Source organism: Vitis vinifera, chromosome 12, assembly GCF_030704535.1.
Source record: "Vitis vinifera cultivar Pinot Noir 40024 chromosome 12, ASM3070453v1".
NCBI classification, from domain to species: Eukaryota; Viridiplantae; Streptophyta; class Magnoliopsida; order Vitales; family Vitaceae; genus Vitis; species Vitis vinifera.
The window spans coordinates 14,445,552-14,506,499 of NC_081816.1; the positions used below are offsets into that span (position 1 = coordinate 14,445,552).

At 32.6% G+C, this 60,948-nt stretch overlaps 1 protein-coding gene, 2 long non-coding RNA genes and 2 pseudogenes across 3 annotated transcripts; 2 read left to right on the top strand and 3 right to left on the bottom strand.

Annotated features, from left to right (window-relative positions):
- Positions 1-5,593: 5,593 nt before the first annotated feature.
- LOC109123479 (aspartic proteinase oryzasin-1-like) lies at positions 5,594-6,664 on the bottom strand (annotated as a pseudogene).
- A 6,304-nt stretch (positions 6,665-12,968) lies between these two features.
- On the top strand, positions 12,969-17,565 carry LOC100243224 (beta-xylosidase/alpha-L-arabinofuranosidase 2-like; annotated as a pseudogene).
- An 8,526-nt stretch (positions 17,566-26,091) lies between these two features.
- Positions 26,092-27,958, bottom strand: LOC132254777 (uncharacterized). Its single transcript, XR_009467149.1, has 3 exons — positions 27,923-27,958; positions 26,911-26,998; positions 26,092-26,773 (listed from the first exon to the last, which is right to left on the bottom strand). It is a non-coding gene; the product is annotated as an uncharacterized LOC132254777 (long non-coding RNA).
- A 239-nt stretch (positions 27,959-28,197) lies between these two features.
- On the bottom strand, positions 28,198-43,885 carry LOC104880949 (uncharacterized). The gene is made up of 3 exons (XR_009467161.1): positions 43,631-43,885; positions 37,072-37,120; positions 28,198-28,646 (listed from the first exon to the last, which is right to left on the bottom strand). It is a non-coding gene; the product is annotated as an uncharacterized LOC104880949 (long non-coding RNA).
- Positions 43,886-54,864: 10,979 nt separating this feature from the next.
- LOC132254726 (uncharacterized) lies at positions 54,865-60,394 on the top strand. Its single transcript, XM_059740933.1, has 4 exons — positions 54,865-55,903; positions 56,039-56,143; positions 59,833-60,011; positions 60,146-60,394. Exons 1-4 carry the CDS (start codon positions 54,865-54,867, stop codon positions 60,392-60,394), a joined length of 1,572 nt encoding a protein of 523 aa, XP_059596916.1.
- Positions 60,395-60,948: the final 554 nt, after the last annotated feature.

Consider the following 60,948-nt stretch of genomic DNA (forward strand, 5'->3'; position numbering starts at 1 on the left):
CATTAGTGATTTGACCGTTCTCCATGACTTGATTTGAGTGTTAGTGCTCATTCATTTTCCTTCGATTTATTTGTTTTTCTCATGGTATTTCATTCACCTTGCCTACATTGTTCTTTGTTCATATTGATTTACATTCCGTGTTTGATATTTTCCACACATCACTCTTGTACATCCCATCATCAGTTCGATATTATTCATTTCTTCTCTTTCATCATTGATATATTCATCTTGGATTCTTTCTTCATCACCAATAAATTCATATTGGACGTCCTCAGATCCATGGTTTATGAGGCTCTCTGTACATGTTGCATTTTATACACGAGAGTATGGGGTTTTATCATTGGGTATTTGAGCCTTATTTCCTTTCATTTCTTTCACCCTATTACCTTAGCCTACGTTACGTCCCGAGTCTTAAGACCAGCCTGAGGCCATGACATCACACATTGTATTTGATAGCTCTTATGTGGGCGATACTCGAGATTGGTTCGAGAGCATTCTAATTGTGATGGACCAGGAGTTGTGGTATGACTCTACATTGGGACATAGCCACCTTAAAGAGTTTTTATTGGGTATGCAGCCATTCTGATTGATACATCGCATTGGGGTGCACCCTTCTTGATCGAGGGTTGATTTTTTTAGATGACCATCATGCTGAGGCATACTCTTCTCAGTCGATGATGGATTTTTGAGTTATGTCATCCATCGGTGGAGATCAGATGTCTTTTTCACATTGGAGTACGAGATATGACTAGGTGATTTCTTTGATGTGATTATAGGAGCATAACCTTCCCATCATTGTTGACAGATTTTTGAGATGATTGGATCAGGACACACACACTTGTGAGAGCATGTAGCAGAGTTTAGTCATTTCAAAGATTGCCTTATACTGTGGCATAACCCTTTCATTGGCAATTGATCTTGGAGATACTAGCTTACATTTGGGCATGATCATGTCAGAGCGTATTTTTGTTGAGGCATACCACTTTATTTGATCTTATTCAAATACTCTCTTCACGTTACCACGATGACTTTGAGGAGCGAAGATTCATTTTGATTTAGAGATGCTTACACTGGGACATAGCCCACTCATTGATGATAGATTTTGTGAGATGACAGTTTATGCTAGACACATACTTTCCAGAGATTATCTTGTACTGAGGGTTTACCCATTTTGAGAGGATGCATTCATATTGGGGCATAGCCACCTTGATGATTTTGACATTGAGGCTTCACCTCCTGTTTATGATTGTTGCTTTTGATGGATCATAGAGTTATTGACACCATGGGTTCAATCTTCTCAACATACTTGGTCCGACTTGGATACCCACTTTCCTTTGTTACACACCCATACATCCTACATTTGACACCATTATACCTGGATTCATCTTATCAGAGCCTTACATCTTTTGAGCCTACATATTTTATCATCTTACATGACCTTATCCCCTTCTCTTGATTAGATGAGGATACAGACTAGTCTTGAGCTTTTTGGTTAAGTTTTCACATGCCTTTGGACATTAGGTTCAACATCTTCCATGATGTTAGGACCTATTAGATTGTTGATATATTTGTGAGGATGTTTTCATGTTGATAGTTGACATGTCATGTCTTGACTTGCTTACATTTTAGACTTGGTCAACTTTTGTTTGGTCCCTTGTTTTAGTTTTGCTTTGTCAGCATAGTTTCGGTGATACTTGGTCTTGTTTAAGCATTTGTTCATTGAGGCTATGTATGTGCTTTTCATTGCATCATCATCGAGCATATCTTAGAGTGTTTTGTATGGTGACATTCTATGTCTTATGTTGGTTACTATCTTACACTGGGGCATTCCATCATCCTTGAGTTCCTCAGATGTTTTGCAGATTTTTCTCACTACTCGATCTATTTCTTGATCTTTGCGAGTCGTCATACTGGGACATACCCCCTTTAGCACTCTTCTATTGGGGCATACCCCTCTTTTTGGGTTTACCATATCTCGTGATGATTTCATGGTCGTTCGACCCATTTGTTGATACTTCCGAGTCTTTTACTAGGGCATACCCCATTTTCCTTGAGTTCACTATCCCAGTCACTTCTTTAGGGTTCTCTTGGGCGTTTCTGATTGTAGACCACATTCCTTGTTTCTTGTTTTTTGCTTTAGGTGTTTTTCGTTTGCATATCGCATACTTCTTCCTCTTCCGTCAGTTTGTTTAGGGCATTCCCCTACTATCAGTTTGTTTAGGGCATCCCCATACCATCAGTTTGTTTAGGGCATCCCCCTTATTTCAGTTTTCACCACCATAGATCAGACATCTATGGGCATTTAAGTTTCACCACCATAGATTTTCATCTATGGGCTTTGATCAGTTATCACCACCATAGATCAGACATCTATGGGCATTTCGATTATTTCACCACCATAGATTTTCATCTATGGGCGTTTCAGTTATCACCACCATAGATCAGACATCTACGGGCTTTGTTTCAGTTATCACCACCATAGATCAGAAATCTATGGGCATTTCAGTTATCACCACCATAGATCAGACATCTATGGGCATTTTGGTTATTTCACCACCATAGATTTTCATCTATGGGCGTTTCAGTTATCACCACCATAGATCAGACATCTATGGGCTTTGTTTCAGTTATCACCACCATAAATCGGACATCTATGGACATTTCAGTTATCACCACCATAGATCAGACATCTATGGGCATTTCAGATTCACCACCATGGATTTTCATCCTTGGGCCTTTGAGATTATCACCACCATAGATTTTCATCTATGGGCCTTGATCAGTTTTCACCACCATAGATTTTCATCTATGAGCCTTGTTCAGTTTTCACCACTATAGATCAGACATCTATGGGCATTTCAGATTCACCACCATAGATTTTCATCTATGGGCCTCGATCAATTTTCACCACCATAAATCAGACATCTATGGGCATTTTAGATTCACCACCATAGATTTTCATATATGAGCCTTGATCAATTTTCACCACCATAGATCAGACATCTATGGGCATTTCAGTTATCTCACCATCATAGATTTTCATCCATGAGCATTTTTTTCAGTTATCTGACCACCATAGATCAGACATCTACGGGCATTTCAGATTCACTACCATAGATTTTCATCTATGGACCTTGTTCACTTTTCACCACTATAGATCAGACATCTATGGGCATTTCAAATTCACCACCATAGATTTTTATCTGTGGGCCTTTGAGAGTTTCACCACCATAGATTGACATCTATGGGCATTTCAGTTGTATCACCACAGTAGGACTTCACCTATGGGCCTTCTAGTTTAGCATTTAGAGTTAGCTTTTTGGTTTGTCTTCTAGAGCCATTCTTTTCTTAGTTTAGCGTTTAGAGTCAATCTTGTCATTCAGAGCCATAGTTCTTGATATTAGTGATCACTAGCATTACATGCTTTCTTTTCACAGTTTCACATTTCATCTTACTTCTCTTTTTGGCATATGTGTTTCTCACTTCATTGTGATATTCTAGAGTTTCTTCTCATCTTTTGTGTAGGATATAGCTGTATGAGCTCATAGAATGTGTCTTAATTGTATTTTTAGATGCTCTATGTCTTGTGTCGTCGTATGGTACACATATGGTTCTTCCTTTTGTACTCATTCCTATGCTCTTTGGTGGTTCGACTGCTACTCAACTTTGATGTCGATTTTTGAGTCACTTTGAAGACTTTCCAGGGGTAGTCTGGATCCATAGCGTAGCTCTAGAGACACTCTGAGAGCTACCATTCTCTTAGGATTTTAGAGCTCTTTTTGTTCATTTGTTGGTTTGAGCAAGTCTGTGTTCTACATGTGTGCCTTTGAGGGTCTTTCCTTTTCTTCAGTAGAGTTCACTTCATTTCACTTATTTTTCAAACTTTCTTTTCACTCTAGTGTTCATATTCCTTGCACTCATGAACTCTACTGAAAACATTTTAAAAGTCAAGGAATATGTGAAAATTGCTTGCCTGAAAGAAAATGGCAGCATATTTTATTGAAAAATGGGATTTTTGATGAACCTAAACACTCTAAGAATGAAAAATTAAAGAGTCGAATTATTTAAAAAACTAGAATTTGGAAAATTATTTGCAAAATGGGGTTTGGGAAATTATTTTTAAAATCAAAGATGAAGAAATGAAAGAAAGAAGACACGTGGCCCAAATGTGGCCATGCAGAGATGCATAAGTGGGAAAGATGGTGAGAGATAACCATGCAGGGGTGAAGCCCAAAGTGCAACTGCATCTGCTCAGTCATTAGGTCATCTTCATCTAAATCATGTAAACCTTTTGCATGGGCCAACCATCTGAGTGCTTCACCACCAACTAATTGGAACAATCCTTGAGTACCTCTCAAACATTTCTCCATAAACTCCAATGAAACAGGCTTCATCAATTGAGCTGCAGTTGTCATGATCTCGCTCCCAGTAACAGTACTTCCCGTAAATGCAATCTTGTTAACATGGAGACGGGATGCCAATGGATGTTCTAGAATGAAAGGCAAATTCGGTTTTCTTTTGCAGATCAGCAAGTGGAACTGCCCTAAGTATTTTGGCACTTGGACCTGCTATATCTGGCTTCAATACTGCTGGACTGGGGAAACTTGGCTCTCGAGATGAGAAGTCGGCCATATTAGTTGGCACAGGTTTCCCAACACATGTTTTAGAAAGGGCTCAACCTTACATGGGGATGCCTGGTCGAACTAATGTAGTAGTGTATCTGGCTTCCAATTTCGTAGCTTACTTTAATACATGGGAAGTTGCTAATGCATGATGCCTGGGTATTTCCAGAATTCTCAACAATAATCACCCCTAGGCCACGAGCTTCTCTCACAAAAGATGCAACAAATGTTGTCTCAGATGTACTTGAAGTGAAGCAAAGTGCCACCTTTCCAGCCATTGAAGTGTCATTCAATGATATAGATAGACAATTGCTAACACTTTCAACATATGGGTCATCTAGGTACGCTAAGCTGGCCAAGCCAGTATGGTTTCCAATTGACATTGCTTGACTCATGATCGTGCGATTGTTGCCTAGTATGATGGGTATAGGGAAGGACCGGTCAATGTTGCCAGCTACTACAATTAATATCCACGGTGTTGTATTCTCTACTGTTTGAGTACTTGAGTCTCCATTTCTTCTTCCTTCACTCTGCCTCCCACTTGTCAATAAAACCCACATACTAAAGCTAGAAAAAAAACTTTAGATTGAAACATATAAATCACTTTTTCAGCCTCACAGGCACTGTTTAGTTGAAATGGAGTAGTAAACACCTCCATACGCTGAATTACTTCGGATCCTAACTTTCCCAATCACCTTTGGTCCATGGATTTCACCAAATTTCGGCCTTCAAAAGCATACTCTCGAACTGTAGATGAGTGGAGATGACTCTGAGACAAATGAATAAGGTTGATATGAAATCAACCGTTAATGGTGGATATGGTGCGTATGAGGATGTGGGGAAATGAGGGTGGCCATGCACAAGGGAATTCGTTTGTATGGGAAGGGGAAGGAAGTGAGCCAAGAGCGAGGTGGGTGGTGTGGTGAAGGAGGTGATGAGTTGTACGTGTGAATGCGTTGTGGTGATTAGGTTTAATGGATATGAAGGATGGGAACCTGTGGGTATGAAAGATGTAGGTTGTAGTGGTGGGATGAATGGTGGAAAGTAATGAGAGAAATGGGTTTAGAGGGTATGAAAGATAAGGAAGTGGTGCGCATGAATGGTGATGGGCATTGTGGGTATGAAGCGTAGTAGGTTTTGCAAAGGTTTGGTGGGGCCATGCATGGCCATGCAAAAGTGGAAAAGTAACCAAGATCATGCAACCGCTTCAATCCATAACTAGCATCATCTAATTTCTCCTCATCCACAACACTCTTAATGCCCATGTCAACACCACGAGTCTCATCAAAGGTGCACAACCCAATTTGCAAGCAAATCTTCTGTGGTGATGCCTCTGATAGCAGTAAATCCATAATTGTTTACCTATACTGTGCAACTACGGCCTTACATTCTTGGCTAACAACTTCGGTGGCTCAAATGGCATGATTTTATCATAACGACAACAGCTGTTGGGCCTGCCAACAAAGAAGTTCCAGAATCTGCTATTGCTGCACAACCTCCGGCACAATACCCAGTTGTTTCACCATGTCGCACCACACTAAGAGAACATTACCAATTGAAATCTCTTGAAATCCAAGTCCTAATATACCATCAAACTTAGCCACCCAAAATATGACACTGGGCTCTCTAGTTGCCTCAATAAATTCCTGATTCTTCACAATAAGAACACCAACTTTCACATTGTCTTGACTAAAGAAACCTGAGATAGCTCCGGTACCATAATGGATATCAGTAGATTTTCCATTCTTCCTGTAGGTATTTGATTAGCATGACTTGTACTTTAAATTGAAATAGCAAGGAAACGAGAAATAGCACTTAGATGATGGAACCCATAGGTTTGAGCCACTAGTGTCAAGTATTACGGTGAACGTTTGAGGGGAGGGGGGTACCAATACCAATTTCACCAGAGTATTGAGCATCCATGTAGCTTTCAATCCCACAATATCTGTATCCTGAGAGTCCCCAAGATTACCACGGCGAAGACACTTCCTAATAGAAGCTTTCAATGACTCCCCTTACTTGGACTCGAGCCGTGCAGCAATTTTTCATACCCACAGATTGAGAATACATCCTCTGCAGTTCCTTGCTCCCTTAGGCAAAGATGAGAAAACAGATGCACACCATGGACAAGTACCAAAAATAGGGAAAGACAGCAAAATAGAGCACAAAGGGTAGAAAAAAATGAACCCTTACAAACTACGTCTCATGTTTCAATCAACGAGCTTAGATGTAGAAAGTAGGCAAAAATGGATTTCGAATGGGTTTCAAAGAGAAATCAAGACATGATTGCCAATATATCATATAAAATCTCCAAAACATAGCCCAAAAATTAGGTTAGAGATCAAGCATAAAGTGAGTATAAGCAAACTCAAATTCCATAAAAATATGCAAAAGACTTAAATGCTCACACTCAGGCATCAAAATGAAATCTCATTATATACAGAAAACATGATAAAAATGGTATAAGAATGAAGCAAACGATAGCTTGTAGACATCATACCTGTGTTATTCCCCTTTCAAGCTCATTTTCTTCTCATCTTCAAAAGAAAACACCCCTCTCACAACCTGCTCACCCTCCTTCCTTGCTTCTGGTTTCTTCTTTTTTTAAGCTATCTCCCTCCGCTCAATCTCACTATTCAACTCATTTTTCTTCCCCTGTTTCAGTTCTCTCCAAGAGGACCTCTCATTTCTGTATCTTTTTCGTCCTCTGAAATTTTCTTTTCTTTCCTCTCTATACTCACCCCCCTCCCCCTCCTCCTCCTTACAACTCTATCTCTTTCTCTGGTGATCTCCCTCAAGTTGTCTCGCTCCTCAAGCAACAGAACACACTCTCCTCTAACCTTCTCGAGAAAATCCCCAGCTAATTTTCTCCTTGTCCAAGCAGCAACCCAACACACTATCAAGCAACACCCCGCTCCTCCTATAACGACGTCCTACAGCTCTCAAATCTTCAAAACTGTTTTTGAATATTCTCCATTGCATGTGTCGTTCTCTCATTACACCTTCAGCCCACTAATGTGATTCCCTAATGGCCAATCCAAATGCAACACGTGGCCTTCAAAGATCGTAACACCCAGAAAAATAAACACCTGCAAGAATGACCTAAAATGGGGATCTACAATAGGTTTTACAAACTGGAAGATTTTCTTATATCAAAAAGTCTAGACTTGACCAGTCTTTGGATCCTATTTAGATTAATATAACCTAGGTCTAGATACCAAATGTTTAATTAGTATTAGGTTTAATCCTAAGATTTGACTTTTCTCATTACTTGGTAAAGTGATAATGGAATACATATAAAAGATAAAGACATTACCTTCCACTAACCTGCACAACTATCCTTGCAATTGAAGTTAAGCTAAGTATAATCTCATCATTTAACATTCTCATTTGTTGAATACCTTGTAAGGACTTACAAACAGTAGGCTTAGAATCTATTCACTATAAATGTTGAAATCCACCACTAAATATTCAACAACGACAAAATGATGTATACTTTTCTTTTTCCTTAGATGAATGGGGCATTCTTTTTCTAGTGTCCTAAAAGGTCACAAAAGAATTAGCTAACCTTGAGCTTGCTTTCTAATTCCTTCTCTTGAACTTTCCTTATTTAGTGTTATTGTTATTCTTCTTAGTAAAAGATCTTGAAACAACTTTGACTCCCATATGAACACCTCTATGTTCTTTGAGAATCCCCTTAACCATCCTGAATGAAATTGGCAAGGTCTAAGATCATATGAACTTTGGTGTTCACAATAGTCCTAAGGGTAGCTTGTCTAAGTTGACATATCTTCATCACCAAATAACCTTAGTAAACTAGAAAGGAAATATCAAAATCCTTGGTAATAGGCATGCGTTGCTATTGCAACACATTATCCAAAGATCCAAGTATTAGACACTTGGTCTTTTGATTTGTCTAATACCACCTTGATATTTTACTCTTTCCTTATGCTAGGTTGGTTCGTAAGGAATAGCTAGTTGTACCTAAACTAGCTTCTATGCAATTAATTACTATATCTAGAATAAAATTAAGTTCAAATGATTAGTTGGGCTAGGTCCAAGTGAGAAAAAGAGTGATAATAAATAACCGACATGATATCTGTAAAAATAAAAAAATAAATAAAACCATTCATATGAGATAGTTAAGCATTCAAGGCAACTGATAATTAATTTAGAAAAAATGTAGTACTTTTAAACTACATATCCTTTTGAAAAGTATCCTAGTATCATAAGAATCAAGCCTATAGTGGGCAGGTCATGATCTTATTTCTAGTTAGAGACCCTCTTAGATTGATCTCACTACCTTAACCATGAAAGGTATCTAAAGGCAAGATCAACATAGACTATGCAAGTGGGACATAGATTATGCAAGTGGGATCACGATGGATGATTCAACCACTTCATATCCAATGATAAATATATAACCATCATCCTTGACCTATCAATGTCACCATGTAAGGAAGCCCGCCAGTGGAGTGGTTGCTCCTACTATAGACATGTTTAATCTCATCCTAATGGAGACTCCATATCCCTTGATTTCTAGGGCTCAACTCACCAAAGGGGTGATGATAAGCCCAAATCAAGATGAGCTTGACAATGGAGGCCATGGGCTTGGCTAAAGCCCTCTCCCACTTAATCTTTTAAGATAGATAAAAGCATTTTAAATCATTAGTAATTACTTTAATGAATAAATTATCTATTTTGAGAATTTAAAAAAAATATTTATTTCCAAATTGGAAAGCAAGTGTAATAGGAGAATGTCAATCATGAAAAATTTTAAATTTTCATGAGTGTTTTTCAAAATAAATTTTGATAAAATATCTACTCTCAAAATTTAAAAATCTATTTTCATAAAGTTATCATTCTATACACAATTCTAATTAATAAATATTTTATCTAAAAAATGTTTCAAAGAAATTTATTTCTATCAAATTACTAAGCCTTTTGGTAATTATCTTTTAATGATAAATTATCTCTAATAAAAATTTCTAAAATATTTATTTTTCAAATTAGAAACTCTAGTGTAAAAAGGAAATTACCAATTTATGAGATTTTGAAAATCTTGAGAGCACATTATCCAAGAAAGGAGCTTTAGCTTTTCATATTCAAAATTCCTCACAAATTTACTTTCCTTGTCCTTACACCTTTCCAATCTAAAAAGTATTCTCATGGAAACTTTAGAAAATTTATTTCATTAAATACTATCAAAATCACAACCTTTTTAGTAATTCCTTAATTGATAAAATATTCTCTATAAAAAACTTCAAAAAATGTTTATGTCCTTAAAAGTAATTAGACAATCCATTGTGGAAAGTATTTTCAAAATTTTTTATATCTCCGTTAAATTACTAACAGTTTCCAAAAATATTTTAGTAACCTTCCTTATCATAAACTCTCTATTATGACATTTTTCAAATCCATTATTTATCTTTTAAACTTGGACTCCTATGCTAAAAGAATTGCTCTCATATTCCTTATCCTTGAATTATCCATATCCAAATTGAATGGTCTCCTCCTTCTTTAAGGGGAAAAGCCTGGAGAACCACCTATCCATAATCAAGTAGATGGTTTCAAAAGGAATATTATTCTCATTAGCAACAACCAATTTAAATAATTAATCTTAGAAAAAAATTCTTATGAAAATTTACTAAGAAGACCAAAATACATTTTTTTTTATAGATTTAAACATTTATTTTGGTAAACTTTTTAATTATTAATTATCAATATTGAATTTCCAAAATTAACTTATTTTCTTTAAATCAAAATCTTATGCAAAATAGGGAAAATATTATTTTAAAAAGAATTAGATAAACAAGAGCTTTTTTAATTAAAAAAAAAAGATTTTATTCTTAGAGATTTCAAAGATTTGATAAGATTTTAAATAAAATTAAAATCTTTAAGAATGAATTTTAAAAAGGAAAGAAAGCACTTAATTCTTTTCCAACTTATCTTTTCTTAAAATAAAAATTTTTAACCATGCACCTTACAATTTAAATAGGTTTTCCAATTTTGAAAACTTCATGAAAATTAATGTAACTCAAAACAAGTCCTAATTGATTAATTAACCACATAGGGTCATCAAATTAATTAATTAGTCCAATCTAGATAATTTGATCATGTTGGAATCTTTGAACTAAGCAATGGAAGTAATATCAATTTTTTAAAAAAATTGATCTTTTAGCGTTTGATGTTCCCAAAACTTAAATTATAAGTGTTGAAGACAACTTTAAAGTTGTTGAAGGTCTCGTAAACCCAGAATCTTTTGCCCAATGACTCAACCTTCTTCTTAGTACACTTTCAGTGGGGGAGGAAAAGAGGGTGGAGGCTATGACTCTTTTTTCCCCTGTCATTCTAAATTAAACCTAGCTAGTATTAAAAAATGACCAAAATGACTGCTTATGTAAATCATTTTTCTTAACTTATATGTAAATGTGATTTTAATAAAAATCAAACTCATATTTTATAGACAAGTGGCTTTGTAACTAATTTTAATAAAATCTTTTTTTAAAATATTGTCTTCATATGATAAATAAAATGATAAATATTTTTAACAATAAACAAGTCATAAAAAGTTTTTTAAAATTCAAGACTTGTTTGGTAATGGTTTTAAAATCAAATTTTTTACATGTTTCAAAGCACGATGACTTGAAAAACAAGTGAAATTTATTCTCATAAAGACATTATTCCCGTGTTTCAATGATTCTCAAAATAACTAATAGTGAAAATGTCCAAAATTTGTTTTAAATAAATTTTCAAAAATTTGCTTGGGCAAAAAAATTGTTTAATATGTTTTTGATATTGGAAACCTTTATTTTTTATTTTTTTTATTTTTATTTTTTCTTTTATAAAAGATAGGAAACTAATTTGAATAGTAGTAACAAAACATCTCTAACCCTGTTTGGTAATTTTTTTTTTTTTTATAAAAAAAACAGTTATGAAAAATAGGTTTTGAGAACAATTTTTGAAAATTGTTTTATGATGTTTTATAGAACAAAAATCTATTTTAGAACCTGAAATATCTTTAACCTATTTTTAATATTTTTAAAAATATTTGTTATATCTAGTACTTTATTTTTAATCATTTTATATACTTGTATAATCATTTTTTTAAAATAATCCTAAAAAAATAAGTGAAAATATCAAAAAATAGTTTTTAGTTGTTGAAGGTATTTTCTTTCTTTTTCTTTTTTTTTTTCTTGTGAAAAACAAAAATATGTTCTAGAGAACAAAATTTTGTTTTCGAAAACAATTGCCAACCAGGACTACTCTCTCTCTCTCTCTCTTTTCTTTTTTTTTTTTTTGGGGGGGGGGGGGGGGGGGGGGGGGGGGGGGCTGGGTGGGTTTGCAAGGTAGACCATTTTATTGAAGTAAATTTTTAGCTAATTAAAATTTTGAAAATGTTAATATTATTCTTATTTTGACACAAAATTTTCAAAATACAGTTTTCAAACATAAAATTCTATTTATAGATGATGAGTTTTTTATTCAAAAACTTGATTTCGGATATGGGTTTTTTATCATATAAATTGCATATAAGCACATTTGCTTGCTTCCACAATTGGATTCAGTAATGGGGTGGATTTATATTTGCATTTTGGGGTTTTTCTTTTTGGTGGGGGACAAAGATTGTTGGTAAATTTATGAGGTTGAGAAAGGTATACTATAGATTCAGTTCTGTTTCCATCTTTAGAAAAAAAATGAGCCCTTGATGACATGAACAAGACAAGGAGGTCTAGTCTTGGATTCGATCCATGTCTTTGTACTATAGACATTACTACATCAAGTGGCTACCACATTTTGTGTTCTTTATTGATTGCTTTATAGTTAATGGGTTCTATTCGGATAAGCTTTTTTACATGATGATTCTTGGCTCGGCCAATTGGGAACTTTTTGGATTAGATTTTGACTGTCTTTGTTGTTTGAGGATTTCGATGATGCTTATGCTATTATTGTTGTCTTAAGGACTTGGATTGTGGTTTTGCTCTGTTCACCCTGTATCTTAAATTTGATTCACTAGTGTAACAGAGTATCAAATAAGAAAAAAATCTGAGGATTTTTCTCAAATTGATTGAAATAATTGTTTAATTGTAGTAGCTGAAGCCATAGTTATTGGGCTCGAAGTTATGTACTTCTGCCGTTTCCAGGCAATTTGCTACTCCAGAGATGTATATCATCTTTTAATGGTTGGTCACAGGAAGTAGGTGGAATTTTAAATTTACCTGAAAACTTCCACCTGCAACAGGACTTTTGTGGATGACTTCCAGCTTCATTTTCAAAACGTATGAAAATTTCCCAACATTAATGGGATGCTGTACTGTATAATGCGCTGGAAAATCTGATACCCAGATCATTTCAAGTTAATTACAGCTAATTTTTATCTGTTTAATGGCTTGAAAGATGATATCAGTGGTCATGAGCAGGTGGTTTCCACTGAAGCCAGAGCAATGTACAATGTTGGATTAGCAGGGTTGACATTTTGGTCCCCAAACGTCAACATATTCCGAGACCCCAGATGGGGAAGAGGCCAGGAGACTCCAGGAGAGGACCCACTGCTTTCAAGCAAGTATGCATCAGGTTATGTCAGAGGCCTGCAACAAAGCGATGATGGTAGCCCTGACCGGCTTAAGATTGCTGCTTGCTGCAAACACTATACTGCCTATGATTTGGATAATTGGAAAGGAGTTGATCGCTTCCACTTCAATGCAGTGGTAATTTTCGTTTGAAGTATGTTCCATTACACTAATATTTCTGTTTTGTACTACCAACACTATTGCATATTCTGTTGGGTGAGTTAGGTGACAAAGCAAGATATGGATGATACATTTCAACCCCCATTCAAAAGCTGTGTTATTGATGGGAATGTTGCCAGTGTTATGTGTTCTTACAACCAAGTTAATGGGAAGCCAGCTTGTGCTGATCCTGATCTCCTCTCAGGGATTGTCCGAGGCGAATGGAAACTAAATGGGTATTATGAGTTCTACCTAATCTATAAATACCATTTACAGTTTGGCTGAGCTAATGCTCTGTTATATTTACATGAATCTTGGCTGCTGCAGATACATAGTTTCGGATTGTGATTCAGTAGATGTGTTCTACAATTCTCAACACTACACCAAGACACCTGAGGAGGCTGCAGCCAAGGCTATATTGGCAGGTGACTTCACTGCTTACATCTTTAAATTTATGGCTTCATGTACATTAATACAGCATAATTCTTGACTCTGAACAATACTAAATAGTATGATTTATGCAGATAGAAATGCTTAGTGGTTAGTTGCTAAAGGGGTTTGTGTTGTTGCTGTAATGCAACAGGGTTGGACCTCAACTGTGGATCTTTCCTTGGCCAACACACTGAAGCTGCAGTGAAAGGTGGACTTGTGGATGAGTCTGCAGTTGATAAAGCTGTCTCCAACAATTTTGCTACACTGATGCGACTTGGCTTCTTTGATGGCAACCCAAGTAAGGCAATTTATGGGAAGCTTGGTCCAAAAGATGTGTGCACATTAGAGCACCAAGAGCTGGCTCGGGAAGCCGCCAGGCAAGGGATCATGTTACTTAAGAATAGCAAAGGATCCCTACCTCTGTCTCCCACTGCCATCAAAACCTTGGCAATAATAGGACCCAATGCCAATGTCACCAAAACAATGATCGGAAACTATGAAGGTATTCAATGATTAGTGCAATCTCACTATGTATCTCTGCATTCTCCTCAACTAGCCATGTGGCCAAATGATTCAAGTATTGTTACTTTTGCTGATATTATTGGAAAGTTTTGCAGGCACCCCATGTAAATATACAACCCCTTTGCAGGGCCTTGATACATGCCCAATTGGTGTATCAGCTGATTCATGTCCAGCTGGTGCTCCTTGATTGAGGGAGTAATCAACAAAATTTATAACCTATTACACCATGAACTAGGGTAGCAAAGACAAAGCTACTATAGCATATTGGCTCTAGGATCGTTCACTGGGAAGGGTTTTCAATTCATAAATGATACCAATTCAAAGTGAATTGGTGCTTTTTCATTTCAAAGTTAGCTTAAGAAATAAAACACAAACTTTGATTGAAAAAGGTTTAGGTTTAAGCTAACGGCAAAGGAAGTAATGGAAATTACTTGTGAAGAAAAACATTCCTTGGAGGTTTAGGTTCACAGGGGAGGTTCCTCGTGCAAAAACAGAGCTCTGGTCATTTGGTTCATTTCCTCGCATTAGAGAATTAACATATAGTCAATTCTCTAACCGGTGTTGTACAGATGTACCCTTTAAATGGATTTCAGCTCTAATTCCCTCTCAATGATGCAACTTGCAATGGCTCGTGCCTCTCACCTAGCATTTTCCATTCAAGGTGATCTTTAACTTTGGACTTCCCTTCTCAAGTTCGCAAGAGATAACTAATGGATGTCTCCTTGGAGTCCAAAAGCTTACCAAGTGTTGGCAATTCTAGAAAATCCTACCTTCAAGTCACTTCCCAAAAGCTGCCAAGAGGTAAACTAGTGCATCTCCATGGACAGAGATCACTTGCCTTACCAAGTGTTGGCTCAAGTGAATTGAAGGTGTTTTAAGTTAACTAAAAACATAGAAATCATTAAAGGATCACACTTTCTCTTCATTAATGGCTGAAACCACAAAGCTACTAACTCTTGCACTTGGAACCTTTCCCGGCAACCTTAACTCCAAGGAACTAAAAGTCTAGCCACTCATTCTCTGAGGAAACAGCCTCAGAGCTTGTTTGGATAGTAAGACAATACAATCAAAATGAGGAGGTAAAGCGGAGCAAAGCTCTGTATTTTTCTTCCTTTTAAAACTATACAAAAGTTGCGTCGTCCCTTGGGAACAGGCTCCCGAGAGATATTTATATGAAAATTACAATAATAATATAAACAAGGTTATTCATCCTTTTTCCAAACTTAATAACTAAGGAATCCTATAATTTGTGGGTTACAAGGAGAGTTTAGGGATTTAGACATCAAATATATAAAGCAAAATATCTCAAAATATCTAAAGCAAAATATCTCAAAATGTCGGTCGCACATATCGGGAAGCTTCAGGAGAACACCGCGGCACTGTACAAAATGGCTGCGAAACTCTCCAGGTAAGCGCTATCAGATGATCCGGATATGTCCGACCGGGGAAGTTCAAGCGCCCTCCTCTCCCATCCGGCGTCAAGCGCCGGATGCGAAATATCCGGATGGAATGGCGGCGGAGCAAAATTCCGGATGTGAGACATCCAGGTGGAATGTCAGCGGAGCAACTCCATCCGGATTCCCCAAGAGGACACGCGGCGTGCTCCCTTATCCGGACTCCCTCAGGGAGAAGCACACGGCACTCGCGATCATCACACCCGGACGATAGCATATCTTATCCGGATATGTTGTCCGGATGCCCTCCGATGGTGTGTCCGGACGCCCTGTCCGGACATCTTTGCCATGGATTCCAAAAAACTCTCCTCAATCTCGGATTGCTTTGGTGATCAAAAAGTTATCAAAACACCAAAACTTAACACAATTTGATTAGAATTGATTGCAAGGGTCCTTAATATGTTAATTGGGTTAAAAGGTGATAACTACTACTCAAAAGTGTTTAAAAAAGTTAATTACAAGCTATCAAATAGCACTTTTTGAGTAGTAATCAGGCCTAATGGCCTTGGTTGCAACTACGTATTTGTCGGGATGCTCCAATGTGGCATGTAGCACTGCACAAATAGACGAAGCTAAGAAAATAGCAGCAGCAGCAGATGCCACGGTTCTTATAGTCGGTATTGATCAATCTATAGAGGCGGAGGGCCGTGACAGGGTCAACATTCAGCTTCCAGGACAGCAGCCACTTTTGATAACAGAAGTTGCTAAGGCATCCAAAGGAAACGTGATTCTTGTTGTAATGTCTGGAGGGGGATTCGATATATCATTTGCTTAAAATGATGACAAAATTGCAAGCATCCTGTGGGTCGGTTACCCTGGTGGAGCTGCCATAGCAGATGTGATCTTTGGTTTTTACAATCCAAGTAAGTCCATCTCTCCTTGGATTAGTTTTCAACTTATCAGACATTTTTCATTTTGGTATAAGTCTTAAAACCATGAATCATTATCTTTCAGGTGGAAGGCTACCCATGACATGGTATCCTCAGTCGTATGTAGACAAGGTTCCGATGACAAATATGAATATGAGACCAGATCCTGCCAGTGGCTATACTGGTCGGACTTACCGGTTTTACACTGGGGAAACCATTTACACATTTGGAGATGGACTAAGCTACACCCAGTTCAACCACCACCTTGTTCAAGCACCTAAATCAGTCTCCATCCCCATAGAGGAGGGTCACAGTTGTCACTCATCAAAATGCAAGTCTGTGGACGCTGTGCAGGAAAGTTGCCAGAATTTAGCCTTTGATATCCATCTAAGAGTCAATAATGCGGGAAACATAAGCGGAAGTCATACGGTTTTCTTATTTTCTTCTCCCCCATCAGTACACAACTCACCCCAGAAGCACTTACTGGGCTTTGAGAAAGTCTTTGTGACTGCAAAAGCTAAAGCCCTGGTGAGGTTCAAGGTGGATGTTTGCAAGGATTTGAGCATTGTTGATGAGCTTGGAACCCGAAAAGTTGCCTTAGGACTGCATGTGCTTCATGTGGGAAACTTGAAACACTCCTTGAATGTGAGGATTTGAATACTCTTCCAGCAGAAAAATACTGGTCTTCAAATGAAAAGGGTAAAGATCAAGATGGAAATTGAACTACAATAAGTTGAGAGAGTTAAAGCAAATTCTCAAAAATATGTCATTTGGCCCCAATTTGTTCAAATCAAAATTTTGAAATCCAAATGAAGTTTCCATTTTGAAATTTCTTCCTGTTTTCCTGTGTTGTAGAGGTGGAAAAAATGCATGGTTTCTCAGTGTAGACAAGCAAATTATCAATACCCAAGTTTAATTGAGTTTAATTTGAACTTAATATTCTGCTGTTTTTAATTTATTGAAAACAAGTTTTTGTTGGGTTGGCTGGCTTAAAATGCCTGGTCAAGGGTTGGCTTCTGTGGAACCAACTGCTATGATCTCTGATCTCTTATCTCATATCTATAGATTAGAGTTTTATCTCTTTTGATTCAAGAGCAATGTTTTACCTCAATCCATTAAAATTCAACATTGGGTTGATTAAAGGCTGTGAGTCTTTATTTGACTGAGAATAAAAATTAAATTCCAAAGGCTTATTATTGAATTATAAGTTCTAACGGCGACAATCTTTTCTTAATAGAGGTATTTGTGCCTCAACTTATCATTTTTTTTTTCATAAAAAAAAAGGAGATTCATTTTGTATTGATATAAGGTGGAAAATTTTGACTTTGTTTTGATCGTATTTTTTTTTTTCCTTTTAGATCTTTAGTTTTTGCAACACTCAAATCCAACTTCTTACTCAAAATCAATTTTAAAAATTTCTTGTATTTATTGACTTAAAATATATCAAACCACCTTAATTTCATAACAATTCAATTTACCATAAATTAACAAAGTTGTTATAAAGAAAAATTGAATAAAACTAAGATACGAATGACCCAAAATTTCAGTAAGAGGATGTTTATTTTTTTAGTTTTTTTTACTGAAAACAATTTATTTTTTATTTGTGTTTTTTTTTTTTACTTTTTCATGATTTATTATAAATTTTTGGTTGAATAGGAAAAAATTAAAATATTTGACTTTTTCTAAATAGAAAAAGTAATATATTGATTTTTCTTTATTTTTTAATATTTAATAGAAATAAGATATTATAAAAATAAATAATTTAATCCTTAATACTATTACACTATTTAGTTTTAATTTCTATTTAAAATTTAAAAAAAAAAAAAAAACAAACACAAGATGCACTATTTTAGGAAGTGATCATTTACAATATAAATAATAAGTAGAATTTCTTAAATAGATTATTGTTGGCCTTATAGTTGAGGCTAGTAAGATTTATTATACCAGTTTATTCTAGTTGCCAATTGCCTTACTCCATTATTAAGATAAATCATTCCATTCTTTGTTATCCGGTAATTTCTCGAGTGAGGTTTTGGTTTAGAAGTTCATTTATGAAAGGAAGTTGAAATTTGAAAGGATTTAAGTCAAGAAAAGATTAACTAAGGTGGAAAAATTTTGTATTGATATAAGGTGGAAATTTTTTACTTTATTTTGATTGAAAAATTCTTTTTTGTTTTTTTCCTTTTCGATCTTTAGTTTTTGCAACACTCAAATCCAACTTCTTACTCAAAATCAATTTAAAAAATTTCTTGTATTTATTGACTAAAAATATATCAAACCACCTTAATTTCATAACAATTCAATTTACCACAAATTAACAAAGTTGTTATAAAGAAAAATTGAATAAAACTAAGATACGAATGACCCAAAATTTTAGTAAGAGGATGTTTGTTTTTTTAGTTTTTTTTACTGAAAGCAATTTATTTTTTATAAGTGTTTTATTATTATTATTATTATTATTATTAGATTTATTATAAATTTTTGGTTGAATAGAAAAAATTAAAATATTTGACTTTTTCTAAATAAAAAAGTAACATATTGATTTTTCTTTATTTTTTTAATGTTTAATAGAAATAAAATATTATAAAAATAAATAATTTAATCCTTAATACTATTAAACACTATTTAGTTTTAATTTCTATTTAAAATTAAAAAAAAAAACACAAGATGCTCTATTTTAGGAAGTGATCATTTACAATATAAATAATAAATAGAATTTCTTAAATAGATTATTGTTGGCCTTATACTTGAGGCTAGTAAGGTTTATTACACCAGTTTATTTTAGTTGCTAATTGTCTTACTCCATTATTAAGATAAATCATTCAATTCTTTGTTATCCGGTAATTTCTCGAATGGGGTTTTGGTTTAGAAGTTCATTTATGAAAGGAAGTTGAAATTTGAAAGGATTTAAGTCAAGAAAAGATTAACTAAGCAAAAAAGAACATTATTACACACCTTTTCAATAACGGTTAATCTTTAATATTGAAGACAAGTTTTGAAGTTAATATTTGAAATAAATTCACTAGTAATGATTGATAATCTATCGGATAATCAATCGTTATTATGAATATCAAAGATAAGATTGAATTGAAATGTTAAAGTTTTATAGGACATTTGTTTTTTTTGTTTTACTGGTTGTTGAAAATAATTTGTTTTCAGATTTTAAATGTTTTTTTTTTATTTAATTTATCACTTATTTTTAAATATTTTTCATAGAATAAATTAAACCAAAATATTTATTTTTCTTTTAATGAAAAAATTAACATTTTTAAACCCACACAAAAATCTGAACCCTCAATCCTTGTCATCATAACGAGTCTCCCTATCCTTTATCACCTTCCTATTTCATCACTTTACTTGAACCACCACCTTCTTTCTCTTCTTCCACGGCTTCAACTTCAATAACCTTTAAAATAATTTCTATTATTTTAAAATTTTTAAAAATATGTTAAATTATTTTTTATCAAATAAGAATAAATTTTTAAATTATTTTTCTTAATACATTAAGATGTTGATTTTTAGCATATAAAAGACAAACAACTTAATACTCGATAAAAATAAAATATTAAAAAATAAACAATTTAATACTTAATAATATTAAGTACTATTTAGTTTTAAGTTAAGTTCCATTGGAATTAAGTTAAAAAAAAAAAAAATCCAGCACCTCAAAGAATGTTTAATCATTTTGGAAAGAAATGCAATGATAAATCCTTGGTCCATTTAATATTAAACATTTATGTGTTAAGCTAGAACAATCCTTGGTCCATTTAATATTGCAAGGATTCAATCATCTTTACCATCTATGATTGTCCTATGTACAAAGAGGGTAACAACCAAATTCCTAAGGATATGTTTGGTTTTGGAAAGCACTAAAAAAAAAAATCAGGGAAAATAATTTTCTTATATTTGATTTCACTATGAAAAATACAAAATAAAATAAAAATATATTTAAAATTAATTAGAAATTTACGTATTTTAAAATTATTTAATTTTTATGTAATGAAGGAAATTTAGTAAAATGGGTTTGAAATAACATATCAAAATAATTTATTGGCTTAAATTTTTTTTTATTCTATTTTCTTTCATTTTTTTCTTTACTCTATTTTTTTCTCTTTATTTTCTTCTCCTTACATTTTCTCTTAAAGTTTGTGGGACCAAACATAGCTTAAGGGAATTCCGACGCAAGGTTATAAACATTCTGTAAGCACATAATAACATTACCGCTAATGTGTGGCTGGAAACAACCCACTTGTCTTCATTTCAACCTAACTACATAAACCTTAATGCAAATATTGGTGGCATATGCAAAATGTAGTAAGGGACACTCATCATTCACATGCAAAGGAAACCTAAGGGTTGTTTAAGTTAATAACATCTTATTTGCACCTCTTTGACTGAGATATAAAAGGCTGGGAGGCTAATTTTGATAAGTTTTTCTTCTCTTTTTCTTTATCCTATATGAAATTTTTTAGGCTATAACATAAAGTTAGTAAGGTTGAAGCTAGAATAGGTAACTCTAGGTTAGCGAATCTTGGTAATCTTCATCACAAGTAGGAAAGATTTTAGTTTAAAACTTATAAAATCCTATGACAAAGTTGTATTAGTCCTTATGAAGGAAGAGATATATCTTTTATTAATCCTTATGAATTATGATATTAATGGGTAGTTATACTCAATGGAGTTAATATGTTAAAATTCAAAGTTGGTGACTGTTTGATGAAGTTATTAAATATATGAATAAGATGCATGGTGGGTTATGGGTCATGTGCTGGACTTTGTGATACATATATACAAATAATCATGGTTTGAAATGTTACGAAATTTTAGTGATATTTCGCTTATGTCAGTAGACAGATCGATAAGTTCAAACTTAGGCCAAAAGGCTTGGGTTGAACCTTGGTTACCACTAGGCCAAGTCCACGTTTATAAATATATGTTTACAATAAATATATTGAAGTTCATTATTAAAAAAAATTAATTCTAATTATTTTATTTTAAATTTTATATTAATTGATTAATAAAAGTATAAAAATCATTATTATAATTTTCTTAACAAGTCTTTTTTTTATATCATTTATATGATAATTAAATATAAAAATATAAATATTTTAAAAATTATATATGTATCATCATTTATAATGAATTTGAATTAAATAAATTATAGTTTTAATATTAAATGTATTATCATTTATCTCATTAATCCTATTTTGAAAAACACTATCACTTCACTTTTAAATTTTTTATATTTATCATTTTAATTTTATTTAATTTTGAATGTTTTTATTTTAAAATATTAAAAATGCAAATTTATTAAAAAAAATACTAAGATATATCAATAATAATAATAATGAATTTCTAATATTTTATAAATTAAAATTAATTTGATAAGATAAATAATAAATTATTAAGACTGATATATCCCTTTTTACCGATATTTTTCTCCTTGACCATACTTATATCAATTACACTTATAAAATAACTTTAATGTGTGTATTTTTACTTATTTTATCATTTTTTGGATTTTTTTTCCAAATAATTTCATGAATTTTGCATAATTTTCGCCTCACCCATATTTTTGTCAAAATCTCCATCAATATTTTGCCAATATATTTGTGTTTATTAATATTTCAAACCATGCAAATAACTAACTCTAGCATAAGACTCATGCATAAACAACATTGTAAATGGTGAGTATTGTAGATGGTGCTTTAGGGCACAGGAAATGGTGAATCCTGCATTGGTATTGAACGTGACTAAGAATTGGGAAAAACAAGAAAAAAAAATAGAGATTGACACCAAGGAAAGGTTGGCCTTATAATTTAAGGAGGCATGATTTTTGGGTGAGAGCCCTTAGAAGAAAAAAAAAAAACTGATTTTAGCATTGCTTTAGGTGCACTTGTGAATGAATGAAGGAGCAATAGTTCTTGGGTAAGAGCCCTTATAGAAAGAAGAGTAAAGTACCTTAGAGTGAAAGATCTAAAACATATTTTTGGAAGATCTTAGTTAGATAGTAGGGGTATAGATATATGTCCCTAAAATACAAGTTTAAATGGCCAATGCTATTGTGAGATTGGTGTATTTGAATTTCCTTGGTTGATGATGCTTAGGTGCTATTATTGATACCATATGATTTGAAATGTTATGCTACTAATTGTACATACTTATTGAATACATCACTTGGCACTTTATAACTTAAATTTTAACATAAAATCATTCTCTACTAGGTTGTGTAATTTATCCCTTCAACTCATTTTTCAACTTTAGTTGAAGGTGCTTATTGTATTGAAAACTTGATGCATGACTTGAAGGTGATTGATCCTCTTTGTTGTGTAAAATATTGGAATAATTGGAAAAATCCATTCCAAGCCTTGAATCATCAAGGTACATGCAACTATCTTCCTAGGAACACTAGATCTACGCAATGAAAGCATTAAAAACAATAACACTCTAGATCTAGGTGCTAAAAAATATTACCTATCAAATGGATGTTCCCAAATAAATTCCAATTGAAGAAGAGAATGGTGCAAATCTTGAAAATCCTGCGATCTTTGTAGACATACTCGAATCTCTCCTTTCCTTATCCCAAAATTAGGTTAGGTGTACGCAAAAACTTTTAGGCTATGTTTGGTTGGCTAGATATAGCATGGGATAGGATAAGAGAAAGGACACCATATCTTATCCCATGTTTAATTAGTGATGGGATAGGATTAAGGTTTGAAATGTCATGAAATATTATTGATATTTCGTTGATATTTTGGATATTAGAGGCCCCTGAAGTGAAATTCCTCATTGAGAGCTCGATCAGTGGAAAAATCGGATAATATCGGTGATATATCAGAGATATATCAGTGTGGTCGATAAAATAGACAATTCATCGCCAAGAATCGGGCTAGTTGCAAGAAATCTATAATATTTAGATGATTTTTTCTCAAAAAGTTGGCGATGTTTCCATTGCTTCTCCCTTCTTTAATCAATGGCTAGATTTCACCTAAAGTGATCTAATGGCTAAAATTTACTCATGTTTTTAAGAAGGCCTTCAACGGTTAGATTTATAATCCAAGGGTGGAAAATGAATCTTGACTTGATCCAACATTTAGGAAGGGTTTCCAATAGATAGATGAAGATTTAATGGCCATATTTCATCCAAATTTTGATCCAATGGTAAGAATTTAAAGGCAATGGTTTTTTTACCATCCAAGACTAGTTTGACCAAATTTTTTTCTATAAATACCTAAATTTCATTCCATTTCATGCACAAGTGAATTGAAAGGTTCTTGATCTTATATTGCTCCAATAGTTATTTGTAATTTCTCTCAAAATTCTTTAATTTTGGGAATTTGGTGTTGAATTTGTGGATTAACTCCAATTCAAGGCTAACTAAGGTATGTTATAATAAATAGTACTTTTATATATGCATAGTTCAATTTTATTTTTAGTTAGTAATATATTAATATTATATTGTGAAACATACAATAGTTTAATTGATATTATCTAATTAATATGTTTTCAATAATTTTAAAGAAATTAAATTAATGGTCTAACTTGATTAATTTTAATATTAATGTCAAATTAATTTTAATAAATTTCAATTTCAATTGGTAATGTTAGTTATAAAGTTTAAGAATAATAGTAAATTAACGTAGATTTTTAATTTTAATAATTGTAAATTAGTTTTATATTAAAGTTAAATTAAAGTGATTTGTGTAATTAATATCATATATATATATATATGCATAATTCAATTTTAATTTTAATTTCAATTAGTAATGTTACTTATAAAGTTTAAGAATAATGACAAATTAACTTAGATGTATAATTATAATAATTGTAAATTAGATTCATATTGAAGTTAAATTATTAATTAATTAATCTAATCTAAAAAAACTAAAAATAATTAATCATAAATTTTTAAGCAATCTTTCATTTTTACCAAAATGTCCTTACACATAAATGATCAATTCTTCATAAAACCTTAAAACTTTATGCCAACAAAGATTATGAGCTCAAGTGGGGATCACTAAGACCCATAGGAAAATACCGAGTCTCTTAGAATCTAATTATAAAGTTGACTCAATATTCCATTAAAGAAAGTTAATTGTGCTCCAATAATCTATGACATTACATAAGATGAAAATTGATTAAAGCTAATTTAATAAATTCCTCAGGTTTGTGACCTACTATCCATTGGACTTAGAACCGATATCCATAATCTAATGTAGTGAAAGCCATCACTCTCTCAAGATTAGCTCTACCATCCTTCAGTCCCAAATCCTCATATTACTTGATTAATTGACTGACTCTATCTCACAAAGAGCATATGTCAATCTCTACTAAAGGAATTAATATGACTACAGATTTCATGATTACAAGTCCTTAAGATAACCTAAGAGGACACACTATCTCAAACCTATGAGATATCATGGTGTCTATCTTAAGAATACCTATTGCTACCTATCCTAATCAATAGTAACCCAATCCATAGGGAATATAAAGACCTTAGAACTAACTCAATATTCTATCATGGTTGAGAGATCATGCGACATAGTCACTTGGTGAAATCATGACTACTCGATAGCTAATGTCATGATGCACCATAGGTTTTGTCCAATGTGTAACCATACACACTAGTGCACTCAGTATGGGAAACCTATCTAATGACCAAGACAAGTCATATCTCTAATTAGGAGGTAGTGCACTTCAACCTCAAATGAATTGCTTAAGTCCATGAACTAAGTGTGAACTACTCATCAAAATACAAGGAACCATGACTTCAATTTTTTATGCAACTCTTAATGCACCTAAGTCATGTATATTACAAATAATGTAGTCTTGAATGCTAAAATAAACCATAATGTCAAAGTGAGATAGTAAAGTGAATCTAAAAACTCATAAATACATCATGTCATACTTCTAAGGGCTCTATCCCAACAATTGATGACCTACCAAATTAGATGCATAAATTCATAAATAAAAACTTGAACTTTGTAGCCAAATCTACAATTTTATATAAAACCCTGTCAAAATGGCTAATGAAAAGTGATTGATGTTACAACAGAACATAAAACTAATGCTGTGAAATGGGTTTTCAAAGTTAGTAAGTGCTTTAGGTATGTGATAAATGAAATCAAATATCAAAAGTCAAAGTCAATGACAAATGGTTATGTGAAGAACTTCTTGGTTATGTAGAATTCTCTCATATTCAAGATTTCTTATAGTTTACTTTTTCAATCATATGGTTGTGAAGTTGGCATTTCTATAAATTGGTATAATAGTAGCTTCATCTTGACTATCAGAGTTTCTCTCATGTGGTGCTTGCTTTGATTTTTATGAAATCATTAAAATATCCATCATAAGGTTGTATAATCGACATTTCTAAATCAATACCATAACAAAGAAGTTTATATAAGGAAACCTAAAAGTGTTTATATTTTATAAATTTAAATGAAATATAATTTCATCAATATCCACCCATCAAATATTTTTGGCTTTATATATATACATATAAAGTTTTTATCATGTTATCCTCATATAAAGGTTTAGCATGAAAACCTCACTGAAGATTTCAACCCTGTTGAAAAGATTTAATTGGAGCAGGACTTAGATTTGTGTTTGCATTTTGAAGCTGAAGTTGCAAGCATTTTGGTTTTACATGAATAAGAGATTTCAATCAGGAAGTTGTCATCACCAATAGGGGTAGGTTGTTTCCATCTTGTCCCATCAAAATTCATGTCAATATGCTTAGCTACCCCTTTGTGAAGCTCAAAGCGAATTCGGTGTGCCTGAATTGAGAAGTAAACAAAGAAGAGGAAGAAGAAAAAATAGAAGTTAGTCTATACTTGATATTTGAAGATGCATCTTATTAACATATTAGTTTCATCATCACTACCACTATTATATATTAAAACTAAAACTTTAAATACTTATTAATATTTTGCATAACATATAATTGTAACAAAAATTATATGATCAATTTTAGACATGTTTTAGGCCTGGTTTGATTAAAAAAAATATACATGCATAGAACTAACTTGTGCAAGACGAGTCCCATGGTCATTCAAAGGAAGAAAAATTTCCCCATGCCATGAATCTCTAAATCCTATTATCTCAAGAAGTTCATCATCTACAAAAGATGATGTAAAGTTTCTCTGCAAATTACAACCCCATTAGAATTTTCAATAAAACAATTAAATTAAGAAAAATAAAGTTAGCTTGAATGAAACTGAAAAAAAATGTTTCCATTATTCATTTCTTTTAATGTAAAACAAGACTTTCAAAAGCTCACCTCTTTTTTTCTCCTAAAATTTGGCTTGCCCCAAGGGTCTAGTCTACCAGGGAAGCTAGGCATGTTAAGACAAACAATTGACCTTATGCTATAAATACGAAAAAAGTAATTAGAAATATTATTGATGTTCATTCAATTGAGAACTAAATGCTAACAATAGATCAATTACAAAAAGTGGAAATCCGAAAAAATAGCATTGCATGATATAATGTAATAAAATTTTGTATGGTCATGTCAAGGAGGATGACATTTTCAATGACCATTCTTGTTAAATGAAAAAGATACAAAGCTGAAAATATATTTGTTATTCATGTTAAGGAGGCTATCTAGTATTGATGTATTGAAGAATTAGTAAATAACAAAAAACATTTGAAAATCATTTCATCATTTGCTTTTTTTATTGAGCATGAAAAATGATCCACAAAGGGATCAACCTTGTTGTTTGGATTTTCACAATCCATTTTAGTTTTTGATTTAAAATTTTATTTATGAATTAAACAATTATAGGTCTTGTTTTTCTATAAATTACTTTGACCTTCCTTATCCTCACTCAACTTTAGTATTTTAGTTAATCTCTAATAATTGTTCCCAAATCTTCATTAAGCTTCACTAGTTTATCTAATATTCATTAACATTTACTTATTCTTTGAACATTTTACATTCTTCAAATCCAAATTTTAAAGAAAACCAACTCTAGATGAAAGGTTTGACTAATGCCTATTCTTAAAAAAAAAAAAATGCTAAACTCATTTCTTTTTCCTTGCAATATCTTTTTTCTATTTTCCAATATTGTAAGATGTTTCTTCATTTTCATGGTAGAAATAAGGGAGAGATTCATGGATACTCATCACATCTTCATTATTTATTCTAGATAGTTTTTCAGTCTCATCTTATATTTTAGAGGCACATATGCATGTGACACCAATCCTAAGATGGGGTGACACAAAGATGAAAGTTACAATGTATGTCAACCTCATGACAAAAATGGTAGAAAATAATGTCATTAGTTTACCTTTGAGGTAAGTTTAATTTCTTCCATTGATGTTGGTGACCTTGATTTTAACACTTATAGGTAGAGTAATGTTCCTGCATCAATGAAGTTATTCCTTTCATGCTTTTTTCAAATAATAAAAAATAATATTAATATAGTAAGTAAGGTCTACACTTTTAAATATAATTATGGGAAAAATATATGATCCATACCATAACCAATTAGAAATGCTTGAACACTCTTAATAAGTCACCTTATAGCTTAAACAATTTATAGAAATCAATCGTACCCATTCATCTCAAGTTTTAGTTGAACTCACAAAATTCAAGGGTATTGTATTATATATTTATATCTTACTAATATTTCATAGTGTTAGTCTATATTAATGATAAAATAATTGTTGGCAACACATACGATCATTGATTCACATGTTTTTAGTTCATTTTCCACTAACTTTAGAAGTTCAAGTTGTGGTATAGTCTTTATAGAAAATAAAAGCGTTCTTACCTTTTACTATCATTCCATCCAAATTAATTAGCAAGTTAATAATGTATCACAAAGCATTCCAAATAGTAAACATCTACCCCTTGATTATTACACTAAATCGGAAAATTATTACAAAGCATAGAGAATTAATTAAAAATAGTAATATAATAATATCACAATGATAGAAATTATGCCTAAAAAAGTTACCTTGGCCAAGATTTAAAGTGAGAAGCATCAAACAATTCTTGAGCATCCAACCCTAATGCAAATATAAGAAAGATATAATATCATATAGTTAAGGCATATGGTATAAACAATCATCTTATTCTTATTGTATGTGATCTAATGCACAAGGAACTAAATATCATTTGTACTCTCATTGTGCCCAAAAGTTAAAATATTCCTAAATTTATTTGGATAAAGGTAAGGGTGATAAATTATTACTTGAATATAAACACTCATCCCATGTAGAAGACTCAATGTGAATTGTTCATCACTAAAATCATATTTTGCACTTGTTTAAAATTGAAAACCAAAGTATGTACTATAGATGATGAAATGTGATGACTTAACAATGTGAAAATTCAAGTAGAATAATCACATAAATTTGACCACCTATATAAAATGAACTATAAACATGCATAGCTAGCTTCTCAAGTGTAGTATGAAAAATTAGAACTACTTGCATTTTTAACCAAGACACCAACAAGTTGATTCTAATGTGAAAAAAATGAAAATCAAATTAAATCAAATTTTGAATTTTTCTAGATGAGTTCATAATTTATTAGTATATATATATATATGTTTATTTCAATCATTCTAGATTAGATTTTGAGCAAGACAAACTTATTACCACAAAAATTTTAAACAAAATTTTTAGTTGAAAAGCCCTTTCACCACAAAAAAAAAAAAAAAAAAAAAAAAATCTCAAACAAAATATCTTACATGCTTCATGAGTGTTTTTATTTAAAAAAACTACCTTAGGATTAGGGGAAACCTAATAACTTTCTCTTCTAAGCTACTTAGTCTCTCTCAACATAAGTACCATATCTAAAATTGTCTTTATTAATAACAACTCCACCATTCTATTTCTACAAATGTACAAAATTCCCTTATAAATCATCATATTTAATAAGCAAGAGATTTTTCCTTAGAGTTGACTTCAAGTGTATGTATTTATACACACATATGTGCATATGTAATTTCTCATTATTCTTTATAATTAGTTGAGTTTTCCCTTCACAATCAAGTATATGTCATCCATAGATCTCCTCCCATGTGCATATATAAATTGGCTAACCCCTTACAAGTATAAGCACTGTGTGAGCCAACTATACAACATATCGATAAACTTTCCTCAAAAGCCTCTAGTATGTTTGGTATCAATAAGGAAGTCATCACTATCTTTAGATTAATTGAGGTATCAATAGCTTTATGATAGTACAACATTCTTATCTCTATTTAAGGGGGTCGATGACATATTTCTTCATAGGGGACTTTAATCACAATGGAATATTTGCATCCATCTTGTTAGGATAAAGCCCTTAAAAATCATGACATGATACAATAATAAATAAATTTTATTATTATTTAAAGATGATTCTGGTCTTCTATTTGCTATCTTGTTTGTGTAGTAATCGTGTTAAACATTCAGGCCTAATATCACTTGCATTGTATATGACTTGGGTACATTAGGAGTTGCATAGAAAATTCCAAGTCATGAATGAGCTACTTGCAAGTAGATGAGTGGTTCACAACTGTTTCATGGACTTAGGCAATTCATTTGAGGTTGTAAAACACCACCTACTAATTGGAAGGATGACTTGCCTTGGTCATTGGGATGAGGTTTCCCATGGTGATTGCACTAGTATGTATGGTTACACATTGGACATGACCTATGGTGAATAATGACATTGAGTTTCAAGTAGTCATGACTTCACCAAGTTACTATGCTATATGAGTTCTCAACCTTGAGAGAATATTGAGTTAGTGTTAAGGCGTTTAGTGGTTTTGACCTATGTGTGAGACCCTTAGGTGGATTAGGTTATTGTTGATCAAGAGCCCATTTGATAGTGATTCTAGGATACGTTTCTAACCTTTCTAGCACTTGAATTTTTTATCATTCAAAGTATTAAAAAAGTTAGAAATGTTTCCTAAAATCACAACCAAACACACTCTAAGATAGATGGCAACAAGTATTCTCAAGATAGACACCATGGTATCTTATAAGTTTGAGACAATGTGTTCCCTTGGGTGATCCTAAAGGCATGTGAGCATGAAAATTATGGTCATAGTAGGTAGGTGGTTTTTTTATGTTACATGCCATGTGATTTTGGGTGATTGATTTTATTTATCTATCTATCCATGGGATTGATAAGCCCTCATTGAATAATTAATAAAAAAGGACAAACTAAAAATTGGTAATAAAGTTTGAGCTTAGGATTAATTCAGGGACTACCTTTTCACACCATTATCTCCAAAAATAGTTTTATCATATTAAGACTATAAAATTCATTTTTCAAGTGGTATTAAAGTAAGTTGGTTTTAAAAATCAAGTTTTGAACAATTCTTACAAGTCTTGGTATGTGAAGAGAGGGTACTTAAATTAATTGTCCTCCACTTTTTTTGTGAGCATAACTACCCTCACTAGAAGGCTAAAATGGAGTTCGTCTAGAAAATACTAGAAGAACTTGTATGGAACACAATTGAGTTTCGTTGTTACCCCAATAAAATATTGTAGTCCTTTTGAATTAAAAGCCAAGTAAGAGGAGGATAAATTGGATAATAAAGAGAGTAAGGCGAATGTCAAAGCCTTTTATTATATTTTCAATGAGATTAGTCCTTGACACTTGCAAATATGTTAAAGAGGCTTGTTATACCTTAGCAGTAAGTCATAAGAACACTTCCATTATGAAGTTGTCTAAACTTTGAATGTTGACTGCTAAGTTTGAAAACATTAAGATGAAATATGATGAGGCCTTCTTTAAGTTCTACATTGAACTCAATGATATTATTAATTTTGAGATCTTTGGGTCCAAAGTGGTTAGGAAAATCTTGAGATCTCTCCCAAAGAGATTTAGACTTAAAGTTTCTACAGTAAAGCAAAGTAAATATATGACTTGATAGATGAATTTGCAACTTCTCTTTAAACCTATGAGATGACTCTACCATCCCTTAGGAGATCTAAAGGTGTAGCTTTTAAGGCCTCCTCAAAAGAAAAGAATGATTATAATGAAGAGAGTGAACATGTTCTCACTCAATAAAAAATTTCAACCTTTTTTAAAAAATTTAAATTTTTTATGAAAATACAAAACAAGAACACAAAAGATGGCTAAAAAAAAAAAAAAAGAAATCTTTCTATAAAAAAAAAAAAGAGAAGAAGTTAGTAAAATTGTCTCAAGTTGAGTGTTTCAACTATAAGGGTAAATGACACTTTGATTTAGTTGCCCTACACCTAAAAAAACAAAAGAAAAAAGAAAACATTGCAAATGACTTAAAGTGATTATGAATTTAATGATAATGAGCCCATGGGATGAACTGAAAGTGAAGATAACGACAATCTTGTTGCTAGTGTCTCACTTCCCACATCCTCTAAAATTGATAGTCCCATGAATCAAGTGGTGAGGAAAAATTAGATTTTGATAACCTCCAAGAGGCATACAATACATTGTATTATGAGAATTATGAACTAAAGATTGAGAATACGAAATTATAGAAGATCTTGAATAAATGATCACTCTCATTGAACGTCTTGAATTTGAGAGAATTGATTTGAAAGAAAAATTAAATTCCTAAGAATATAAAAAAGTTGACATGGATGGCAATGTCAAGGAAGTAATAAGTGAACATCAAAATCTTCTTAGTAAAATTAAGTTCCTTACATTTAAATTTCACATTGTTCTTGAAAATAATAAGTCGTTAATCTTAAATTGACATGGTTGGAAAAATAAATTAGGAAGTCAAAATAAAATCTTCCACTCTAACTCTAAGATCTTAAATGAAATGACATAAAAACATTAGGGCTTTGGAGATAAAAGAGACTTAGGTTACATAACTAAGTCTAAAATTCCTATGAATGAAAGACTTCTTTTATGAAAGATAAAGAAAGTTACTCTTCTAGGGAATCAACCTCAAAGAAGACAAAGTTGCAATAGATCTAGACAAGTTGGCAATAAGTGCTATGGTTGTTTCTTCAAAAACTTCTAAACACATGTCAATGGGCTAATGAGTGAGTCAAACTCCTTCAGCAATCAAATCTTGAATATTAAAAGGGAGAGTAAATCTCAATTTATGCCTGGGAAAGGTTAATATAGCATTAATCCTAAGATTAGATAAATTTGGATCAAGAACGATGACTTAATTGCTCCTCAAGGTTCAGGTCTAGTGAGTTCTAAGTCCATTTCTTCAAATTCTCTTACTATTTCATCCTCTAGGAAATCTTTGGGAGCTTCCTCTTAGTTATCATATTTTTTCGATAGCCTAGGGTTTAGTTTTAATGTTTCATCATTTATCCCTATAATATGCAATTTTAGGAGTTCTTAAGTCTTTTTGTCTTTTATTTTATTTTATTTTTTTTGTATTTTTAATTTCAAAATTTGTTTTTAGTTAGTTTTTATTGAGTCTAGGTGTAAGATTTAGGGGGAGTTTATCAATTTATGAGATTAGGACCTGATGCTTAGTTAAAGTAATTTTCTTTATGGAGTGTCTTATCCCTTATATGCTCTTAGATTTGAGAACCTTAGGAAATCCATAAGGATTAGTATCCTAGATTAAGATTGCATCTCTTTTAGATTTTAGGCTTTTGAATTTAGGAGAGAAATTTTTTTAGGGTTCTAAGATCTAGACTCATATTCCTTAGAAGATCTAAAATACTCTAAGTTATTGTTTTCTTAAAATTTTTCGGCATTTCATGGAATTTAGGGTAGATGGACTTGAATTTATTATCTCCGTCCATGATTAGAAACATTATAATTGATCTAGAGAGTATATATTTTTTTGAATACTTCATAATGTGATTTAAGTGGTTCCTAAAGTTTTAAAGTTATAAGAATCTATTTCTTCCTAGTTTTCAGAAGGAATCAAACTAGGTTATTTCTTCAACTTAACTTATGGGTTCTTAGAGTGTTCATCATGTTTAATTCATTCATTTGTGATTTTAAAAATATTAAAATAATTTTGGGAGTGAAAAATCTACTTTTAGTAAATTCTAAATTTAGTTTCATTATTCTAAGCTTGAAAGCTATCACTTGCAAAAGTTGAAAATTCCTTAAAATTTATGGTAAAGGTGTAATGAATGTTTGTGATCAATGCTTATAACTTTTGGCCTTTACAGAAATTAGAAATTATTAAGAGTAAAGATTAAAATTTTGGGGAAATTCTAAAATCACATGATATGTATGTATATCTATGTGAAAGAAATTAAGTAATGTTAAATAAACATCTGACTAGATGAAATTTAAATTAAATGAGTTCTACTTTAGGGCTTTAAATTAAGTGGTTGAAATGGTAAGGAGAGATGAAATGAGAATTTCATGTGTTTAATAGTTCCATCTCTTGAAAATGAAAGTTTTAGTTTTTTAACTAATGTTTTATTTACTTTTTTAAATATAGATAATCTTTTGTCTTCTTGAAATCAAAATTGTTTTGATTCCGCTCATAGTTTATCATGCCTTTGTTGTCAAGATATATATATATATATATATATATATATATATATGGCTAATTTTCTAAAAAATTATAAATCTATGAGTATTGAGAAATTTCTTAGATATAAAATTTTGATCCTTGTTAGTGTTTAGATATTCCAAAAGTGTTCAAAAGTTTTGAATCTTGATTTTTAGGAATTTAAGAAATTATTTGAACCTCCTTGTGAAAATAAGGAATTTTTTAGGACTTATTTTGAACTTCATTGTGATCAGAGGAGTGAGTACCCATGTTTTTCCTCTTCCTAACATGGATCTCTAAATTTCTTAATGTATTAGGTTGAGAGAAAGAGAGTATTTATATGTGTTAGCCCAAGGGTTCTCCTAATCGGGTTTTAACAAACCATGGTTAAGTGACTAATTTGTTTAATGGTTAAGAATCTCAAGTATAAACTCGAAAATTCATCAAAGGACCATATGGATACAAGATCGAGACGCTTGGAAGACTTGTGATCATAGGAAACTAATGTAAGATGAATGCATGAGTGCACTTAGAATTTTCATACGTTTCATGCAACTTAGAAAACTCAGTTTATTCTTTAAAACTTCGATTTCATTAAAACCCGAGTTTTTAACTAATGTACCTTAAGCAAAATATTTTATAATTGGCTTAATAATTCACCTAAAGACCTTGCCTAAGTGTTAGAAAAGAAAGGAATTAAAAAAATAGGTTTTCAGGGCCAAAAAGGTTCAACCGGTCAAGGTTATGGTCAACCGGCTCAACCGGTTGAGGAACTGGTCGACCGGTTGTGCTCGTCCGATCGAAGACCAGTCGAGGGAGGCCAAAAAGTTTCTCTCTCTCCCAGTAGCCTTCTCTTCCCGATCGAGGGGATTCTCTTACCGGTCAAGATCCGGTCGATGTCCGACCGAGGCAACGGTAACCTGTCATGCATTAAATGTTCCAACGGCTAGTGAACTGGTCGACCCCTAGCTCGATCGGATGAGCTTACCTTTTGCTGTTTTTGACTCCCGGGCTTAGAAACCTATAAATTGAGAGCTCCACTTCATTTATTGATAAGAGAACACTTGCATTCAATAGCCTACCTACCTGTTCTTGATCAAAAAGCTCTCATTTCTTTCATAGTGCATTAAATCACCACTTGCATATCCTTTAGTGCACTCTTGTGTGTCATCCTAGCTTTGTCTTGTATTTGAGCTATCCTTAAGCTAGGTTGAGGGAACATTTCTTGTAAAAATCTGAGTGTTAAAGCCTTCAAGAGGTTTGAATTTTGAAGAGATTGTGTAAGAGCCCATTGGAGTCGGAATCCAAGTGTAAGAAGATTGGAAGCTTGGTTGAAGCTTCAAGTCAGTGGAACCCTCACTCGGTTAGGAGATTGAGGACAGTGACGTAGGCAAGGAATTGCCGAACCACTATAAACCTAAGTTTGATTTCTCTAAACTCTATCTTTTTATTTTGCTTATGTTGTGTTTGAATTTGTTGTGATTGAAAAGATTTTAAAAACCCAATTCACCCCCCCCCCCCCCCCCCCCCTTTTGGGTGTTTTTCTTAACTAAGCATAGCCTTTGTTTTCTCAATATGTATTTTGGATTATCTTTTGGTACTTTGTTTACTCTCTGATTCATGTTAGGTTGTATATTGGATATTGCTCCAATTTACACAGGCATGTTATAGACCTTTCCTTGGTTATTTTCCTTGTGTGCCTAATCATGCATTTTTTTTCTATTTTTCATTTTTGTGAAAAAAAGAGTAAAAGGGTGTAAAAATGTTATTTAAGTTCATTGATTATATTTATGTATTTTTATTTATTCTATTTTTGGCCATTCTATGCTTTTTACTTGTATATTATTTAAATATATAGATTATAAAGAGACATGCAAGCATAATAAATAGTTTAGATTAGGACTTGTTTTGGATTTAGTAAGGTTTTTATGAGACTATGGGGAGCCTCATTATAATTATTTATTTTGTCACAAAATTACCATAGGAGGATATTATTGATGTATTAGTTTTATATTGACTAGTTTCTTCCATTTCATATTAATTAAGATGCATTTATTCTTAGGTCTTAACAACTAACAAAACTTTGAGCTACTATAGAATTGAGTTTAGGAAGGTAAAAAGTCATCAAATTCGAGGTAAGGATGCATTTTTGGTATGGTAAATTTTTTTGAATGGAAATTATATGCAAAAGTGTTGAAAAAGCAATTGAAAATAGCTTGAAACTTGTGAAATTGGAGAATGCACTAAGTAGAAGTTCAACAACATAAGAAGGGTGTTTAAACGCCTCTTTGTGTTCAAATAGTTTGTTATTTTTTGAAGTATCAAATTTCATTTTGAATTCCAAAACCTTGATTTTTAAGATATATAAAAATTGGAAATTAACTCTTTATATTTAGGGTTTAAGGTTTTTTGAGTATTGACTTGTTTTGAAGAAAAAAGTTAAGATAATCCAAAGAGAGAAATTGTCATCTACAAATCTTGAAACTCCATATCTCGACACTTTTCAATGCAATCTTGAAAGTACTCCTGATGTTAACAAAGGTCTAAGCTCTAATTGTTTCAACCATGATAAAGGCTTCAAATGATTCACCAAAAGTACAAAAGAGTACTACATTGAGAACGTGGAAGATAGAAAAAGGTGTTGTCCATCTAAGATCCTAAGGAGTGTATTTATTGGACTAAGTAAATCTATATACCATATTTTCATATTTAGTGGATTATCTACGGTCAAGACAACACTCATGGTGTTTTACACCAATTAAGTTGCTATGCTGAGCCAGAGTGGGCTCAATAGTTAGACCTATGTTTTCGAACACATGTGTAGAAGGGTAATAAAGTTTGAACTTAGGATCAACTCATGGACTACCTACCCCTCTCCCTCTCCTGTCCCTCTCTTGGTAGTTTTATCATATCAAGACTAGTAAATTTCTTTCAACTTATGTTTCCTAACAACATTTATATTATAATGAATTGCACAATATTTATGAAAAGAAAAAGTACAAGAAAATTAAACCCATTACCTATTATAAGATAGTTCCAAAATCTTCCACAAAGATCTTTGTCACCTCCCTAGTAAAATATCATCATAAGAAGTACAAATTAATAAGTTAAGCGGTCTTATCCACTTCAAGTATTAATTCAAATAATGACATATTTATTAATAAATGATTATTCTAAATTTAAGATTGCTTTAGAAGAAATTAAAGCTTATGGATGTTTAAGGAGAGTTACTCACTTAGCAAAGTTAAATGATTATAGGTTGGAGTCCCACTAGGAAAAAAGAGAAAGGAAAAAAAAAATTTACCAATAAAAGAAAATTCTACCATGAAGCTAGTAAAGAAAATGTGAACTATACATTTTTAACTTATATGATATAGATCACAATCTCTCTCCCATATACATGACTTGCAATATCTAGACTTATTTGGCTAAAAAAGGTGGAGCAAGTTTAAACCCTCACAACTAATATGATATATTTTATAGTAAAGGTACCATAGCAAATAAAAAAGAGTATAAAAATGTTTTCACCCATTGAAATATGTGTTTCATCTATTAAAATAAAATTTTCTTAATCTTAAAAGTAGTATTTTAGAAAAGTTCATAAAATCTTATCAATTTTTGAGGTAAGCTAAATATGGTAGAATGGAAAATATTAGATAGTTTTGTCGTGCATTGGAGTGTAGCAAAGAAGAACCTTGGTAGAAGTAACTTGGTTAGGTCACACCTAATTATTGGCATGACAATATGGTCTCTAAAGAATTTCTATATATAGCTCCAATATATTGATTAACTATGTTAGCATTTTATTATTGCTAACTAAGGTTTTATTTTGTGTACCTTATAGATTCTAGGATCTATCTCCACACTTAATTGGGCCACTTCTCTAAAGTTGTAATATTTGAATGTAGTTTTGTTATGCTCTACAACGTTTTCCCAATCTACTTTTATGTAGGAATTTCCATGTCAATAACCCTAAATCCTAATAAGTTAATATTTGGGCAAACTTAAAAGCCTAATAAGTTAATATTTGGGCAAACTTAAATTATAGTAGAATTGATTCCCTCTAAAAGTATGCATGAACAACTACATTAAAGTCATAGTGAGTACTAGAGTTTGAAGTATATAAATCAATTCATACAAGAGGGATTTTATATTTTAGAGGCGTTATTGATGTGGTGACACATGATAAAAAAATCACCAATTGATCGACAATTAATCTAAACTTTAAAAAAAAAAAAAAACTGAAAAAAGTGGCAAAATTCAATAGCCGAAAATAAAATTGTGAAATTGTTTGCATTGCCACAGAGAGCCAATATTTCATCTAAAATTTTGGCAATAAATGACCATTTAATCCTTACTCAAGAAACATGTGAGGCCATTAAGGATGCATAGGAGAGAATGGAAACCTCTTCAAAAAAAAGTTAGAAATTCCTTACATACATGGTAATTCAAATCTCCTACTAACTAATTTACAATTGTACATAAAGGGGTTTTAAGGAAAAAAGTTCTAACTAATTTATAATTATACAAGAGGAGTCCTAAAAGGAGAAAAAGTCCTAACTAATTTATAGTTGTACAAGAAGAGTCCTAAAATGAGAAAAATCCTAAATTATAGGACCTAAACTTCAAACACATGTCTATAATTTGGTATTAGCTAATCTTTAGTTACAACATCTATAAGTTGGTCACATGTCTCAATATATGGAGTCCAAATAAAACCACTATCTAGCTTATTTCTTTATGAAATGTCAATCTCCTTCCATATGTTTTATTTGATCATACTGTACCAAATTATGAGTGATGTTGAATGCAGGCTTATTATCACAGTAGAATCTCATAGGGTATCTCTACTTGATTTTAGGATCATTTAAAATAATCTTAAGCCATAACAATTCACAAATTCCATGAGTCATTACTCGAAACTCCACCTTGACACTTGATCTTGTAACCACTAGCTTCTTTTTACTTTTCTAAGTAACAAGATATCCCCAAGAAAAGTATAGTACTCTAAGGTTGATCTTCTATTTAAAATTAATCCAACATAATTTGGATTAGTGTAGGCTTTCAAGCATAACTCCATAGCTTGTTTGAATAACAACCTTTTACCAAAAATTCCTTAACGTAGTATATGATCCGATAGATTACTTGAAGATGAGTGTCTTTGGGATTGTGCATAAACTAAAAATGCTCACAACATATGCAACTTTTGGTCTAGTATGTGCTAAGTAAATAAGTCTGCACATTTGTCATTAGTGCATGCCATGATCTACAATCCCATCCTCCAAGGCCTCTACTAATTTATGGTTTGGTTCTATGGGGTTGTCCACTAGCTTACATCCAAGTTTCTTGGTTTTTTTTTTAAGAATATCAATCACATATTTCTTTTATGAAACAAAGATACCCTTCTTAGAATGAGCCACATTGATTCTTAGGAAATACTTCAATCTAACAAGTTCTTTAATCTCAAATTCTCTAGTTAAATACTATCGAAGAGCCTCCCTTTCTCTAGGATCATTACCAATTATAATAATATCATCCATAGATACGAACAAAGTTATCAGTCCCTTTGAAGTCCAATGCTTAATAAACAAAGTATGGTCACCTTGACTTTGTATTTCATTGCCAACATCACGTTAGAAAATCTCATAAATCATGTTCTTAGAGATTGTTTTAATTCATATGAGGTTTTCTTTAATTTTCACGCATTGGTTCTACCAAGAGTTTTGTAAAATCCTAGAGAAATTTCCATATAGATCTCTTCTTCTAAGTCCTCATGCAAAAATGCATTTTTGTTTTATATCAAATTTTTGTAAGCTCCAACTGAGATTAGTCACCAATGATAATAACACCCTTACGATATTCATAATAGCTATGAAAGAAAAGGTTGCTTGGTAATCAACCCCTTAGGTTTGTGTTAGCCTTTCGCTACTAACCTAGACTTATATATTTTTAGTTATACTTGATTCTATATACTCATTTACACCCAAATGGTTTCTTCCTCTTAGACATCTCTATTATTTCCCATGTTCTATTTTTCTGTAAGGCCTTTATCTTACCCTCATGACTTGTCTCTAATTCTCATTATTAAGTGCCTCAAAAAGGTTTTGTGGAGTGGTTTTGCTGTACAAATGAGTGAGGATTTTTGTGGGATTGGGAGAAGTTATTAAATGACATAAATAATGGTAGAAAATGTTCCTAATCGGAATGGGTAAATCAAGATCATTGTCAACATTTGAAGTATTAGGAGAGATAAAACTGTTGTCTAGCATTGGTTTAGACTCTTGACTATGTGTGGGTTTAATGGTGGTTATTTTTCTCCTTAAGTAAACTTGCAATGGTTTTATAACAATAGTTTCTAGACTAGTGTTAGCAGAATGATTCCAATTCATTGTTGTTTGAAAATTGGTTTAAATCGAGCTTTGTGGTATTAAGAGAAGAGTAGGTCATGTGGTCTATGTCTCCTAAGTTAATGACCCAAGAGCCAATGAAGAACAAATCTAAGGCCCTTAAAAGTATGACAAATAGAAAACTTACTTGTTTGTGTCAAAGAACACATACTTGATTGTTTATTCAAAGTACCAAAAAATATCTTAACCTTTCTATCTCTTCTTTGTTTAGTTTTCTAAATTCTTCATTGTTGAAACTATGTTTTTCTCGAGGGCTTTCTTCACAATTTGCCATAATTTCTTGATTATGTTTCTTCCATGCTCTATTTCCCACATTCCAATTCAAGTTTTAAGGTTTTCCATTAAGTTTCCAACATTTCTCTTTGGTGTGTTAGGGCTTCTAGTAGTAAGTACACCAAAGTCCTTCACAACTGAGATTTTTTACCAACTCATCAAAACATCTAGTTTCTCTAATAAGATTTGGGTTGAATTTGTGTGGCTTTGTAGAACCATGAATAAAAGACGGTTTGAGCATCACACCTCTCTTATTTTCTTTAGCACGAATGATGGAGATGATTTCATTCATGGATGGAGGCTCCTCTTTTCCCAAAACTTAGACTTGCACTTGGTCAAACTCCACGTTGAGCCTAACAAGAAATTCAAAAATTTATTCTCTTTCTATAATATTTTTTTTGCACTATTGCATCTTCACTACATTTAATTTTGAATGTTATGGTAGTAGTCAATTTTCTATCACAAATTCTTCATAATATTGGCAAATTTAATTACAAATCTAGTTCCTTGTTTTATAGTTGAAATGTTCACCTTGATTTAAAAATTTTGAGTACAATCTCAAACCTTTGAATAGGTTTGTCGAATGACTTTGTAAACCTCCCTAGTTGTTGTAAAAAACATGTTCCACTAATTTTAAGGGACACTAAATTCCATAACCAAGACATGATATGGAATCCTCTTCATTCCAGCTCTAAAAGTTTGGATATCCAAGCTTTAGTCCTATGCCAATTAAATGACTCAGTTTTCCTTACCAACTAAGACTATTGAAGATATTTCTTTTCAATAAGGTGTTAAGCAGCTTGGAAGTTCTATAGTTCCCTCATGGTTTAGCTTAGTAGTGTTTTTAATGTTGCCCTAATAGAACTGATAGCGGGAGTATGGTCCAATATTTCAAACATAATAGTAGTGATAAATGGAGATGAAACGACTAAAAAAGAAATCAACAATGAAACCTGAGGAATCAAAACACCACAAAAAAACTTAAAATAAGGATAGGTGGCACTCAAAGTTTTCGCCAAGCACACCAATAACCTAGAATAAGCTCTGATACCATGTGAAATTCTAAATTATTCTTATCATGAAAATCAAGATATATATATATATATAACCAACTTCAATGTGTATTATTATTATCTATTTGACCATTTTTGAGTTTTTTTTTCATATTTATGTAATTTTCATAAACTTTTGTCTTTTTTTCCAAATTTTTGTTCAATATTTTTTATATTTCCTAATATTTTCATAAAATTTAAAATTTGAGATTTTCATAATTTCTGATATTTTAATCCTTGATCATGATGTTGTAATTTTATTTACTTACCATCTATAGAAACCATAAGTTGTAATTTCTTTAATAGATTAAAATACAAGGAAAATTTATTTAAAATGTGAAAAATCAATTTTTTAAAATGGATATCATGAAGAAAAATTATATATGAAACAAATCATGGCTTATAACGTAAAAGGAAACAAAAATAAAGTTTTGAATTGTAAAAAAAGCTTTGTATGGCTTAAAGTAGTAAGGGTCAAGAGTATGGAATAGTATTTGATAGATATTTTCAAGATAATATTGTTACTAAATATCCTCATGACCATGTGCTCTACATAAAGAGAATAAAAATATGAAATATTTGATTTTTATCAAAATTTATCCAAGCACAGAAGCGAGAGATAGAGGAAAACATCCAAAGCAAGCTTACATCAAAAAGGGGACTACATTAATCTAAACTAAAACATGAAGAAATCTAAACCCTAGAAATATATCAAAGAGGCCTTCCAAAGGAGAAGACCAATCCCTCTACAATTGCAAAATGGGATATTTATACCATTCCAAGGTTGTCCTAACGTAGAGACATGTTGAGGCATCTTAAGCCCAAAGATCTAAAGGCTAAGAGAAAAATGCTAAAAAAGTGTGTCCAAGCATAAACAATTTTTTTTAACAAAGAGGACACCACCTTTAGGAAGCATGGCTCGTAGGACCAATTATGGCACCCAAAACGGCAATAAGCAATGGGGAGGTTGCAATTTTGTGCACCATGGGTCATTGGCCCAAAATGGAAAACAGCTTTGTGCGTTCTTTCCTCTATTTCATGTACTTGTACTCTTCTCACTCCATTTTTATACTTTGACTAAGCTCCTTTACATGCACTTACTCACTCAAAATAGTTGCAAGCCATTAAAAAATAGAGAAAAAATGTAAGAAAGTTGAGCATATGCAAGGTAGCACAAAATTGAGTGATTGGAGAGTACAATTGATGCAAATATCAGACATAATTTGATTTCTACTTTGCTGTCCCTACAATATTTGACATCAATCAATTGTTTGTTAGGTAATTTGACAAAATTTTAATAAAAGAGCTTAACATGCTATAAGAAAAACCAATTAAGATCCACATGGACCATAAATTAGCATCTACATTGGTAAAAAATATGATATTCTATGATCAAAACAAAAACATTGACAAAAAGATATCATTTTCTTAAAAAAATGCATAATGAAGAAGTGGAATTGAAGTACCTTGGTACTCATGATTAAATTTTTGACATATTCATAAAAGTGTGAATATTTAGTAAGTCCATTGTGCTAACTGATTTTTATATTAGCTATATCTATTTATATATATTAAACTTTTTAATGTTACTTTAACTCCATTGATTGATGGTCCAAGCATATTTTTGCTTGGCTTTTTACTTTGATTATAGTTACAAATTTTATGCTATAAGTTAATAAATTTACTAGAAAATATTGATACAACTACAAAAATGATCATGATCCCAAAGCATATGCATCGTAGAAAACTAAAACATTAATTATTTGTGCAAAAGAAAAGTTCTCAATTTGCAAGCAACATATTTATTCTTTTGTAAATTTAAAAAATGCTATATGACACAACATTACCATGTGCAATAAGTTGTCTTCGGAAACATGTCGAACATGAAGAGTATTCGGTATCTCAAGACAATTTGGAATTGATGTCCTCACTACAAAATTCCAACTGGAATAAATTCAACTATATTAGCAATAAGTAACATACAATAAAATCATTTAAATTTGGCCCTTGGAAACTTCCAACAAGAATTAGAACAAGAATGTGAATTCTTAATTACCATAAAACAAAGTACTCAAACTAATCAAATACCAATTATTTAAGAATGTGTAATAATGGTAATCTTCTATTATGAAATGTACACCTTAGTCGGTGTTGGAAAGTAACTCAAATTTCTAATTAATATATACTCATTTCTATGAAGAATATTATATAGAAGATTTCCTATGTTGACCTGCTATTATAATATATATATATATATATATATAGAATAAGGAAAATTACTAGGAATGTCTTTATAAATATTCTAGGTTATATGGGGGAAAAAGTAATAGGATGAAATGGGTTTGTCTACATGCTAGATAGAGATATGAGGAATAATAAGAAAACACCTGGTGAAATGAAGGTTCAAGATTCAAGATGTGGATATAAAGAACAAAGAAATATAAGATTCTTTAGGGCTTAATATTGGTATATATTTTTCTACCTTTTGTAATATTTCCTATAATATAGTAGAATGATTTCTCTTATTAGTAGATATAGGCATGGCTTTTAAACTATGTTAAAACCTTGTATTCCGTTGTGTGTTGTTTATTTTATCTTTGTATTCTAACACTAATATATTAGCACTAAAGCTTTCACTAGTATGACAAATTGGTATCAAAGCTCAAATTGAGAATTCTAGAAGAGACAAAGGGAACAACACACATAAGAAGAGTATAGAAAGAATTATAGTTGAAAGTAGAGTCAATTGTTCTCTCATCAAAATGTGATACAAGAAATGTGGTTTCGTTATCCAAGATAACCATAGCTTCTCTTGTACACTTATTACATCCTAAAAGGTAGCAATGATGAAGTGTTTAAATGATTTAAATACATAGCACATGATGGGATTATGGCACATGACAAGATTGTGATGCACAAAGGTAACAATGATATTTTAGGAGTGTGGTGCACAACGGAAGTTATGACAGGGAGTAAGGATTTGATTCACACATGTTTATTAAAGTGTGTATCAAAGAGAGATAAAAGATAAACTTGATAGAATTTGATCAAGATGATAAAGAGTTCAGATCAATTTCCTTTAAGATGGTTCTAGTTAGTATTAGATCAGTGTTTAAGTTAATTAAAATATAGCCAATATGCTTTGTATGTTGCATCAAGTGAAAAAAAAATGGAAAATTAGCCCGCTCTTCACATGATTTTAATGCTCTTTAGTCAAGAAATTTCTAGACAGATCCACAATTTCATATTAATTCAAAAGCATTCATAATGTATACAACTATAAATTTTAGTAACTTTTAGTGAAGTGATCTATCTAAACAAGAGAGCATTATTTAATATAAAAAAACAAATCAAAAGAGAGTACTATTTAATATATAAAATAAAATAAAATTGAAACCTATCTCATTAAAAAGACTTCCACAAAAGTATCCCACTAGAAAGAACATTTCAGTCCCAAAATTTTGTGCTTCAAAATGTTTTGGAGTTTTAAAAGTGCAATAGAGAACACTATAGAGCACTTCAAGAATCCAAAAGAACTTTTGGGCAGCCCAAAAGTTGCACCAAAACGGTGCTCAAATTTGAAGGATGCTTAATATGGAATTATTTAGTGAGAAACAAACTATTATATATAAATGAAGCGGATTGCAAAGAACTATAATTTTCCAAGCTTAAAACCAACTAAAATTTGGTTAATGTAGCAGATATCTAACCACATTAATGAGGAGATAGATAGATGTTATCGAAGATGAAGAGATAGATAGTAATCCCTTTAGGCCAGCACATGGAGCATGTCACCAACCAAAATGGAAGGAATTAAGAAGGCAGATCTTTTTACATAATAGCAACCAATGGAAGTCTATTTTTTTTCTTTTTTCTTTTCTCAGACCATGAGTGGTGGATTAAGAAGAATTGAATCATAATTAGGGGAATAGATTGGTTCTATCCCATAACATAAATTTGAATATGTACCAAATGCTCAGCCAAGGGAGTAATGCTATTTGTTAATTGTTGACCACATTGAAGCTCAAAGGTACAAGACTACAGTGAGGAAATTCGTAAGGCTTATATATATATTATGCATTATGTTAGTAACATTCAAACTTTATTACCTATCTATCAATATCTCTTCAGCATCACATAAGTAACACGTGGATTAAAAATTTAAGTAATTAAGAGTGATTTATCATTTTAGTTTTCTATGAATATTTCATAGAAAGTTGGGAGAAAGCTTTTAGGTAGTTGAAAGACGGTCTCTTAGAATTCTTAAGAGCCCAAGCCCAAATTGGGCCCAATTCAGTCACAAGCTGCGTTTTCAGGGTACAAAGGAAGCCTTATAATTGTGGTGGAAAAACTCAACTTACCAGTATCCTTAGTCTGTCTAGAAGGTCAGAATCTTTTGTGTTCCACCTCCTATTGAAAGTCTCACGAAGGTCATCTAATGGCAATTGAGGAACAACCTCTGAAATGTCACAAACCTGAAAAGTAAAGTTATTCAAACCAGCACTAAAACAAATCCTCTGAGTGAATCTTGAGGGTGCTTTAAAATCTAACCACTTCTGTTGGCCAGATGCTACGATTACATACAAGCAAATCGTTCCCCTGATTGGCATCGTCTTTGGGGTTGATCATTACATAAAATACTAGTTGCCCTTCTTCTAGTAACTCACGTTGGCGCCTGAAACTGTCATACTTAATACACGTTTAGTATATGAAAATAGAGATGAAACCCCTTCTCCATCCCATTAGGTATTATGGTTGAATGAGGGTTTTAAACATCTTTTAATCCCCAGGATCAACAATCAACATCCAAAACCAATGGATTAACTAAAACAATCTAATATCTTTTAAATTTATATATCTTCCATTTTTAATATATATTTTCACATTTAAATATTATGTATATTTTATTTAAACTATGAGAAAATAAATATTATTGATTTTAATTTTTTATATATTTTTTAAATTTTTCTATAAAAAAAACATTTTTAATTTAATAAAATATAAATTATATATTTAAAAGATAATTTTTTTTAAAAAAAAAATGTAGGTGAATAATCAAATATTTTTATTGAGAGGATAATTTTTTTAAAAAAAATTATAGATAAATACTGAAAAAATGTATCAAAATAGTTATTTTAACATTTCTAAGAAATGAAAAAAAAAAAAAAAAAGAAAGTTACAAAAGTATAAAAACCTTTTAAAAAAAACAGAAAAAGAAATATGAATGAAAAAAAAAACATATAATTCAAAACAGAGATTAAAAAATTAGGTAAGATTGCTTTTTGCGATGTGAATATGATTTTCCATTCAAAACACTTAGAATTTTTTATTTTTTTTTAAAAAAAAGAAGTTTAAAATAAAATAAGGATAATCTTTTAAAAAGAAAATCATGATAGGCACGTGAATGAAAAAAAAAAAAAGAATTAAAATAATACTAATATAAAATAAGGACTTAATTAGTCATATATATATATATATATATATATATATATATATTATGCTATCTAAATTAAAAATCAGTTATTTTTCCTTAAAATTATCTTTATTTATTTTATTTAAATTTTTAAAAAAACATTTTTTTTTTCTCATGATTAAGTTTTCTTTTTCTTAATTTTATTTCACTACAAATAAAAAGAAAATAAATATTATTTATCAATCAAAATTTATTCTATTTAACTTTATTTCTCTACCGTTTCTAATTACTTCTTTTGTAAACCATATACTAGAAGTCATCTTCAAGAATAATAATGTTCATAATTAACTAAAAATATATGTCCTCATTGTGAATGCCAATGAAGGAAAATTCTATATTTTAATATAAATAATTGGATTTTAACATTCAATATAAGTCATTGATTAATAAAAAATAAAAATAAAATTAAAAAATTAAAAAACTGGTTAAGGAAATCAAAGAACAAACTCAAAAAAAGACTAACTAAATAAACCAGTTACAAAAATAAAATGAAATTAATTAAAATTATAAATTAATAGACTCTAATGAAATCACTTTTGAAAAATAAAATAATCTAAAATATGATATTTCTTTTTTTATATATGTTGTATTATTATTTTTTTTTTAAAGGAAGAAAGTTACCACCCATTAATGAGATAATTGCATCATTACACATAATTTAGCCCATTCCTATAATACTTTATTTGGTAATTGATTGCTTATTTATATATAAAATCTAGAGTATTAATCAATACAATATACTGTTAACAAGTTCTTATTTAAATCCCACAAAAAGTTAGAAAAAAATCATAAATAGACCAACAATGTGATTATGATATACATGTGTTCAAGAGTAGAAATAATGTGATTAGTATATGAAAAATGTGAAAATATGAAAATAGCAACCTAGCTAAAAATACCAAAATATTAAATTAGAAAGGTGGTATATAAAATATAAAATTAATAAAATTAATAAAATATTATGTAAATATTTGTAGTCTCAAAATAATAATATAGAATATATTAAATTTGTATAAGTGTTAGATAAAATATATATTTAATTCATTTTCATCCATTTATATTATTTGTCAAGTTATCAAATTACACTAATAAATATGTTGAAAATAATAATTGATAAATTAATTAAGAAAGGCTTGTAAAATTTGTAAATTTATGCTATGCAAACCAACCAAATTCATATTATTTGCATCAATAAAACAGAAAGTTTTTTCTTTTTTTAATTTTATATATTGTTAAAGAAACCTTATCTAATTTTGCAGGGAGTGAGTTATGTAAAAATAATAAATAGTAATATTATGAATGACTAATACATAAAATATGTAGCATGTGTTGAGATATTAGAAATGCTTTCTATATATCATTCTTTCCTTATATTATTTAGTGTTGAGATATTATGAATGTTTAAATATTAGGAAATTTGAGATATTAAGAATATTGAGATATTAGGAATATTGAGATATTAGGAAAGTTGAAATATTAGGATATTAGTTGTTATTTCCTTATATCATTCTTTACTTGTATCATTTCTTCCCATTCTTACAATGGTGATTACCCTCTATATATACTCTGTACATAAACGAATGAAAGTATGTATGGAAAAAACTACCATTTATCAATTTGAAGAGCATGTATATGATTAATTATATACTATCAACGCAGAGGCATGCACATGTAAAAATTAAGCTGAAAGCATAGAAACTTACTCCCCTCCATTAATTCGGTTCTCCATAATTGTGGAGAACGTTGCTGCAGCTAACACGAGACCATGAGAGTGGTATATCATTTTCGCCAAAATGGGATGTTCCGGAAGAATATGAAGAGAGTTCTCAAAATAATTCACCCCAATGAGGTGCCAAATAACCTTATTGGAGAGGGGCTGCATACGATATAAATTATTGGGCCCAACCATCTTCTTTGCCACACCATCGAGTCTGGTTGTAATGATGATGATTCTGCGCCTGCGCCTTCTACTCTGAATTGATTTGTTACACCACTCGAGTCTCTCCTTTAACCTGAAGTACCAGTCCAGGTTGATATCCCAAATTCCATCAAACACTAATAAATAACTCTTATTCCACAATGCTTTGCAGAGGGCGTCCAATAGCTCCTCCACCTCCACACTACCATCCCCAAAATCTCTTTGCCCATCATCACACTGCTTCAGCGTAGCCTTGAGAATCTTCTTAAAATCTATTTCTCCGTTCTGTATCGCTTGTAAGTTGATCCAAATTTTGGAGCACTCAGAGACATGGACGATACGACTGTAGTCGAAAACCGCTCGGGCCACAAGGGTCTTACCGCAACCCCCGATCCCCACAATTCCAATTTCCTTACTAAATCCTTCTTCATCCAATTCACTTGTACCCACAACCAATTTTGCTAGTTTTATGACTTGGTCTCTAAAGTAATAGGAATAATGGTCTAGCCTTGGTCCATCAAATGATAAAGAGCCAGAAGAAGAAGAAGTTGTGGCTACATCCCTGACGGCAGAAAGGGAAGTCTGCTCTAGTACTACTGGGTGGCTTGTAGCAACAAACAGATTTTTCTTGATGTGAATCAGCTTCCTTTTTGTTTTGCACAGAAACCATAGCTCAGGCAGAGAGTAGTGGCCTTGCCTTTGCCCTTGCCCTTGCCCTTGCCCTTGCTCTTGCCCTTGTGAGGAATCCTTGTTGATTTTCACTTTGCGCTTTTCCAGGAAGAGAACGCAGTCGGTAAATGCAATGCTGAGGTCGTAAAGACAATCCTTCATTCTTGTCGATGGCGGGATGCTGTTAGTTTCCAGAAGCTTTCGAATTTGTAGAAAATAAGAATGGAGGGGGATGTCATGAGGTGGAGGGTGTTCCTCTGCTTCTTCCAATTCATCCATGAATTTGTTCTTCAAAAACTGAAGAATATCTGCTGACATTTTGGCTGTAAAAACCTAATCTCCATCGGCATAAGGCTTTTCTTGTTGAAATGAAGAGAATTTCTTGTGGTCTAAGGAAACGGACAAGAATCCAAAGAAAAGGAAGGAAATTAAAGCAAAAGAAAGAGCTTACTTGTTTTCACACTCCAAAGTACACATTTCTATAGTGAATATCCAACAACAAAAATTTATTCAAATAAGAATCCTAGGGAGTGTTTGACTGAAAACATTTATACGGAGAGTTGTTAATTAATTTAAATGATATAGCAAGTAAAATGATATTTGTGGGAATAATTGGATAACTCATTAAAAATTACATGTATTTTAAATTATTTTTAAATAGATGAAATTAATACTAATTTAAAATATTTGGGGTTCTTTTTACCATATATTTTCATATTAGTGAATCAAATCTCACTTTCCCTTTATTTTATTACACAAACTTATAACCCTAAAACATGTCAAAATAATAATTTATAATCTTATAATTTATTTTAAAATCTTCTATCAATAATTTGAAGTGAACAAATAATTCTTAAAATTAAAAACGATCCCTATATTGTAGCAACATGGAGTAATTAATGTTGTAATTTTATTTTTAACAAATTAATATTTTTAAAATTAATATTGTTTTATTAATTTATATAATTATAACTTCATATGAAAAATTGTTATAATTAAAAAGAATGTAAAATGAGGAGGGTATGAAGAATATGAGAAACATACGAAGAATGTGATGATTCTTTATACCCTTTTCCAATTTTTATTTTTATTTTTTTTAAATTTCCCTTAATTCTAACTTAGTTCCTAATATTAAACTATTTCAAGTCAAAAAAATAAATCTTAAAATTATTAAAATTTTGAAATTGGAAGTAATTCTTAAAATTGTTTTAAATGTAACATTTTTTCATCTCCTCATATTGTGCTTTAGAATTATAAATTATAATTATCTACTTTGAGAATTTCCAAAAATATTCATTTCCTAATTAGAAAGCTATTGTAATAGGAGCATGTCAATCATGAAAATTTTAAATTTTTCATAAGAATATTTTTCAAAATGAATTTTGATAAAATATCTACTCTCAAAATTTTTAAATCTATTTTTATAAAACTCTCATTCTATATACAATTTCAATTAATAAATGTTTTATTTAGCAAATGTTTCAAAGAAATTTATTTCCATCAAATTATGAAGCATTTTGGTAATAATCTTTTAATGATAAATTATCTCTAACGAAAATTTTCAAAATATTTATTTTCTAAATTAGAAACTCTAGTGTAATAAGGAAATTACCAATTTATGAGATTTTGAAAATTTTAAGAGTGACTTATCCAAGAAAGGAACTTCAACTTCTCACATTCAAAATTCGTCACAAGTTTACTTTCCTTATCCTTACACCATTCTAATGCAATAAATATTCTCGTGGAAACTTCATAATAATTTATTTCACTAAATACTACCAAAATCACAACCATTTTAGTAATTTCTTAATGGATAACATATTCTCTATAAAAAAAACTTCCAAAGATGTTTATGTCCTTAAAAGGAATTAAATAATGCATTTTGGATTATGTCTCCATTGAATTACTAAAAGTTTCCAAAAATATTTTGACAACCCTTCTTATTATAAATTCTCTATCATGAGATTTTCCAAATATGTTATTTTTCTTTTAAACTAAGACTCTTATGCTAAAAGAATTGTTCTTTTATTCTTTATCCTTGAACTACCTATATCCAAACTAAATGGTTTCCTCATCCCCTTAGAGGGAGATGAGATTGGAAGACTATATAGGTGTAATTCTCCTTTTTGTTGGGGAAGGGAGGTGGGAGTGGATGGGGAGAAGCCTAGAGAACCACCTATACATAACCAAGTGGATAGTTTAAAAAGGAATAACATTCTCATTAGCAACAACCAATTCAAATAAATAATCTGGGAAAAAATTTATTGTGAAAATTTACTAAGAATATCAAAATACTGATTTTTTTTTTAAAGGTTTGTGAGAAAATAAAGGCTAATCTTAATTAAGAAAATACCTAAGAGGGGGGTGAATTGGGTTTTTTTTTAAATCTTTTTCAAACACAATATACTTAAGCAAAAGAAACACAAATATAAAGAGATTAAGTTACAAAAAGCAAAGTAAGATTTTATAATGGTTAGGCACCCCTTGCCTATGTCCACTCTCCTCAAGCTCCTAACCGAGTGAGGGTTCCACTATACTTGAAACTTCAACCAAACTTCCAACATCTTTACACTTACATTCCAGTTTCAATGGGCTCTTACACAATCCCTTCAAGTTTTTACTCACTTAAAGCTTCTAACACTCAAATAACAAATTTAAATATCTTAACCTAACTCAACAAGAGCTCAAATACAACTCAAATGCTAGGAAAAATCACAAAGGTGAACTAAGGAATATGCATGTGGAGATTTAATGTGCCAAGGAAAGAATGAGAGATTTTTTATGAAGAACAAGTAGGCAAACAAATAAATGCAAGTGTTTTTATGCTCATAAATGAAGTGGAACTCTCAATTTATATATGTGGATCCCGTATTTCGGTTCATACGTTTTCACTCGATGGCGAGCTCGATTTTTATTTGAAAAATGATTTATTGATTAAAAATGACTTGGAGTCGTCACTTATTTTTGTTTTTATTTTTAAAAGGGTAAACAAAATAAGAAAGAAAACCTTAAGTGTGACTCCTTATTTTGGAAAAGGTGGTCTGTGAAAAACCGGATCGAGCTCGAGGGTCAAGTTACTTATCGGGAAGGTACAGTATGAACCGTAGCACCCCTCTAAGTTCCTAAAGTCGGGTCTCTACTAATAAAATGAGGCTAACATGGTAATCAATGAGAAAATCAATGGATACTCAAATCAATCATGCACATATGAGAATCAGAACATTCATAGAAAATGACTAGAATATGAGTGAATGCGTACTTGAGCCATGAACCACAATACACTATCAAGAAATGGGATTAGTGTACCACCACAGAATGATTATGTGCATATCATGGAACAGAGTAAATCAATCACGCTTGGCAAACAAGTCAATCAATCAATAAATTATAAAAATCACATATGTGGGGCCCCCACCAAATCCCGATTTACTTTTGCAAAAATCAATTTCCTAAATTTCATTACTTGGAATTACGAATTCAATTCATACTTATTTTTAAAACATTTTTAAAATCATGGGAATTATGAAAATTGCTTGCCATAAGGAAAATGGCTGAAAAATTTTATTATTAAGAAAAACGGGATTTTTGAGACTTAAAAATTCTAAGGATGAGAAACTATGAAATCAAAACAAGATTTTTATTTGGAAAATCAATTTTTAAAGACATGCATGGTGATGGATAAGGAAACTTGTGAGTTTTGAAGGGGAATACAGGAGGGCGGCCATGTAACAAGTGTGGTTTTCCTGTAGCTTCTCTTCCTTATAGTCAACCATTCATGAAGTTGTTTAACCAATGACTGAATTCTAATATCATTTGGGACCTTTGGCTTATATTTTTCAATCCATGTCAATGAAGCATGTCCAATAGTCTGATCTATATGCTTAGGAGTGGTAACTCCTTGGTTCTTCAGTCCAACATAACCAGTCTCCTTCTTTGACTCATGAGTCTAGTAATCAATGACCCTACAGACAGTAACATCAGCTTCAACTATGCATGTATCATTCACAAAATAACCCCTTGCAAGGTCATACAGTTCACCAAGAGGTATGAATGAAGTGAGTCCCCAATCACTTTCACGTGCATTGAGCTGGTGTTGTGCATCTTTCCTAATTGTGAACTTGTCATGAATTTGATTGATCACGGCCAAGCCAAACTGAGCATATCTATTCCATCCATACGGCAAGGTTGTTGAATCAGCTACATCTAAGTGCATTGACAAATGATCCACGTTGTTCTCCTTGGGAAAAATAAGAACCATCCATTTATAGCCTCCAACCTAGAACACATCCGAGTAGAGCTTCTTGGTATTCAACCTAGAAAAGTTCTCAATTGTCCACGTGAACATGGCCGACCGGGAATCCTCCACTGCCTGCGCATCCACTGTACTAGCAGTATCTAGCTATGCCACTTCCATGGGCTGAGGACATATGCTGCTGATACACCTCCATATATGCTCTTCTTTGCTAGTTCTCGCACAATATTCTGTACTTCTGGAAGCATTGCATCTCCAAAGGAAAAGGCTATTGTGCCAAGAGCATTGAAGGATTTAAATGCCTTAGAAGAGGAGCTTCACTTTCTGTTGGAAATCAAGCCAGCATCCTCTGTTTACTTCCCTAATTAGTGTAATGTACAGCCTTTATTATAATTGATTTAGGAATAATTCTAGCAAGGTAGTTTATTCACTTTCCATGTAAGAGTAGTTTATTTACTTTCCATGTAAGAGTAGTTTATTTAATTCCCATGTAAGAGTTTATTCACTTTCCATGTAAGGGAAATTCCATTCCGGAATTGTCTCATATCCGTAGGCTATTTATTTATGCTTTCATTCATTGTAAAGGAAGGTATCACAGAATGAATTGAGGTGTTCCTCCATATTTTGTCTTCAAATTCCTTCATATTTTTCTTCAAATTCTTCATGGTATCAGAGCAGGTTTAATCCTGTCTCATCGTCTTCATCTTTAGTCAGTTTTTACTCAATTCTATTCTTCTAATTTATGCCTAAATACGGTCCAGCCTTTGGAATGGCTACCAACTCATCATCCTCTACTTCTGATATCATCATCTCATCGTCTTCATCCTCTCATCTTCCAATCACAGCCCATAAACTGAATGGGCAAAATTATTTGCAATGGTCTCAGTCCATATTAATGTTTATACGGGGAAAGGAGAAAGATGACTACATCACCGGAGCTTCGGCGGCACCAGAAACCACAGCATCAACCTACAAAAAGTGGATAGCAGAAAATAATATGGTCATGTCCTGGCTAGTCAACTCTATGACCGCTGACATTGGTGAAAATTTTCTGTCATTTGATACTGCCAAAGAAATCTGGGACACTGCAAAAGAAACTTTCTCAGACAAGGAAAACACATCTGAAATCATCCAGATTGAAGGCATCCTCCACGATTTGCGTCAAGGAAACCTTACGGTAACTGAATATTTCAATACTCTTACTCGTCTATGGCGTCAACTTGATACGTTTGAGGTTCATAATTGGAATTGTGTTACAGATGGTTTTTTGTATAAAAAGATTGTCGAAGGGAAACGTGTGTTTAAATTTTTGTTAGGTTTGAACAAAAATCTTAATGAAATTAGAGGAAGAATCATGGGAGTAAAACCCCTACCTAGCCTCAGAGAGGCATTCTCTGAAGTCCGTCGCGAAGAAATTCGGAAAAATCTCATGATGGGATCCCATCAACAACTGAATATGGCAGAAAGCTCGGCTCTTAAGACTCAATTCGCTCCTTTTGACAACCGTCAAAAAATTAAAGGAGGTAGACCTTGGTGTGATCATTGCAGAAAGTCGGGACACTCAAGAGAAACTTGCTGGAAGATTCATGGAAAGCCAATAGATTGGAAGCCACGTCAACCACTTGAGAAAGAAGGACGAGGCAATCATGTGGCTACCGATGAACAATCGCCACAACCTGAAGCTAGCCCTTTTAATAAGGAGCAAATGGAGATGCTTCAGAAACTACTGTCTCCTCTTCTGTCAGTACAGTCACAAACTAGCTCATCTTCCAACCAGGTCATTGGTTCCGGAACCTTGGCTCACAAAGGTAATTTTTTGAGTGCCTTCACTGCTGGTAAGAAACGTAAAAAACCTTGGATAGTGGACTCAGGAGCATCTGATCATATGACGGGAGATGCGACAATTTTTGATACATATAGCTCATGTCCAAATAATTTAACAGTCCGAATAGCAGATGGTTCACTATCAAAGGTTGCCGGAACAGGTTCAGCTGTGCTATCAAGGGATCTTACTCTCAACTCTGTTCTCCTTGTTCCTAACTTGGACTGTAATCTATTGTCAATTAGTAAACTCACTAAGGAAAAGAGGTGTATTACTAATTTTTCCTCCACTCATTGTGAATTTCAGGATTTGGATTCGGGGAAGACGATTGGCAATGCTGAGGAATGCTCTGGACTCTACATCCTTAAGGAGCGCCACGATCCACAAGAACAACCTCAAATGACAGTTGGTAGTAATTCTTTTTCGGTTTCATGTCAAAATAACGATAGTGCAATTAGGTTGTGGCACTATCGCTTAGGTCATCCAAATGTTATGTATCTCAAGCATTTATTTCCTTCATTATTTAATAAAAATCCACAATCCTTTGAGTGTGAAATCTATCAATTATCAAAGCAAGTCCGGTCTCATTTTCCCATTCAACCCTATAAAGAGTCTAGTCCATTCTCAATGATTCATAGCGATATCTGGGGTCCGTCAAGAATAAAAAATGTAACTGGTACTAGGTGGTTTGTCTCATTCATAGATGATCACACTAGATTAACTTGGGTATTCCTCATGAAATAAAAATCTGAAACGAGTCAAATTTTCAAAAATTTTAAAAATATGATTCAGACCCAATTCCAGTCAAAAATACAAATTCTAAAGTCTGATAATGCTAGGGATTATTTCAACTCCATTCTAGGAGAATTTCTAGTACAAGAAGGGATAGTTCACTTAAGTTCATGTGTTGATACCCCACAACAAAACGGAATCGCTGAAAGGAAAAATAGGCATTTGTTAGAGGTGGCTAGATCACTAATGTTCTCCATGAATGTTCCAAAATTATTCTGGGGGCAAGCTGTCCTTACGGCAACCTACCTCATCAATAGGATGCCGTCTAGGGTACTAAAATTCCAAACACCTTGTCAAACTCTCCTAAAATCCTTTCCGACAACTCGTCTCATCTCCACCGTCCCACCCAAAATTTTCGGGTGCTCTGTCTTTGTTCATATCAATCAACAACATAGAAGTAAACTTGATCCTAGGTCACTCAAGTGCATCTTTCTTGGGTATTCTTCAAATCAAAAAGGGTATAAGTGTTATTTTCCGGTCACAAGAAAATTCTACAATTCAATGGATGTCACCTTTTTTGAAACCCAGCCTTACTATCCCAAAAACGATATTCAGGGGGAGAATTCAACTCAGGAATATCAATTTTGGGATCTTGAGTCATTCAGTGAGTCACCCATCACCACTGAAAATCACATTCCTCTAGAGTCATTTAATCAACCCGAGTCCATTGTTGACTTGTGGGATAAGGAGCACATCCAAGAGGAAACGGAGGAAAGAGCACTTTCTCAACAAACCCATGAGGCAGAACCGGGTCCTAATCCAAGCAAACTTCCAGGTAACAACGCTCCTGATGGTACTGTTGATTCTGAGTTAAAAAATGATATTCTTAATATGCCCATAGCTTGGAGGAAAGGAGTTAGATCATGCACTCAGCATCCCATTGGAAATTTTATTTCTTATGATAAGCTATCACCTACGTTTCGTGCATTCACTTCTAGCATCACAGAGATACAAGTTCCTCAGAATATTCATGAAGCTTTCAAGTATCCTAAGTGGAAGGCGGCAGTCGATGAGGAAGTTCGGGCGCTGGAAAAGAATGGTACGTGGGAAATTACTGACCTCCCAAGAGGTAAGAAACCAGTTGGGTGTAAGTGGATTTTCACAGTAAAGTACAAGGCAGATGGTAATGTGGACAGGTATAAGGCTCGGTTGGTCGCCAAAGGATTCACCCAATCCTATGGCATTGACTATCAAGAAACTTTTGCTCCAGTTGCCAAGCTCAATACTGTTCGTGTACTTTTATCCTTGGCAGCTAATCTCGATTGGTCGCTTCACCAACTTGATGTGAAGAATGCATTCCTCAATGGTGACTTAGAGGAAGAAGTTTACATGGACATTCCTGCTGGACTTGAGACGACATCAAATTTCAACAAGGTTTGCAGACTCCGAAAATCCTTGTATGGTCTCAAACAATCTCCCAGGGCCTGGTTTGAACGGTTCACTAAGGTAGTGAAAAGGTACGGATTCGTTTAATGTCAATCCGATCACACATTATTTGTGAAACACTTCCCAGAAGGGAAACTGGCAATTATCATTGTATATGTGGACGACATAATTTTGACAGGTGATCATGAAGAGAAAATTGACTTACTTAAAAAATTACTGACAAAGGAATTTGAGATCAAGGATCTTGGAAACCTCAAGTACTTTCTCGGAATGGAGATTGCTAGGTCAAAGAAAGGTATAGCAGTCTCACAACGCAAATACGTTCTGGACTTATTGAATGAAACAGGAATGCTAGGATGCAAGCCGGCAGAAACACCTATGGATACAACTGTCAAACTGGAAGAAAGTGATGGAAGTGCGCCAGTTGATAAAGGAAGATATCAACGTCTTGTGGGGAAACTCATCTATCTTTCTCATACAAGGCCAGACATCGGCTTCTCCGTTAGTGTGGTAAGTCAATTCATGAATAATCCAACCGAAAAACACATGACTGCTGTGATCAGAATATTGAGATACCTCAAGATGACACCGGGAAAAGGCCTCTTCTTTCAAAGAACAACAAAGAAAGAGATTGAAATTTTTTCAGATGCAGATTGGGCAGGTTCAGTGACTGATCGGAGATCAACTTCAGGCTATTGTTCATTTGTCTGGGGGAACTTGGTTACATGGCGAAGCAAGAAACAGTCAGTGGTAGCCCGTAGCAGTGCTGAGGCAGAATTTCGTGCTATGGCACAAGGTATCTGCGAGGGAATCTGGTTGAACAGGCTGTTAGAAGAATTACGGGTTCCATTAAAGCATCCCATGGTGTTATACTGCGACAATCAAGCTGCCATCAGTATCGCTAAGAATCCGGTTCATCATGATCGAACTAAGCACGTAGAGATAGATCGACACTTTATCAAGGAAAAGATTGAAGAAGGAGTTTTCAAAGTCAGCTACACTCCGACAAACTGTCAAACGGCTGACATTCTCACAAAAGCTCTTGCTCGAGTTAACTTCGAAGATCTGACAGAAAAACTTGGAATGATCAACATCTACAACGCGGCTTGAGGGGGAGTGTTGGAAATCAAGCCAGCATCCTCTGTTTACTTCCCTAATTAGTGTAATGTACAGCCTTTATTATAATTGATTTAGGAATAATTCTAGCAAGGTAGTTTATTCACTTTCCATGTAAGAGTAGTTTATTTACTTTCCATGTAAGAGTAGTTTATTTAATTCCCATGTAAGAGTTTATTCACTTTCCATGTAAGGGAAATTCCATTCCGGAATTGTCTCATATCCGTAGGCTATTTATTTATGCTTTCATTCATTGTAAAGGAAGGTATCACAGAATGAATTGAGGTGTTCCTCCATATTTTGTCTTCAAATTCCTTCATATTTTTCTTCAAATTCTTCACTTTCCGTTTCTTCTAGTGCACTCTTGGTCACTTAAGCTTCTTTCTTTAGCTACCTTATGCAATGACTCTTTAGCATCATCCAACTTTAAAGTTACTGTTTTCACAAAAACAAGATCTCAAGCCCTAGTGTTTTCCACCCAATATATCAGCACTCCATGGTTTAGCATCAGTACTTGCAAGTTCAACATGTAGCTTTTCAACTTCACATGCCATCGAGACCAAATTCTTCTCCATTGCCTGTCTCTGTTCCATCAACTCAATGTTACCCTTCTTTTCATAGTCAACAGCAGTCTTAGCACGCATAAGCTCCTAGTGCAAACCCCCAACCTCAGCCCTAATGTTATTGAACTTCTGAATTTCAGAACGGAGTTGAACCGCCTCATTTTTCATGGGCTCCGTTGCCCGCAGATCAGCTTCAAGCTTCAAACCTTTCTCAATAAGCTTCCTAGAATTGGATCTGTACCATTTGAGATTCCGAAAACAGTTTCCTCTGATTATGGGTGAGTTTGTATGGGATTAAAAAAGGTATGGGTCCAAATATTGATTATATTTACTGTGGTGGGTATGGTGTGGAATATGAGATTGAATGCTAGTGGAATGGGCAGTGGGAAATGAAGAATGGGTTTGGTGGGCATTTTCGGTATGAGGTCAAAGGTAGGGAGGATAGGTGTAACGGTGGACGCGGTGATGGGTATAATGGGTATGAATGGGTATCGGCATCATTGGTGATATGGATAGTGAAAGGTGATGAAGGAAATGGGCTTGATAGATGTGGAAGCAAGGATATGAACAACATGGGAGAATGCAGGCAGGGAATCAGTGGACTGGATGATGGAGTTTAGTGAAAAATGGGTATAGGAATGATGGCCAGATTTGCATGGTTTCCATGCACGTGGATGGAAGGTGATCCTTAGCTTTTGACGGCTCCACACGTACTGATAAACTCTCTGTGAGCTTCAGCATTGAAGATGCAAAAGAACTTCATCAACCCAAGTTTAACCATCTCTTTTGGAGCTATGGGGGAATCTTGAATTGCGGTCTTGGTTGTAGGCGTGAGTATAGCCTATAGTTTTCAGCGAACCCCACATAACCACGGCCTGTACCCTGTATTCTGCACCATGAAGAGAAGCAAGACCCTCTGCTACATCCAAAGCAACTTTGATCCTTGTTGACCAAGTCAGTGTAGCACACACTAGGGTGACCATGCACACGCGGGAGCTGGGGACTTAAGAAGTGAATACTGGACATGGTATTCAAGTCCTCTGATCTTTGTTATGGTTCATTCAAGTAAATGACCCTTGCATCAAGTCAAATTTTCAGGCACAAAAATCTGACATCTCCAACTTTGTTCTCCTTTGTACAGAACAACTAAACTTGGGAGAATTATGTCCCTTCT

Bases quoted from the DNA above. Each gene is read 5' to 3' on its own strand.
- LOC132254726 (XM_059740933.1), top strand. From the start codon at position 54,865: ATGGCTACCAACTCATCATCCTCTACTTCTGATATCATCATCTCATCG. The intron at 55,904-56,038 runs GTAATTTTTTGA...ATAATTTAACAG, and splicing joins CGGAACCTTGGCTCACAAAG to TCCGAATAGCAGATGGTTCA. The intron at 60,012-60,145 runs GTACCATTTGAG...ATTGAATGCTAG, and splicing joins AGCTTCCTAGAATTGGATCT to TGGAATGGGCAGTGGGAAAT.